At 42.5% G+C, this 72089-nt stretch overlaps 5 gene segments (V, D, J or C); all 5 read right to left on the bottom strand.

The window, feature by feature from the left end:
- Positions 1 to 29520: 29520 nt before the first annotated feature.
- Positions 29521 to 30118, bottom strand: LOC119238029 (T cell receptor alpha variable 17-like). The segment is given in 2 exon segments: positions 29521 to 29906; positions 30067 to 30118. Coding segments are annotated over 2 exon segments (438 nt in total).
- Positions 30119 to 35210: 5092 nt separating this feature from the next.
- Positions 35211 to 35729, bottom strand: LOC119238028 (T cell receptor alpha variable 16-like). The segment is given in 2 exon segments: positions 35211 to 35587; positions 35684 to 35729. Coding segments are annotated over 2 exon segments (423 nt in total).
- A 1220-nt stretch (positions 35730 to 36949) lies between these two features.
- LOC129145405 (T cell receptor alpha variable 18-like) lies at positions 36950 to 37472 on the bottom strand. The segment is given in 2 exon segments: positions 36950 to 37299; positions 37427 to 37472. Coding segments are annotated over 2 exon segments (396 nt in total).
- A 10163-nt stretch (positions 37473 to 47635) lies between these two features.
- LOC119238027 (T cell receptor alpha variable 18-like) lies at positions 47636 to 48265 on the bottom strand. The segment is given in 2 exon segments: positions 47636 to 47988; positions 48132 to 48265. Coding segments are annotated over 2 exon segments (399 nt in total).
- An 18978-nt stretch (positions 48266 to 67243) lies between these two features.
- Positions 67244 to 68074, bottom strand: LOC119238025 (T cell receptor alpha variable 8-4-like). The segment is given in 2 exon segments: positions 67244 to 67601; positions 68029 to 68074. Coding segments are annotated over 2 exon segments (404 nt in total).
- Positions 68075 to 72089: the final 4015 nt, after the last annotated feature.

Below are 72089 nucleotides of genomic sequence, written 5' to 3'. Positions count from 1 at the left end.
GAAGCCTTCCAGGAGAGAAGGTGGCCTGGTCTGCCCTCATTAGATCCTGGGAAGGATCATGGGTCAACATCCACATTTTTTTTTTTGTTTTTATGTATTTATTTTTTTACATCATTGTTCATTTTTAAACAATATTTGCTTCCCCCCACCACCTCGGGTGTAGTCCCCATAGAGTTTCCTTCCCCAGTGCACCCGTGCACCATCACCTCAGTCCCCTGTGCTCCTCCCTCCCTCCCTCTCATCCCTCTCCCTCCTCCTCCCCTGCAGTATGTCTCTGATTTATAATTGTCTATTTTTGCTTTGTTGTGTTTTGTACTGTTATTATATTTTTACACTGACAACATCCACATTTTTTAACTCAAAAAACAGGCAAGCCTCTGACAGATTTACTTACCTGTGAATTATTTAAGTGGAGTCGTTCCAGTCATACAAAGGTCTAAGAACATAAAAACTTTGTATTATATACCTAATGCATTCCTAGTATTGGAATATATGAAACAAATGGACTGGGACTCTTCCGACATCTCCACAAGTAGGATAAAGGTCTAACGATGCCATATGAGTGTAGTAAACCTTCTAATAGGAAATGAAACTCACGTGATTGTAAATGGTGAGAATTGGATAGCATCATTTCAGACATTATTTCTACATATTATTCTTGCTGCATAATGTTTTGCTTTATTCATGTTTCTGTTAAAAATGTCATTCAAACTTGCAGTTCAAGTCTTCTTTTTTCCTAAGTTCCCTGTCTCCCGCTTGCCACTCTGATTCTATTTCTCTTCCATATTCTCCATTTTTTTATTTTCCCTCTTCTTCCTCTCTTTGATTTTCCACTTACAGGAAGAGGATAGAAAGAATATTAGAGAAAATGTGGGTTTCAATTATTTGGGAATAATTTTAAATAACATGTAAAATGAAAATTCATATTTCCCCAATACATAAAAATTTTAGAAATAAAAATTTAAAAATCAGTAATATCTGATTTTTATATTGGGGAATTCCAGATCTTCTCTTTTACTGACACTGTTTCACCCAACAGTCTTTTCTGACAGATACAGATAAAGTCGCTAACATACACATAGAAATGATGTCATTTTGTGGAGTTGCGGGTCCTTGGGTTCACTCTGGGAAAGGTTTCCCCAGAGCTCCCGTTTCAGCGGCACGCGGCAAGTTTCCCAGGCGAGTTTCTCCATGAGACAGAGACATTAGTTATATTTAAAGAGCAGGTTTATTAGGGAAAGGAAAAAGGGACAGGTTTTGCTAAGAGAGGCCTGCATGTGCAGGCGGGCGGCCTTGAGGAGAGCAGCCTCCGCTGAGGGAGGTCAGTGAAGAGAAGTCCCAGCATGGTACAGGTCATGGGCAGGCAGGAGGCTGCTGCCCTGCAGAGAGAGAGAGTTGGTGAAGAGGCACCTGCATAGTCATAGGTGGGCTGTGGGAGTGCTGCCCGGAGCCTGTGCGGAGACTGCACTGATATAGTTCTTTCCTCTTTGGGAGGGGTCACTCCTCCTTGGAGTGGCCTGCTTGTTGCTGATGTTGGGTAACAGGCAAAACTAGAAAGGGATCAGAGATTCCAGGGTGGGCCCAATCTCCATATCTTTACCCTCAGGCCTGTGCTCCCCTCCCTAGAGCAGTCTGATCTTGCTCGGGTCTCAAGCCTTGTGATAAGGTATTGGCCTAAGGGTCCGACCTGGACAGCTGGGTTAATGGTCCTGTTATTCCCCTGGACCTCCACCTCCTTGTGTGAGTCAGGTTTTAGTATTGTGAGGCCTCCTTTCCAGTTTTTCTATTCTTGTCCTCCATCAGAAGAAATAAGAACATAGATAATGATTTTAGTGCTGCAGCTGTAAACATCTGGTACTTGAATCATAAATAAGCAGAGTGAAAGGTTCGGCGTGGTAAAGAAAAGATGAGCCAGACCAAGCTTTCTCAAAGGAAGGGAAAATTTTTTGTGTCCCAGGCGGAATTCACAGACCCAAGATGGGGGTCGGTGAAGTGCCGCTAGGCGCCAAGAGGAGGCAGGCTTTTAGAGGGTGAGGAGAGGTCAGGTGGGAGACTGGATTTGCAGGGCAGGAAAAGATTCTAGGGCATGGAATTGTTCATTATCTGAATTTTCTAGGCAGGCTTCTGCATTCCTGCCCCCAGCTGGGTTTCCTGGTGGGCTTTTGCATTCTGGCCTCCTGCATCGACATTTCACAGAGTATTAATTAAAAAGAATGTTCCAGGAGAAGCATTACTTTATGTACTGACATTCATAGTTTTCCCTTACCTACAATCACTCCCCCTCTTTGTGCTAACTGAGTACCATTTATACATCCAAAGAATTTCTCAAATCTTTCAACAACTATTCATAGCCAGATTCCCTTGGCAGTCCCTGGGTGTAAGAAAAGTCTACGGTGACTCCTAGTGGGCTAAAATCATAAAAAAGGAAATCTCACCAGCTCTGTCCAGACTTCCTTTCTAGGCTTAAACCTGTAGATTGACTTTAAGTCACAAAAGTAGCCATGAGGGCGCAGAATACCATAAATTGGATACTTCTTATGCCTTTTGTTGAAAAAACACATGCATATAATGTAACTAGGTAATGATTATGTAATGTAATGATACAAAAACAACCATTTAACTGTTTCCTATGAACTTATAAAAAATGGGCCCTCCTATGTGATTCAATCCAGAATAGACTATAATGTAAGGGCATTGAAGACTGAGCAAATTGGACACTATACCTTCCTTCAGAGAGCTGCTGATGTAGTGGAGGAGACCGACATCTCCACAAGTATGATAAAGATCTAACGATGCCATTTGAAAAAGCACACCTTAAATACTTCACAAGCACCAAGACAGTAACAATTACTTCAAACATACATCAGGGACCACTCAGTGAAGGCTGGGAAGGTACATCTCATCTATGGAGGTGACGAGAAAGGAGAGTAACTAAGCAAAATGAGTCACACTTTATTTTAAACACAAAGAAACAGAAGATGAGCAGATATGTCACCAATCTCTCTCTCTCTCTCTCTCTCTCTCTCACACACACACACACACACACACACATACACACACACACACACACAGGTATTAAGTGTGGAACCAAGCATAAGTATTCATAGCCATTGCTTTGTGTAACTGCCATTTTACAATTTAAGGTTTTGCTGGGTAAAGACTTCATTCCAGAGATAGATTGGACCCTCACTCCACCCTTACTCTCTGGTCACCAATGAGGGCGAACTTGCTGTAATTGGAGCTGCATCTTGGCCTGGCCAGTCAGCTTAGAATGATAGCCGGGCAAAGTTGGAGAAGGCATTCTTGTAGCCAATGAGTAACTGCCAGCATAATTTAACCTTATTAAAAGACCCCTGCTTCCTTTGTTCGGGGCTCTCGGTATCTGCCACTGCGTTGGTAGGTGCTGTGAACCCGGACTCGAGTCTGAAATAAACTCCCTTTTGTGTTTGCATCAGCTGTCTTTGGGTTCTTGGAGGCTATGCTCGCCAAGTCAGCTGACCTTGGGCACAACATTAAGGAGCACAGGGGTGTCTGTCCCTTGAGTGCTGGCACTGGTCGCAACCTGAAACTACTCACACTATTCATACTCAAGGAAAACCTTTTCACATACATAATATAATAATCATCCTCAAAACTGCACTTGAATATCAGATAAATGTGTGGGTTGTGCTGCTGCTGACAGGGAAGGCACACTCTGATATGAAAGTTGGGAGGTGTTTTAGGAAAGAGAAAAGAAAAATGAACTAACAAGCCCATCTTCCCTCTCAGCTGGATGGAGGCAGCAAGTCCTGGCATGAAGCCCCAATTCCAGGGGAGGTGAGGATCCTTCTTCTTGCTCCTTGGGCGTGTGCTCACCTGTGGTCTAGAGGAGCCCATGAGTCAGCACAGTATTCACCACAGCACTCACGATGGCTGGACACCTTGTAGTATCAAACAATATTATTTTTAAATTGTATGTGCTAACTGAAAATAAAGTCCCATGATGGTGAAGCAAAGAGTTTAATAGATAATTCAAGTGAGGATTTGAATCCAGGAAGCAGTCCAACAGATTTTACTGTGACAGCTATTCCAATAATCACAAGCTTGAATTTAATTTATATAATTAGGTACAGTTAATCAGTGACATTAAGAATACAATTATTTTTTATAGGAGTGGGTTTAAGTTCTAAGTTGTCCAGACTTAACGATATACTGATGCTGGAGGAAGAAAGAATTTAATCTCTTCCTTTTAAGAGAATACACTGCAGAGATGCAAAGGCTGGGTATCCATTGTTAGATCATTTAAAATTGGCTCCTTATGGACTTAGTGAATGTGGAAAGACTGACTTTACCTTCAGGAAGCAGATTCCAGCATCCAAGATGGAGCTTGTGAAGATCCATTGCTATTTTGCCTGCTAGACCTGGGACCTTGTGGTGAGGGGCTTCCAAATTATTTTACAGCATGTTCACATCTGTATTTATCTAAACTGAACCTGCATTAATTTTATTGATATTTTCTTTAGGCAGACATTGAATCTAGAGTAGTGAATAACTGTACTTTTATAAAATTATTTACAATTATATTTTAAAATACATTGAAAATAATATTGAGTTATAAATACATTTTATTAAAACTATTGACTAATCACTTCTCAGCCTTTTGGCCTTTTGTCAAACTTCTAGCAAAACAGACACAGAAAAAAATGGGGAAGATGCAAGCAGACTAACCAGAAGCAGAGCATCCCATGTGATGTTTAGTGTTTTTCAGCTGGAACTGTTTTGGATGAACCTCCAAATACTATGCAAAGTGAAAAAAGTCTCACACAAAGTCCACCTATTGTATGATTCCATTTATATGAAATGTACAGAAAGGATAAATCCACAGAGAAGGAAAGCAGGCTGCTGGCTGCAGGGGCTGGGGAGGGAAGAAGGGTGAGTTCTTAATGGGTGTGTGGCTTCCTTCTGTGGGATGACAAGCCTTTAAAACTAGAGGTGATGGTTGTGAAGGCACTGGATGCCACTCAATTCATCACTTTAAAAGGGCGTACTCTAGGGCAAGTGAATTCATCTCAATAAAACTATTTAAATTGAACTTGATAAATATCTAAAGCTCAAGAATTCACAATTTAACCTTGATGATTCTATCAGGTTTTGTATATTTGTTTCTCTCTGTAGAAAACCCCTGAATGCAAAAAGTCCCTGGGCTTCAAGTTAGGGAGCAGGATTGGAGCCCAGCACAGGGTTTGGGTGCTGGTGGCAGGTGCCTGTCAGGCACTGTGCTCACAGCACAGAGGTAGGTGGCAGAGTCCCCGGGCTGAGAAGCTGCAATGTGCAGAGCACCCTGTTTTGACGATATATCCAGTAACGCTCTAATTCTTCCACTTGTTTGTTCTCTCTGATTTGACTGAATCAAAAACAGAGATGTGAGTCCTCTTCCAGGATCCTGCTTAAACCATTGAAGAGTGAAAATGGCGCTGTCAGTGAAACTGCAGCTGAGAATCGAGGTGTCTCCCTCCTGAACATGAAGAGCTGCGGGACTCTGCCTCACCTCCTGCTTACTGCTCCCCACTGTGGAAAAAAGAGACCAGAAAAAGGGCCTGGTTAGTTACCTACTTATTCCTTGGAAATTACTTTTTAATTTATTTTTTTCAATCCCTTTAGAAATTCCAAGAAAACCAGACAGATGCATCTTATTTTTCTCTTTGCCCTGGGGAGAGTGTCCCTGGGTCTGACTGTTCTTTGCCCTAATCCAGATCCCTTTGACTCACAGTTTAGTTGCAGCCAAAGGATGAGCAGACTGAGGGCTCTGTCCATTCTGTTACTCACACCCACTGAGAACTGAACTCTTGTGTCTGTGATACTGACAAGGGCTGGCAAGATAAAGCACCTGCCTTGCTACCTCATATGCTCAAACATTTCTACAGGATACAGAGTGGACCTGGCCAATCAGAGACCACACACACACACAGATACACACAGACAGAGTGGGGGGTGCAAGTGGAAACACTGCCATCTCAGGACGAAGCCCTGCATTATTAGCAAATGCTTCTCTCTCCTCCTGAAGGAACCAACAGTTTAAATATCAAATGTGTAGAACATAGCTAGGTCAGCACATGGAGAGAAATTTATAGCATCAATGATTAGATTAGGAAGGAACTCTATTTTTACCATTCATTACACCTGCTTTCTCCAGAGTGCTTTACTACTCTTTCCTTCTGTCACTCAGCCCTTAAACATTGGTTTCCTTTAATTTATACTTTCTTAAAAATGTCCTTTATATCATTTCTCACCAATCAGATTAAGATTTCTCACCAATCAGTTAAGAATCATATTAATATTCATTATTTCTGATCTCAGGAATTGGTCATATCAGATAGCTGACATATAAACTAACAAAATTTTGATTACCATATAATTGGATAGCCGAAATTCCATTTGACTGGGAATTATTTCCCTAAGAAATACCCTTATAAATAATAATAAACAATAAAAAAAATTGTACAGCGTATGAGCAGGGAAAAAATACATAAATTTTTAAATATCTTTCAACACAATTATCCAATACATTATGATAGATCTACTTTATTTTTTTAAAAGATTTATTTATTTATTTATACAAGCATGGGAGGGTGAGAGAATTCACCAGAGTCAGAGCAGAGAGCAGAACAGGCAGACTGATGAAGAACACTGCTGAGGGGAGCAGCGGGCGGCAGGAGAGGTCTGTGCGCCATGTGGGACCCTCACCTGGCAGCCGGAGATCGAACCAGTGCTGCAGTGGCTGCGGGCAGCTTTGCAACCCAGTGCTCAACCGCTGCGCCCCCAGGGAGGCCCATAATAGATCTACTTTTGATATTCAGTTGTGAAAGTGAATAAAGTAGACCGAAATTGTCTAACTTCCAAAAATTTCTCTAACATAGTCAATGAAATAATAGTGTTTTACATTTAAGTGTAAATATAACATTATAAATAATGTAATTATTATGTATTGTATTAAATTAAAACAGATGAAATGTGCTCACCAAACCTTTTTAGTAATTGAAAACTTGACAGGGATATATAAAAGAAGTGTCCCTTTTCACACAGGGCCCAGGGTGTCTGCTGCAGCATCAGGCACTGGAATTTCAGATCATAGGGATGGTCAGGAGACCCGTTATAGGACCTGTTGTTCTTTAAACTTCAAATCAGATACTTTGGGCCCTGGAATATTGTCCATACCAGGCGATGCACCCATTTCCTCCAGCATCGGAGTGGGAACTTGCTAGGTTCACTTCCGGTTCATCAGCACCATCAAGGACCTGGACTGTGTGTTCTGAACATCACAAAAAATGCCTGGGATGGAAAATCACTGCCTTACAAGTCTAAAAACAACTTATATACACAGGCTCTGATGTAGCCCTCACACTGAGTGTGATGTCCTCACAGTGGGCTGGAATGATCTGAATTTTCACTCTCAGCACCGTAGGTGAAGGACAGTGAGACAAGAGGAGACAGCAGGCCTCTCCTCTGATTGCCTAGTTCCAATGCCATCTTTTCTTAGACTCAAGCACTTACCCAGGGTCAGGAGCACAACCACCTCCAATACCAGCCTCATATTTCAGGCAGACACTAGAGCTCATGAGCCTGAACTGGGCTGGGGAGGTAACAGGGGACAGGCACGTTAGCTGAGCTCCCCAGCAAGTCCCTGACTTGAGGGCTATCACCTGGGAATCCCCACACCTGGAGTCAGGCAGGGAGATACCCCTTGGTTGATCCAGCCTCCTCAGGTTTGGTGATGGTCTGAAACTACATTGAAAATATGAAATAAGCCTGGTCTCTCATCCCCAGTGATCACTCATGAACATGTATGAGTTCTAAGCTATAACAGGTTGAGTTTGAAAGAGAAAATCAAAAATGTCCAGGGAAGCATCCATCATGAACCCTTCTTACTTTTTCACAATTCAAGAGAAAATATATCATCTTCTCAGTAACCTGATGCTCCACAGAGTTTTCTTTAGGAAACCAGTCTCACACCGTTGGAGAGGATGGGGAAAGTTTGTACAGATGACAGGAAAGAACAACTAAGACTCAGGTGCAGAGGGGGACATACTCAATGTGACTTGGGAAGGTTAAGGTCAGATTCTGATCTAGAAACAAGTTGCCCAATTTTCTGCTGTCCTGAATAGCAGAGATCACGTGTCTCCTGGGATCATGTGTCTCTAGGAGGACACGTAGAAACTGCAGGTCTTGGCATGAAGGAAACAAGAGCCAGGGAATGGCATCCGTTCTGCTCCACAGACCCTCCCCTACTCTGTGGGTGTCTAGTGTCAGCACCCAGAGGAGACCCACAGAGAAGCGGGGGACGGGGATGGAGGAGTATGAGGGGAAGGGGGCAGGGATAGGAACTATAAGAAAGACAGGAGCAGCCTTGAAAATCTTTTCTTGTCTTCTCAAATTTAAGAGAACTAAAATAGATTGAAAGAATCCCTGCCCACTAAAAATAAAGTTCACTTTTTTCTATCTCTATGAAAACACTGACAGAAATAAATCATTAAGTTTGAAGTTGCACAGCTATTTATTGTCTTCCTTTTTCTATGTCATCCTATTTTGAGTGGAAAGAAAACCTTTCTTAATGGATTGGGACAAGGCCAAGAATCATTCAACACTGCAGGTTGTGCACAGAGTGTTCTGCTTACAACAAAGAGAATGAAATATAGATTTGCCTCTGTCTCTGGACAAGTTCAATACTGAATGTGGGCCAACTGCTCTGTCTTCAACTGATGAGGGCTTTACAGACAGACACAACAGCGCCCTCCTGTGACTGAGCACGTGAATGACTCCCTTCAAATCCCCACCAGCCCACAGCTTGCTTCTGTGGAGCGCATCACAGATAGACAAGGCTTAGCTGTGCCTATCAGGTTGCAGAAAGCACTTAACCAATTTTGGCCATTCGTGGTCTCAGAACATCCCTCTGTGTGACAGGACAGAGTTTTTGCTTTTTTTATTTTATCATTTTTTTAAATCATATGATCTTTTCTCCATGAAGTTGGGGATTCTCCATTCTCTATTTCAAGGAAAGGAATAGCCAGAAAAAGGAATTAAAGATGTCTTTGTTACCACCTTCTCTCAAAATTTTCAGCCCCCCAGGCAAATTGAAAGGGTCTAGCATCACTATGGGTTTAGGAGATGGGTCAATGATATAATGTAAATTTATCTATTTGAGGCAAAATTTACATTTTCTAAGTGGACCAAGGGAGAGAGGAAAGAGTATTGGAAGAAAACAAAGAAGTTTATTTAACGATGGAGTCCTTTGGAGTTATCTTAGACCTAGTCCTTTAAAGACATCTTAAAGAAAACCATAAAACCTATGGGCCATTTTCAGTTATTAAATAAGTTTCAATGCAGCCCTGTTAAAGCTTCCATCTTCCTCTTACCTCTGCTCTCCTCTGACTACAGTGAGGTCTCATAACCTGCTCTGTCTCTTCCTTCCCCTCTAGGATTCTGAATAGGTGTCACCAAATTCTGATGTCTGGGAAGAGAATAGGGGGAGCTTCCCCCACAGCACCAGCAAGCAAAGCTCAGACACCAAGAGGTATCTGAGAATTCAACTCAATTCTGACACTGCCCAGAGGCAATCAGATTTTACAGGCAAAGGTTTAGTCCCCCTAGAGCACCCTCCACTTTAACACCATAAACAAGCCCTGGCTATTACCTGTGATTCTGACCAGCTGGCTGTATAAAGGAGGAGCGCCCAGGATCCCCTCCTCAGCTTCATTTAATTTGCAAAACCCAGAAATATTTTAGTTACAAGATTATAATTTTATTATAAAAGGAATAGCCAGATGAAAAATTTATTTTAATTCAGGAACAGTCAGATGGAAACTATGCAGAGGGCAAGGAATGTGGGAAGGGGTATGATATAAAGGCATAGCATACTTGTATTGAAGGATATTTAAAATTCTCCATTTTTTTCCTGCTACATACACTGTACAGTTGTATATATTATTGAGAAGGTTATATTTTTAGGAAGAAATTCCCAACCAAGTGGAATTTCTGGCATCTCATGATATGTTAATAATTCCCTTAAATTTTTATTAGTTTATACTTCAGCTATCAGATACGATACCCATTTCCTGACATCATCACAAACACTGAATATTAATAGTATGATTTCTTAATTCTTTTTGCAATATGATTAGTAAGAAATGATATAAAGTGTGAATTAAGGGAATTTTTTTTTAAGGGCTGACAAGAAGAGGAGCAGTTATAGTAATCACCTAGTAGGAGAAAAGATCAAGTTTAATTATGTATGTCTGGAGGATCTATAGGGATTTAAATTCTAAAGTCAGTGGGGCAAAATTAGCTAAAGTTATCCTGAGCTAGGATTGAGATAGTGGCCTGGGGCATCAAGGAGAGGGGAGGGGAGCTCATGTGACAGGTTAGGGTCACTCAAAAGACAAAGTTCGGATGTTTGCCCTACGCTTCTCCAATAGAAAATTTATCTCTGGTAAAAATCCTGATTCTGAGTAGTACCCTCAATTTTCATTCTTCTAGGTAGTGGTAAAAGTTTCTCCTGAGCCTATGATCAATTGATTTCAGCTGGAAATAATCCATGTGCCAAAATGGTACATCTTGGGGATACCTATTCAGAGCATCTTGGGGAGTCCTCTCCTTCATGGCCTAAGACTAGGACTCTTCATAGCACAGTTATCCCTTCTGCATCTGTGTGAGGGAGCCCTGGGCTGCTGCAGAGGAGGCTGATTTATGAACGCGCAGAGCACCTGCCAGGACACCCAGACAGAATGGCCAGTAATCTCTACCTGCCCATTCTGCCACAAGACCTCATCTCCATAGGAGCACGGGCAGAGAGGTTTTGGGTACTGAGTTAAACCTGTTCAAAGAGGAAAAACAAGACCAATGCCTCTGCTGGCTTCCAGGGGCACAGCTGCAGGGTTTGGGTAGAGGCTGCAGGTGCCCCGGGAGCACTGTGCGTCCACAGCACAGAGGTAGGTGGCTGAGTCTTCAAGCTTAGGGGCTGTGATGTGCAGAGAACTTCTGTCCTTTAAAAGCGTGGCATTTAGATTTTCTTTCTGCTCATTCTTCCCAACTGAATACAGGGTGATAAGGTGTTCAGGGCCTCTCCCAGGACTTTGCTTATACCACTGTAGTGATGTTAAACTGCTGCTGATTTTGTAACTGCAGTCGAGGCTGACACTGTCTCCCTCCTGGATTCTCAGGGTCGGAGGCCTCTGCTCCACTTGGTCTTGTCCATTCAACCCTGCTCAGGAAAACAAAATCATAAACGATGCAGAGATTTTAATTCCGACGTTTTGAAAAATTCTACCAGTAAACCTGGGAAAGCTGAGACAAAACCCCTGTCTCCTCCCCGCAACTTTGAATAAATGTGCCCTATGACAAGAGCCTCTTAACTTCCAACTTACAGCCAAACTGAAGCCACAGAACTATGCAAGCACATTCCAGCGTGACCTCCATCCTGACACCTCAGTCTGGATACAAGCTGTGATGACTGCAAACTTTCTCTTCCCCAAGGAGCTGCTTCTGTGTATCAGTTCTTGCTCTCTCGTGAACAGGAGCTTTCCTATTGGTGGCTCAGCCCATCGGCCATAAACACTAGCAACTTGCCGGCTCTGCCTTTTAAGGCCCTCTGGATGAGAGGAATGGAACCACTGCCACCTCGTGGCCAGGACCCACCTCACACCACCTACTGAGAAAAAGATTGAGGGAGGCTGTGTTTAGTATTTGGTGAGCACAGTGTATAGGAGGTTAATGAAAGGTTTGGCGCGGTAAAGAGGCCCAAAGGCTTCTATTACTCATCCTTTTAATTGTTTCTTTGTTTCTTGAACTATTTTTTTTTGTTTGTTTAGAAAAAAAAAATTTATTGAGGAGAAAAAGAACAGAAATAAAGTGGGACTCCCAGGCCAGGGAACTAGGCCTGGGAGGGGCAAGGAAGCCAAAGTGGAGTCGTGTCTCAGGGAATATATAACTTTTTTCCCTCATTATTCTAAAGCTCCACCAGTCTCTTTGTGATTGGTTAGTTCTCGGCTGTCTCACTTAATTTGCTACTGAGTGGGAGATCTTTACATTCCTTATCTAACAGGTCTGTCTTTCCCCATTTGTTATATCTTTATCTTTATGGTCTAGCCCTCTCGGTGAGCATCTTTACACTTTATCTTATCATCTGAAGAAAACCAGGACCATCCTTAACAAGATTATCTGTGGTGCTAGGATGTTTGTTTTTCCCAATGGAATTGGTTTTATTTCCTTGCTTGTCCTTATCTCTGAAGCCTCCCTAAATTCTTCAGAGGTCCCCTCCTGCACTGTCCCTAAAACTGCCTAATAACCCTAGCTTGCCCTGTTTCATTCCCCCCTTCTACGAGTGAAGCCCTAACTGCAGTTAGGGAAAAGGACGTAGGTCTGATCAATGACTGCTTCCTGCTGAAAGTGGGCGACGTGGGGAGACAGTCAGGGCTCCACAGCAGGGTGACGATCTAAGGGACCCCGGAAGATGGACTGTGGAGACGTCATTTTGGGTTTTATTTGAAGGACCATTTGGAGCTTGATGGCCTCCAGTCGAGCGGAGATGATTCTGAGGAGAGTCTTGAACGATCTTTAAAGAAAACTGCTACCAGAGGTTATGATAGAGTTGAGTCCATGGGATAGATATATTTCTCTTTATAATACACAAGAATCTCAGCAAGTGAAAGCTTAAAAGGACTGGTGTGCTGAAGAGAAGAGAATCAAATAGGCTGTGAATTTACCTAGAAATCTCTCTGACAGAGAAGTAGGACCATAAATTAAGAGATCTATTTCTTCAAATGATTTTGTGTCTGGCTTTAAGGATCAAGTGTGACTAATCACAAACAAACTTGATAGATCTTAGGAAAGAGCGTGGCAAAGGTAAAAGGAACTCTCCATTTCTAGACCACAGATATGTGAGAGGTCACGGAGAGAGAGGAAAGGGAGGGCAACTATTATCCACATAATCATGGACATTTTATATAATGTAGATAATATACGGTGAATAACATGCATTTATCCTTCAGTACCACAGTTCATTCTCAGAGGCAGCTATTATATTTCTACACATACACATTCATTATTCTCAGACAAAACTACACACACCTTTCTGTGCTTTCCTTTTCCCAAGCAAAATGGACACATAGATACCACTGTATGTACATGCCATTATTTTCTTTCTTTTTTTTTTAAAGATTTATTTATTTATTTATACAAGCACTGGGTACAGTCAGAAATGCTGGAGGGTGAGAGAATTCACCAGAGCCAGAGCGGGGAGCAGAGCAGGCAGAAGGACTGAAGTACACTGCTGAGGGGAGCAGCGGGCGGCAGGAGAGGTCTGCGCGCCATGCGGGACCCTCCTCCAGTGGCCGGGGAGCAGCCGGGGATCGAACCGGTGCTGCAGAGGCTGCGGGCAGCTTCACAACCCAGCGCTCAACCGCTGCACCATCGGGGAGGCCCTTGCCATTATTTTCTTAACCAGCTTTGTATTTTTGCAATTTTAGAATTTTTCAATCTCTTACTACCACAGATTATGCTGAAATAAATCTCATAAAAAGTGCTTGTCAACATGAAGTGTATGAATCAAAATTACTAAAAGTATAAAAACTATGACAAAGTATCCATGCATTTTTTCATTTAGTAAATACCATTTTTGAAAATATTTTTAATTTTAAGTAATTATGCATGTATGGATTTTTTTTAAAGGTAGCAAGAGGTCCCATGTACTCTTCACAGCTCCCTACAGTGGTATCGAAACCAGAAAATTAACATTGGTATTAATCATAAAGTTTATTTAGATTTTACTTGCACTCCTTTGTAGGTTTGCATCTTTGTGTGTAGTTCTATGCAATTTTACACACATATAGTTTCATATAGTTGTGTGTATCATATGTGCAAATTCACAACCACAATCAAGCTGCACAACTGTTTCATAACTCAACCTCACCCATTCCCTCCCCATCACTGACCTTTAATCTAGTCTTCAGCCCTACAATTTCAACATTTCAATAATGCTAAATACATAACATATGTTAGTAAAGTTTTGAAGTTGTTTTTCATTAAGCATGCAGGATGAAAGCATGGGATCTATCCAAGTTAAGGTGTGCGTCCAACCCGTATCATTTGATTGACCATCCACCCATCAAAGGACACCGACTGCTTCCAGATTTTGACTGTTACAAATAAAGCTACCATGGCCATTCATGTCCATGTTTTCAGATGAATATAAGCTTTTACTTCATTATGGTAAATGCCCAAGTGTGCAACTGTTGGGTGACAGGTTTAGTCTTATAAGAAACTGGGAGTGACCAGCTTCCTGGCAGGCTCACAGCCATTGTGATGGGTGTGGAATGATCTCTCACTGTGGCTGTGACTTGCATTTCTCAGATGGCTAGTGAAGTTGAGTATCTTTTCACGTCCCCATTTGCAACCTATGTATAGCTACCTACACACACATATATATCTATATGAAGATATGTGCATATATATGAACGAATATACATCCATGGGTGTATACAAAAAAGATATATTCTCTTTGTGAAATAGCTCTGTAGCTAATCTTTTCATCTTCTTACAGAGTCTCTTGTGGAAGTAAAGTTTTAATCTTGATGAAATCCAATTGGTGTGGGGGGTGGATAACATTTTATGTCAAATCTGAAAACTCTTCACCTTGTATTCTGAAAAATTCTATTTTTTCTAAATGTTTTATAGTTTTACATGTTACCTGTAAGTCCATGGTTCATATTGAGTTGATTTTTTATAATGGTTGGGTTTTTTTGCTATTTTTTAAAAGACAAGTGTGTCTACTTTGTCTTAAGCTTTTGCTCTCTGCCATATTAAGTAACTAGTTCAAAGCAGCATAACAAAATTTAAGGTCAAGGCTTCTCAAAGAGAAGTGAAAAAATCTTTTATACTTTCATCCTGCAAATTTCCCTTTTTATACTCCCTTTCAAGCCTTTTTTTTTTTTTTGCTCTAACTACAAAGCAAATTTAAAAATACAAGATCCACACCAAACCCTTCTCAACTCATCAGCTTCTGAAACATTTTATCATGTGTTACACGGCAGTGTTTTTTACGATTGGTTTGGAAAATTGTTACAACAAGGATAACTATAATCTTTTCTAACATTCACATTCTTTTAAACTTTAAAATTCTCTGAGGAAAAAAATGCCCATCCATCTCCAAGTCATCAAACTGAGCTAAAAATGAGATTCTCCTTCCTTGTCCATAACTTCTATCCTGATAATTGAACACGTTTCTTAAAGAATAGAATATCATGTACAAATTGTTCCAAGAATGAAAAATCCCTCCTCTTCCTATTGCTTTTTGCTAAAATTACATGTTTTGTCTACCTCCTTCCACAGTCACAGTTGCAAGGTCAAATAGCTCTAGAGCGAAAACAGGGCTGCTGCCCATCTACTGCCCGGTGTAGACAGGGGCGTCCCTGGTGCCCTATTCTGAGACTCCCTCTGGGCAGTGTTTCTTGAGCAGTTTTTTAGAGTGAAGTGCCAACAGGGAGTTAGGTTGAGCTTTCTCCTGCAGTAACTGAGCATATTATGGAGACTTATGCAGAAACCAGATGGTAGGTCCCTTGTTTGGTTCATGAATACTTGCATGAAAAGCACAGGATTCCTGAGGTTTTAAGAGTTAGAACATCTAGGTAGAGGTTAATCCCATGACAGGCTTTTCCTGGAAATATTCCTCTGAGAGGTTCCTTAGTCTGGAGAAGAAAGGAGATTTTCTGACTGATCATAGCTTGGGTTCTCCTTAACACTGATTTCCACAATGTCCTGCCTGCAAAGCGATACCCTGCCTCCTGGGCTTTTAGGAATTAGACCTGAGCTTGATTGATTTTCCTCAGAAGGCTAAATAAAATTCAACACTGTGTAGGGAGATTGTAACTCTCCCTCTCAGAACTGCTCCCCCTCAGGCCCACCTGCGCCCTCTGGGTTTGTGCTTAGTCCAAACTCTCCACTGAAAAACTCAGAGCTCCTTTCTGCATAGCAACAGTGTGTGTTATGGCCACCAAATGTAGGTGAGCTGAATCATCTTGGAATACAAACATCAGGCACCAATGCGGGAAGCAGCGACCTCTGGTGGTTGTTCTTCAAATTGTAGCTTTCACCTGTGTCCTTACAGAAACTTGAGGGGTAATTACATAAGGAGCATGGAAGGAACTTTAAGAGGCACTAAACACTCACTTTCTAGATTCACGACTATTCTTGGAGAAATATTCAATTATTAATTCCATCATGGCATAGATACCTGTAGCTTCCCAAATAGTCTTAGGCACAACTTTTAAGTGGAATAATCAAAGTCCCTTATTGATATGATTTCTCTGCCTAGAAAGTCCTCTCTACTCTCCTCCAATCCTTTACCTGAGCCATTTCTATTGTTCCTCAGGACTTCATCAACTTGTCACCTCATAGAGGAAGCATTACTTAACAAATTTCTTCTTAAATATTCTATGGTTGAAAGATCATTCTTCTCCCTGACCTATTATGGACGATACATTTGTCAAATGCAATAAAAATAAATCACTGTAGCTGTTCTACTTATAAAGGTAGAGTGCTATATAAATTGACCTCCAAACCAGAGAAATAAATAAAATAAATGAAGCAATAATTTTTTTTTAACCTTAGACTACAAGTAGCACAAAGGTAAGGAAGAATAAATGAGCCCAGCCCTCATTTGCCCCAGCTTACTTCCTGTGGCAGTTTCTAGGCATCTGTGCTGGGAAGATTAACCAAAAATTACTCAATTGTCTCACTGTGTTGATGAGACAAAAATAGGAATTTGAGGGTCTGGAAGCACCTAGAATTTGTGGACCAGTGCATCAGAAAGAAGAAATTGGGGGTTACCAGTGGTGACTTTGAACTTTTACCTGAGTATTAATTTGAAAAAATAATAGGAAACTGTCTGAATTTGGTAACCCTTCCAGAAAGGGTCTCTTAAGGGGCTCCTGGACCATGTTTGGATGAGTGCAGCCATATGCTTTTAGCTTTATGAGGGGTAAGTAAGCTTCCTTAGGTAACTTGGTTCTTGAAATGCCACCTTTTAATTTCTTGTCACATCATTGTTTTAATCCAACTAAGTGTTTTCTTTTAGAAAGTCAGGTTCAGATGCTTCGTGTTATTTATCCAGGTTCTACTAATTCCAGAAGTGTTTATATCATATTTATTGGTTATTTGTTTTACTGAGCAACTTAGGAATCTGTTAAAAGCACTGTTTCTTCAGTGTCTGTCAACTTATTTGTCTGGTTTCCTTTGTAATTATTTGTGCCAGTAAAACAACCTAGCAGGCGATTGAAAAGGAGCATTTTTATAGCTTGCTATTTCCTAAGGTTGGGTTTACTTTGTGCAGGGTGTGCTGTACTATATTAAGAAGTCAAACATGATTCCTCGCTTACATAAGTTAATTCAAGGTATCAGGACATTGCTGCTATGGGCAGCAGTGCCATTTTCACACAGACTATGAAGGGCAGTGCCAACGCCATAACAAAGGCTAGGACTAACGCAGTTAACACAAGAATAATCTTATCCGCTGGACCTGCTCAGCTAGAGAAAGTGGCCAGCAGATAACCCTCCTCAAGACCCCGATGCCAGTAAGAGTTAAAGCATAACCCTCCTCAAGACCCCGATGCTAGTAAGAGTTAAAGCAAAGTCAATTTTAATTGGTGAGAAAGTCTATTTAGGGTGAATACCATTTGAAGATTACTCTTGTAATCTTCAGCCCTGTGCAGCATCTGTGCTGGGAATTCACAGTTATCAACAACGTGTAAAGCTCTGTTGAACACACACAAGACATGATTCCTATCTCAAATTGCTTTCAGCTCAGTGAGGAGCAGACAAGTAAAACAAATCCTGTTTCCTGCCTACTCTCCCAGGCAGGTAGAATGTCTGCAGACAGATAGCTGATGTGCTCATCACTGGGCCAATAAAACCTACTCAGATATCTAATTTCCAGGGTTTAGATTTACTCTTGCCCTCCAGCTCCCTCGCCCTTTCTTAGGCTGGTATCATGTAACCTGCGATACAGGGTGTCTGACACCCGGATGTCAGGGGAGAAGGCAGCATCCCTGCAGGTCTGGAGACACACGCCTCGTGCTTTCTCCCTTCTCCTCACCCATGACCTTCGTCCTCTGACCAGCTTCCAGAAATCTTTAGTATCGTTTAGCATTTGGAATCCAGTGGAAGTTCACATTAATAAGTCATGAATTTAGTAAAAGTGAGTTTTAAAATAAAAAGTTCTCCTTTTGCCTAAAAGTTGAATAATTTGAGGAGTGGCCGCTGAAATTTGATTTATTAAAACCTTATTTAGTTGTGGGTCTTATTTTTTTATTTTATTTTTGTGTAGAGGAACTGGGGTATAGGCCAGAGGTGAGGGGGGTGAGAGGATTCACCAGAGACAGAGTGGGGAACAGAACAGGCAGATTGGCTGAAATACACTGCTGAGGGGAGCAGTGGGTGAGACAGGAGAGGTCTGCTGCACCATGTGGGTCAGCTCCCTGGCCGGGGATTTAACTCTTGCCACAGTGACTGGCATTAGCTTGTTAGTGCTGAGACTTTAACCCCTGCGCCACCAGGGAGGCCCCTAATTGTGGTTCTTGAAGCCCATGACCGTTACCTCTGGTGCCCTCTTTTAAGCCTTTACTCAATTAAAGCCTAGAGTGTGGAGGAAAAGTGAAAACTGTCCTGACCTTGGAAGGGCTCTTCCTCCTTCCTGCTCCTCAGAGCTAAATCTTTGAGGGGGGATACAGCTATGGTTCTCGTAAAAATCTGGCTTTTGCTGATATACCTTCCTCAGGTATTGAGCTGAGTGGCCACCATATTGAAATAACTCAACTCTACAAAAGCCCCCTCAAGTGCCTTGTCCAGTGCTGTGAGAGCACTAAAAGAAAAGCACATTTCCAAAAATGCCTGATCTGTTCGGGGTGATAAGAGAGAAGCTGGTAGCCAGGGAAGTGGGTGCGGGGAACTCATTGAGACGCCTGGGCTCTGCCCTGGTTTGAATACTCTGCTCAGGCCAAGTCCCTCGTTGCTCCTTACTTCTTTAATCTGAAAAATGAGATTAATTCTCTGAACCTTGTCTTGCTCACAACATTATTACGCATAGTAAATGAGATAATGATACTTTAGATACCAATTGTAAAATTAAATTTTACTGTAAAATTAAATGGTATAGTTGAAGTATTAAAAAATACATTAGGTCATTTATCAGAGACAATAATTTGTAGCAGGACTTTTCATAAGGAGGGAGAGATCATTGAGGCAGGAGTGACCAGGAAATCCTTCATGAAGCAAGCATGTTCTGAGACAGAGACTGAAGGGCTGGGAGACAGAAGGAGGGCAAGCGCTCAGCTAGAGGTGATGGCGGGAGCGAGAGACTGTGCAGAGCTGTTAGGGGAGGATGGCAGGTGTTTCACACATCACTCTTGGGTAGGACTTAATCTGGCAAAGCAGAAAGTTCATGACAAAATTGTTGAAACCACTGAGAGTCGTGCCAAGATCTGCAACCTTATGATTATAAGCCAAGGATAGCCATTGAAGGTTGTTAAATGGCGGGTTGCTGGGATTGATGCCATGTTTTTGTTTTTAAAGATTTATTTATTTATACAAGCACTGGATACAGTCAGAAGCACAGGAGGGTGAGAGAATTCACCAGAGCCAGAGCGGGGAGCAGAACAGGCAGACTGACAAAGAACATTGCTGAGGGGAGCAGCGGGCGGCAGGAGAGGTCTGCACTCCATATAGGACCCTCGCCGGTGGCCGGGCATCGAACCAGCGCCGCAAAAGCTGCAGGCAGCTTTGCAACCCAGAGCTCAACCACTGCGCCACCAGGGAGGCCCAACGCCATGGTTTTTTTAAAAAGACAAAACATTCTATGGAATGAACTATGGGGAGAGAGACTCTGAGTGACTCATTCAGAAAACCTGATGTGAGACACCAGTGGCCTGAATTTGGGCCAGTAATCAACAGAAGGAAGTTCAAGGTCACCTAGTAACACGCTGGATTCTTGGAACTGGGAACACTTTGCAAATATGTTTTGAAAACAGACAAGTCTTTTATTGAATGAGTATTTATGAAGCATCTGATAACTAAGGGCTCAGTGTGAAGGGGCGATAGGGATGTGAAAATGGAGTTGACATAAATTGTTCACAGAACATAGTTAGTGGACGGAGAGCAAATATAATTTTTTTTAAACTTTGTTGAAGTATAGTATGCATTCAGAAAAGTGCACAAAACTTAAGTGTAGAGCTTGGTAAATTTTCACAAAGTAAACTCATTCATGCCGGTAGCACCCAGATTGAGAAACAGAGTTTCCAACACCTAGCAGCTGCCCTTGAACTCTCTCTGTCACTGTCTTCTCATAAGGACATCACTATCTCCACTCTCCTAACTCAACAACTTCATAGATCAGTTTTGCCAGGTTTTTTTTTTTGGTTTTTTTTTTTGTTTTTTTTTTTAGCTTCCTTTGAGTCTGCCATCTTCCACTCAGTAACATATGTGGGATTCATTCTATGTTGAGCACATAGCAAGTTTATTCATTCTCATTGTTTTGTACTTATCTGTAATCATCTTGTTTATTCTTGAAATTGCTGACGGGTATCTGCATTTTCTAGTTTTCAGCTTTACAGTTACTGATGCAACAAATGTTCTTATTCCCATACATGTCTTATGAATAGGCATATGTCACCTTTTTTTATTGGCATATACCTACAAATGTAACTGTGGGATCATTGGATATGGGTGTGTTCGACTTTGATAGATATTGCCAGGTGAGTCTCAAGGTTGTCGGCACCCCCACTCCCCCCAGCAGGATATGAGAACACCTGCTGTGATGTTCTGGAAGCACTTGGTGTTGTCTTTTTCATTTTAGCCATTCTGTAGATGGGGTAGTTATAGATGTGAATTTTCAGAATCTTAACACACAGTATCAAGTGGTCAGTACCAAGAAGGGTTAAAGAAAGATTGAGAAGTTTGCAGGAAGAGAGATTACAACAGTCGTGTGTTTGGGGCAGGAAGCAGGGCTCTGTAAGGTAAGGATAGTGATTGCACCTTCTCCACTCTACATTTTCATGGTTGTGCTTATAAATGAAAAAACAATTGTTCCTGTCTAGGCCAATGGCCTAGACAACAAAACAAATATCTTTTCTCACCAGCTGTTTCCCCATTTTCCTTCCAGGCAACTAGTGTGGCCACAGGAGGTATCTGCAGAATTTTAGCCTGTAGAGAGGGAAAGAGAGTACCCCAGGCAGTGGGCAGTGTTTTAGCAGAAATGCAGTCGAGTGTCTGGGCACCTGCACTCTCATCAGTGAGCAGAGGCAGAAGGAATTGTCTCGTGCTTTGGGAGTGGAAGACACTTTCTCCCAAGTTCTTTGGAGCAGGTTACAGAGTTCACCTCACTTCCAGCTTGGGCTTGCATTTAAGCTGGATGTGGGATGAGAATAGCCTTTTTTGCCAATAATCACCTCTTATCAGGGAAAATTCATTTATCAGTGAGTCATATATCAGGTATATCAAAAATATCTACATGTTCTTAAAAATAAGAGTGGGGAAACCTTGCATTACCTGTAGACATTTAGTGTCTCACAATTTATCTATTAGCTGAATACTTGCTGGGGGGGGGGGGAGAAATGCCCCTACATTGTTAGCTTTTATCTTGACAGATGGTACTTGGCTAGACGTTTTTCAATAGTGTGCAAGGCAGATGCAGAATCAGTTTCAAGGTTGGTGTGGATATTGATCATGGCTTAGAGCAATTCTTCTTTGCTCTGTCAGCACCAAAGAAAATATACCTTAAATTATTGAGTTAGTTTGGTCTGTGCCCATAAAAAGAAGAGCCTTTTTATGTTGAAACTTAGCCATCTCCGGGTCTTGGTCAAGAAGTTTGTGGGGGTGGGCAGCAGAATGGGGGATTGTTGTGGGGGGGTGCCTGTGAAGGGGGGTGTTTACCAAAGGACATCTGGGCCTCCTGTTGGGTGACCTTTCAAGCAGTGTCAAGATGTCACTTCAGTAAGCTTTGGTTTCCTTCTTGAAAAACATGTCAAGCAGCAGCTTGGTGCTATGAAAAGAGTGTATGATTGAAAGTCTGACGCAGGCCCTAAAGCCAACTCTGCCCATGACATTAATCATAGTCATCATGGATTGGACCCCTGCTGTGTCAAGGTGCCATGCCAGGTACATCTGCAAAACTACATACATATGTTTGTGTTTATGTAACTTAATTGTATAATACATACGCTCAGTCCTCACTTAAGGTCGGTGGTCTGTCCATGGAAACCACATTCTTGAATAACATCCTTTCATTCATTGTCCACTGAAATTCATGTTTTTCTCACCAACAGTATAATAAAGCAACTTTGAATACAGTGACAGTACTTGAAGTTCAGCTTCATGTGTGTAAAAATATATAGTATAGACTATATATGTATACAAATATGTAAATGTATTAATATAAATATAAATGTTATATTATTGTATTATATTATTGTATTAATATAAATATATAAATATGTAAACAGGAAGAAGCTGAAGCACAGATAAAGAATAAGTAAAAAGTCATACTGCCATGGAGATGACAGTATTTAAATCTAGACAATTTTGCATTTTACTGTATCAAGGATAACTTCAAATGTATACAAAGGTAAATAGTATGGAATAGTGAAGTCCCAGGTACCCATCACTCAGTTTCACCAATTATCAGTTCATTGTCAGTCTTGATTCATTGATTCTTCCACCTACATTTCTTCATCCAATGATTTTTTTTTTTAAATCCCAGGTCCATCCATGTTGTCCCAAGTGGGAAGATTTTGTCCTTTTTATAGCTGAGTAGTACCTCATCATATCTCTGAATTGATGAATAAATTATGCTTAAGTTTCTCAAACTGGGAAAAAATAAATATGACTAGATATTTTACAAGAAGGAATGTCACTGTATAATTTTAAAGGCTTTTTTTTTTTTTTTTTTGGGACCCTTGCCAGTGGCCGGGGACCAAACTGGCACTGCAGAGGCTGCGGGCAGCCTCACAACCCAGTGCTCAACCACTGCATTACCAGGGGAGGCCCTGTCACTGTATAATTTTAAAGTATGAAAATTAAGTTTAGAAATAAATAGGTCAAGATGGTATAATTAAAAAATAAATACATAAAGATTAAAAATCATAACCATGTCACCAAAAGAAAGTAGCCCAAGAGAGGTAGTTTGAGAATCATTTCAAATCTATTCTATTGTGCATGAAGTCATTAGTATAATTATGGGGAAAATTCTAGCTTAAATAATTCATTCTCATCATTGAGTAATGACACTATCAATGAAAGACATTTTTATTAAAAGTAAATGAAAGTACTCACATAAAAAAGGTATAAAAATGAATGTGTCTGAAGATTTAAAAACTCATCAACATAATCACCTATTTGGTCTAAAGATAATTAGATCATTTCCCACCTCAGTAAAACCAACACAAGATTAATAGATTTTCTTGTTGCTCTCTTTTGTTCCATAACTTTTAATGTGCTACATATTCTACCTTAATGTAGTCTAAAAAAAGAAGATACCTATGTTTTTAATGAATGCACCATACAGACATTCCTTATGAACTGAACTAAGATTTCCTTACCAAGTCCCCAGCTGTGCTGACAAGCCCTGCCTCTTCCTGTCTGTGATGGAGTGTCCCCTTCAAGGGCCCTAGTCATGCTGAGGTTTTTGTGAGGCCCCCAAAAGCACCCACATCACTGTGGTATCTCTCAGAGCACAGAAATACACTGCTGAGTCCCCCAGCTGCAAGGCTGTGATGGTGAGGTTGATGGAATTGGCAGCTTTCTGGAAGGTCAGAGAATACCGATCCTTCGTTTTCCCTTGCTCATTATAAGCCTCTTGATAAATAAGGAAAATCATTTTCCCATCTGGTGTTTGTTTGTACCAGAATAAATAATAATTATAACTATTAACTTCATAGTCACAGCTCAAGGTTGCTACCTCCTTCTCCACCACAGAAATTGGAGACTGGGCTTGAGTTACTTTCTGGGTCATGCTGGATCCTGCAAGAAAGAGAAAAGAAAGACCGATCTCTTATTTGTACCCATGACGCATAAAGTGGCTGAGGACCCAGGACTCCCGTTACATTGTCCCTTAACCCTCCTTATTTTTAAGTCTGATCAAACAGTGGAGACCTGCTCTTCCCCACAACCTTGGGAACCAGGAGGAGCTTCCGTCCTGAGTTTGGCCCTCCTTACCAAGACAGACAGCAGCTAAGGCTGCCCTCAGCATGTTGGTGATCAGCATGTTGGTTGTTCTTCCTTGAATCAAGTGTCCTCTGTTCTATCTCAACTCCAGATCTCAATTCTCTACCCTGTGCTCAAGAGGTACAGGCAAAATCACTGGGCCGTGTGAGGCTTCTACCCCCATACAGGAAACAGAGTTAGCAGATATAGGACAAGTCTACCTGGCTCGTATCACGTGCTTCCTGTCAGGTGGGAAATGCTAGGTTCTGAGCACTTGTTTTATCTAATTATAACTCATCAGACTGGGAATAAAGGGTGTTAAAATTAAATCATGTTCAATTAATTCTTCTGTGATGGGAAATGTAAGTTTTTTTATACAACACAATTTATCATGACTGCACTGAGTTATGCAACTTTTGGTTTTTCATATACCTCTTTCTCTCCCAAGAGAACTAAGAGGAAAGTAACCATGGAGTTTTGACTCTCTAAAATGGACGCAAAATTTTTAGTCTCAGTCTTTGTTTCTGCCTTGCTAGTCATGGAATCCAATAAAATAATCCAATAGACGTTGCATGAGAAATATTTTGTTTTTAATGATTTCACATCTCGCCTCCAGATTCACCAAGTCTGTCAAGTGTGTGTACCGTGATAAGTAAGAGTAGGGAAAAACATACATGCATCATATATATGTGTACATATATTTTGTGTGTATGTGTGTGTATAAAAATCCAGAAATTTCTATTCTGTGCTTAAGTATAGGAATTACTGTCATAGCTCAATATGTGTATTTCCGAAAATGTTCCTGCTTTGTCAAACCATACACATTAATTATGGTGGAAATTGGAATACAAAGAACCTTAAAAAACACACAAATTTGTAACCAAAGCATTTTTTTAAAGCAATAGAAATCCTAGTAAAAACACCAGCAAAGGTCAATCTCCATTGGCCTTTGTCTCTTCCATCTAGTCACTAAACTCTGCACTCTTAAATCCTGCGCCCTCTGTTCCACCTCTCTAGCAGATCCATGAGAACATGTATCTACAATAGACCAGCCTCACCAAAGTTTTAAATGCTGTTGTTCTTCAATATTTTCAACACTAGTAGTGGGGATAAAGCCAAGTCACGTTTTCTTCACTCTTAGCTTCACCACATAGGTTTACCTCAAAAGCCCTAGAAATTCTTGAAACTACGAAAACTAACTCTGCTTAAACTAAAGTACAGATGAGGCTTTTTTACGTATATAGCGAATGTGCTTAGAAAAACAGAGACTCAATAAAACTTCCACATCCTATAGACCTCATATGTGTATTTATTGTGTAAAAAAGATTTTATTTCAATTAAGAGATATATACTATAGCACTTCTCTCATTGAGCCACCCAAGAGCTGGGAGGGCTCTGAGGAGGCTGTGGCCTGGAACACTGGCGAGGGGAAAGAGCACCCTTCCCTGAGAGAGCTCTTCTCAGCCCACCTGCACCCTCTGGGTTTGTGCACAGTTTCCCCCACAGCCTCCCACACCGTGTCACTCAGAGCACAGAAGTACACAGCCGAGTCAGACACTTGCACCAAGAATTTCTTCAGGTGGAAGGTTTTGTTATTCTTGTCATGAAAGGCCTGGAAACCACTGCTGTACACCGTTGGGCTTTCTGTTGAGCTTTTTAGGAGGAATTCAAGTCCTTTGTTTGGACGCTGGACATACCAGAAAAGGAACGGTGAAAGGCCGGTCTGGTAGTTGCAGTTCAGGGTCAGAGCTGTGCCCTCGAAGAAGGTGACTGGGTCGGCTGTCTGGATCACTGAGTCTCCACTGGTCCTTCCTAAAAATAAAGGTAAAGGCTTTATTATATTGGCAGAGGTTTTATTATATTGTGAGAGGGATAGAGTCTGGTATGGCAGAGATTACAGGTTACCCCAAACCAAGGAATAGAACATTTGGAGTTTTGAATAAATGCTACTCACCTAACATCAGCAGGATTATCAATCTTGAGCAGGAAGCAGAAAGCATGGCTGGCAGAAAGGTAGCAACAGGTTTTGTTTAGGAATGTACCCAAGTTGAGAGGGTCGTTTCCCTAGTTCCTGATGCTTTGATGGAATCTTCTAGAACGTCTTGGTTAATATGTTAAGCAAGACAAACTGCCCTGCAAGAGCACACAGCAGGCTGTAAAAAGGAGATGAATTTGTGTCAAATCGCCACCTGCAGGGAACAGCGCCCTCTTGTGGTTTCCCTTCTGTCCTTGTAGTCTGCTTTACATCTCTGAATTTGGTGTTGACCCAGGAATGGAGTTTAAGTTGTGGACATAGAAGCGAAATGGGTGTCTGGGACTGAGCAGTAGGGATCCAGGAAGGAAGCACCACACACTTTTCTGTAGACCGGACTGTGGTACCTGAGGCTGAGTCGGTGGCAGGCCTCTTTATGCTGCAGATTAGGAATCCAGCAAGGCTCCCCAGTCTCAGCACCTGTCTGTTCACACCACGTCGTGAGCTGGTTTTAGGCATCTTAAGGTATACTGAGTGTCAAAAATCATGATCTCAGATGTCTTCTGGACAAATTCCCTCACTGGTCCCCTGAGTCAGAGGATGAGCCCCTCTGCTCTCTCTTCTCTCCCCTACCTTTGACTAGGTGATCTCTAGTCCTTCTTCAAGAACCAATATACACACGGCCTCCTTGTGAGAGCGCTCACTCGGCTCTTTGTATGACCTTGTCTGCATGAAAGTGTGTGTAGCGTGATCACATAGCATTATATTAGAATCACGGGCATCCTATTTTTCAAACAAGGCCTCATGATCCTGAGATCAGAAACTTATCCTTATTAGTCTCTGTAGTCAATATCTCAAAATATAGAGAACTTTAACTCTCATAGTAGTTGTTCAAAAAATATATGAAGAATGAATAAGTGAATAAGTGAGTCTGCCTGGTACATACAAGTATCTTTTTATGAAAGTGGGGGAAGGAGGGGAGATAAAAGCATATTGTGGAACAAAACTGGACACATAGCAAGATCCTAATTTATGCAGTTTTGTAGACCTTATTAAAACATTTTTCTTCATTCTAGGAGCTAATGGGATTCAGTGATTGACACAGCCAAATTTGCACCGCGACTATCATATAACGGACTAGCTGAGGAGCAATGGGCTGGGTCAAGCATGTTGGGAGCCATGGAGCAAAGCGTTAAGGTGAATTTTTAATTAGGCTGGTGGAGGTGAATTGGGCTGTGAGGTGTGACAGCTTCCAGAAGACTTTTAAGAGGTAAACTCAATATAACTGAGGTAGATTGGACATGATACTTCAAAAATGAATATAAATTTAAAAATATATGTGAGTCTTAATAAATCCTCAACAGAAGAATGGCAGAAATAGCTAGTTGCAACCGTTAGAATATCCATGTGCTCCTATTTCTTACCAATGGAGCTCCAATTTCATGTGGGTGATAACATGCTCAAATAAAAAGCATTCTTGATATCCTGTTTCCCTCGCAGATGGACAAACATTCTGGAGAATGAGATATAAGCTGTAGGGTGGAATTTCTGGAAATGATTGACTCAGCCAGCATGTACCTGTTTGCCCTTTAACTTTCTCTTTCTTTCTGCTTGGGAGGTATATAAAGCAAATGAATCTCAGCATTTTTTTGAAGGTATAAAAATAAGTGACACCTTAAGGAAGAGAGGCAGTACGTGGGGAAAATCCTCTTTCCCTCATAACGTGATGAGACCTGCACATGTCAGCCCTGCCTTGTACGTGATACAGCTTCTTTCTGTGAGAGAAATACACTCTGCCTTGTTAAAAAACATAATTTGAGTTTCCTGTAACATGAAAATAAGCCAGTCTTTAACTAACTAACAGAAATTATATTCACTAAAAATATAAATTCATGGCATCATCAGAGACTGATTGAGTAAACTGAGATAGAGCCTAATAATCCAGAGCTTCAAAGGAGCTCTAGGTGATGATGCAGGGGGTGTCAGCATGTGGGAACCACCCCCTGCTGAACCTTTCCCTGCCCCACCCCCACCTTCCTCACCAAACACCCACAAGAATACAAATGCCCTAGTTTTCTCTACAAACACAGGTTCAGTCATATCAAAATGGTATTAATAAAATTATATTGGTGTTTATTTTCTTGCACGACATCATCCAAGAATAAATGGGTGGAAAACTGTTACATATTTGGCAATAGAAGTGTCCTCTTTCACAAAACAACATTTCAGGATCTAGCAGTGAACAACATATATACGTCTCTCATGTGAGTGAAGAAAATATTATGACTTCCTTTTAAGTTTACATTTCAATCATGGAGAAACTGAGGCTTGGAAATGACACGCCAAGTCAATGACAGAGTCAGATTCAGATCTGTCTCTAATGAGCCAAGGCTTTAAATCTTTGTCTCCAGTGTAACAGAGTCTCTGCTCCTCGGCTACCAGTGAGAAGTTTGGTGGAAGGAATCCTAAGACCCTTTCTCATTCTACTGCCTCGTGACTATATGGTTTCCGGCACCAGAATCAGCGGAAGGCATAGATCATCTCATGCATCTCAGGCCCAGCTTCCCTTTGAGGGGCGACACAAGCTACACGTGAGCTCTTCCAATATTGGGATGTCCTTTCTCATCTTCCTCTAGTGTCTTATTTACTTTCCTGATAAAATTAGAGCGAGAAGGATCTTTGGGCTCATCAGTCCCAGCCCTGCAGTTCAAGAGAGGAGAGGGAAGGCGCTGTCCCGATAGTGGGGCCTGGCGGCCAGAGCTGGGAGAACTGGGCCTGGCTTGGCCGTGTCCTGTTCCGCCTCTCTGCCCTGTCCAAGGTAGAGCAGGGAGAAATATCGGGGTGAAGCTGGAGACACGGAGGTGAAAGAATTCACCAGAGGCAGAGTGGAGAACAGAAAAGGAGGATTTTTTTGGGATACGCGGCTGCGGGAAGCAGCAGGCGAGATGAGGGAAGTCTGCATGAAGGAGGAGCTGAGGCTCTACACTGTTTCACAGCTTTCTAATTAGGGCACCAGTTGGCACCTGTTATCTGCTGGGATAGCTGGCCTCAGGGGCTAGCCTTTGACACAGAGACATCTTCTGGCCTCTGCTTCTGCATGCCTGGAGCTGGGCTCCTTTTCCTGGTCATGGAGATCTGTCTCAAGGCCATGCCCCCAGGCAGCCTTATCCATTCCCTTATCCATTCAAGCCTCCCAAACCTGCCCACTGGGCCAGAACTGGGGGCTTAGTTTTTAACCTCAGTCAATGGTACCCCTACAAAAAGTACTTCCACAAAATTCACAAATTGGAGAGGCTCTCCCTTTCTTGCTGCCAGGCGCCGTGGATGCTCCCTCATGGGAAGACATAACCACCAACCCAGCCCACGGAGGGGGCCGCTAAAAGGCAGCTCTGGTGGTTTGTGTCGTGGCTGCAGGTGCCTGGGGAGCACTGTGCGTCCACAGCGCAGAAGTAAGCAGCAGAGTCTGCAGCCCGGGCGGCCGGGATGAGCAGGGAACTGCTTTTTTTGGCGGTGTCAAGCGTGACTTGAAGTCTCCCGTCTTCTTCCTTTTTCTTATTTGAAAATATTGAAATTAGGTGGGTAAGGCCTCTCCCTGAATCTTGCCTGTACCACTGCAAGTTGGTTATAGTCACTTCATAACTGCAGTTCACAGTGGCATTTTCACCTTCCTGGATGCTCAGGGTCTGGAGACTCTGTTGTCCTTTTTGGCTGCTCACCCCTAGGCAGAAACACAAGGATTTTGAGTCAGTCATTGCACTTTGACTCTCCTTCCATACTATTCCTGTACATTTCCAAATTAACAGCAAGACCTAGCCCTTTAGTCCTGTGGACTCTGAACCATGATCTTCCTGTTCCCATCACCAACAGCCCCAACTCACTGGCCAGATGAAGCCACAGAATCACCAAAGACACTCCCGGGAGTTTCTTCATTCTTCTTCCTTATGGGGATCACAAAAGACTCTGGGCTGGAGCCTGAGATGCAACCTGGCTCCTCTGTCTAAAGAGCTGCTTTCTTTACTGGGTGCATTTCTCCAATCCCCCTTGATCCTAGAAAGTCTCTATTCTCCCCAAGCCAATAAGAGGCAAACTCAGGCCTTTGCTTTAATACACAGGCTAGTGTGAGGGGACACACTGCCCCCTTGTGGCGCCACATCATCCTGTCACTGGAAAGGGCTCTGCAAAGGTGAAGACATGACAAAGCTGCTCCATTCTCTGCATTTATTGAACTACAGTTGCAACCTAGAGATGGAAAAATTTAATTCAGGTACGAAGTTAATTTAAAAAGAATGTTGGTGCCCAGTATCAGTAGAATGCCTATTGATTCTATATTGATATATCTATATCTATGTAACAGGGTGGTCCCCAGGAAAGGGGGAGTTTCCCTACCCCGCCCAAGGGAGGGTGGAGCTGAGCAGGAAGAGGAAAAGCTGCAGAAGAGACTGAGGAAGGAAGCAGGATGGAGCCAGGAGACCTGGAGGAGGCGCGTGGAGCCTAGAGACATATGAAGAAACTGCACTTGTCTTTTGGTCGTGGACGGGGTGACACAGATGTGGGTGAGACCCGTGGGGAGGTGACCATGGCAGCTTTTATCTTGATGTTGATTTTGCTCTTTTCCTTCCGGGCTTGTCCGGTTGTTTGTGACCCTTTTCTGTGGGTCCCCACTGGAAGATGCTTTAGACTTGTAGCAGGCTTTGGGGCCTTGTTCTGGGCCAATCCCATTTGGATGGACTTTTACCCACGAGGGGACGGGTAACTCTGGATGCTTCATTTAGAAACTAAACTCTTTGCCTTACCTGTATTGTTTCCTAGTTTTATTAAAGTTCCTTCCCATTAAAGTCTCCTATGTTTTGTGTTGATGCGGCGAATGGCAAAACCCATTTAGAATAGGCAGGTTTGCGGGGTTTGGGCTGCCCCTCTCCCTGTCCTATAACATCTATGATATGTATTGATATATATATATATATATATATATATATATATATATATATAAGCTCCATTGATTTAGCTATGATCTTCATTTTCTTCCATATTTGCCTAATACTGGCATGAGATTATATTTGAGTTTGGTTTCTTATTTTTGAGCAACAGAAACTGACTCTGGTTGAATTAGTAGAAAAGGAACAAGTTGACTAATCCTGGGTTTGCCTGAGAATCTCCAGTAAAATCAGAGACCTGGACTCTGAGCTTGTGAGCCAGGAACAATTCAGAAAATCAGTCTCCAGAACTGCTCCTCAGAATACAGCACTGGATTCCCTTTTGCGCTCCAAATACTACAGGTTGTGCCTTAGAAGCTAGTAGGAGAGGACACTGTATGCAGCTCCAACTCCACTGTTCCTGCTGCCTGGAAACTACAATCTTGCAGTTAATAACCATGATTCTTTTTATTTATTTTTTTTAATAAGTAACTCCTGAGTCAAGGTTTAAGCAGGACGCATCTGGTTGATAGAATCTAAATATCGTATACAACCCTCTCTGCAAAGCAGGGTGGATGTATGAGTATATTAGTTTGCTAGGGCTGCCCAAACAAAATACTATTGGCCGGTGGCTTAAACAACAAAAATTTATTTTCTCACAAAATCAGAATCTGATACTCCAAGACGGAAGTCTCAGCAGTCCCTCTCTGTGGCTTACAGATGGCTGCCTTCTTGCTGTGTCCGCACAGGGTCATCCCTTACGCATGTGGAGACATATCCTAATCGCCTCTTCTTTAAAACACTGGTCTTTGGATTAAGGGTCACCAAAGACTCCATGTTCATTGAGTCACCTCTTTAAAGACCCTGTCTCCAAATATAGTCCTAGTATTCACCTGACAACAATGAGTACCTGATATTTTCAATTTCCATGGCAAGAGGCAGAGGGGTACAAGAGGAGAACGAGCTTTGCAATCAGGCCACTGAGGTCAAATTCAGCTCTCTCTATCCGGGGCTGTTTATGTCCTGGGTGCCTAGACTCTCTTGACTCTAAAGTTTCAGTGATGAGCAATAATAACACTACCTCTTTAGAATTGCCAAAATTTATCAATAACAATAAATGCTACTTAGAGCAGAGCCTGACATTTTTGTTTATGACTCAAAAGTGGTTACAAGAAGATGGCTTCTGATGCTGAACAAACAGGAAGAAAAACAAAAATCCCTTAGGTTGAGTTTTCAAAAATTAAATTTTAAATATTCCTGTGCAAATGGGGCTGGGGGGGGGGTGGGGCAATGGGGAGGGGAAGGAAGGAAGGTATGGAAGCAGAAGGGAAGGGATTGTTGCCCAGAGCAATGTATCCATTAGGGAGTGCCAGGAGATGATTCTAGGAGACCATTTGGGTTGGATGACTTTCAAAATAAGTCAACAACACTTTAGTTTTTATCATTAATTTGTATCTTAGCTGTTCGAACATGTTCACAGTGATAACCCACAGTGATTCATAGTTTTGATTTGCATTTTCTTCATGGGTAATTATGTTAAAAATAATTTCATTTGCTTCTTTTCCATCCATATTTCCTCTCTGGTGAAACGTCCATTCTTTTTCCAATTAGATTGTTTGGTTTTGTTTTTTGTTTTTTTTTTGTTTTGTAAACCTTTTTTTTTAAAGATTTATTTATTTATTTATACAAGCACTGGGTACAGTCAGAAGCGCGGGAGGGTGAGAGGATTCACCAGAGCCAAAATGGGGAACAGAACAGCCAGACTGAGGAAATACACTGCTGAGGGGAGCAGCGGGCGTGACAGGAGATGTCTGCACGCCATGTGGGAACCTCACCCTGAGGCCCAGGATCGAACCAGTGCTACAGAGGCTGCGGGCAACTTTGCAGCCCAGCACTCAACTGCTGAGCCACCAGGGGAGGCCCAGTTTGTTTGGTTTTGTTTGTTTGTTTTTAGTAGATTGAAGAGTTTTATTATTTATTCCAGATATAAAGACCTTCGTTGGATATGTAATTTACAAATATTTTCTCTACATCGGAAAGTTGCCTTTTAATCCTCTCTTAAAGGAGTATCTGATAGTGCCAAAGATTTTAATTTTGATGAGGTAGAATTTTTATTACTTTTATAGATTGTGTTTTTGGTGTCGTGTCCAAGAACTTTTAACCTACCTCTAGGTCCCAAAGAATTTCTCCTAATTTTTTTTTAAGTTTTATGGTTGCACATTTTACATTAATAGTATGTCAAAAAAAGATTAAATTAGGGCCTCCTTGGTGGCGCAAGAGGTTAGGCACCGCACTATGAAGCAATCCGCAGCCTCTGCAGCACAAGTTCAATTCCCGGCCAGCCAGAGAGCAAGACACATGGTGCGGCAGACCTCTCCTGACTCGCCCTCTGCTCCCCTCAGCAGTGTATTTCAGTCAGTCTGCCTGTTCTGTTCCCCACTCTGTCTCTGGTGAATCCCCCCAACCCCCACCCCACATCTCTAGCCCGTACCCCACTCTAGTATGCATAAATAAATAAATCTTTAAAAAAAAAGATTAAATTAGACAGGGGCAGGTATAGGGGCTTTTTTGTTTTTAAGATGTTGAAAGTGTGTGTATATTTCAGGGAAAAGAGTCAGTTTGGATTAGCAAGGCTTATATAAAAGTTTAAGATTGGTAGATAATAATTTGGCAAAGGTCTTGAGGTAAGTTTTAATGAGAAAATTATTTTTTCCATTAAGCAAATAGGTTATCCTGATCAAGCAGCTATTTGGCCACATGAGAATACCGCTTGCTTAACTAAATTAACTTTCCTGAGTTTCCTGAAGAAGGCAGCGAAATCATGTTAATACAGAAGGGTCCTTACAAAAGGATCGCTAATTTTTACAGTTATTCTTACTTGAATTTATTTAACGTTCCTTTATTGAGTTTATCTTCTGGACTCAGAATAGTCTTAAAGGTTAGGTAAAACTGATTTGGAGCTACATTCTCACCACCACCGCCACCACCACACCACCACCCTTCTAGCAACTACACAATGTGTTTATTTTCCTGGTTCCTGTTACAGCATTTTAAAGTTCATCTTGTTCCTTTTCCTATTGGGTTAAGTGTTCAGAGAAGGATCACTGCCCATATTGGTCCTGGACCCTAGAAACATTTCACCTTTGCCAGCTGGCATGACAACTCCTCAGTTGATGGAACTGGGAGGACACTGCAGGAACAAGAGTCTTCTCTTCAGGTTCTGGAAGGTTTTCACATGTTTCTACAATGTTTGGTCAGCCTGTGGGATACACAATCACACCCCCAGCAAAACTCAGAGACAGCCCCACAGGTGTTTTCTTGGCAGTTTCCCAACTGCCCCAAGCAACTTCAGCAGCACCCCTTTACCAGCTTTCTACAAATGCTGGAAACTTGGTAGATATTTTCCTGCTGGCCAATCCTTTCCCCTGGCACCTCAACACACTTCTCCACCATCCCATAGGCTACAGCCACACCCTCCCCAAGGAGGTTTGAATCACAGGCTTAGTAGGCCAGGGAGGTACATATTACCATGTGTCATTTACTTGGAAATTCTGGCTTAAACTAGAGTTTTGCCTACATAGGCTGTTCCTGTATTTTTAGAGTTCTTTTCCACCATAAGTAGTAGCTGATTTCCTATTATTATCTAATAATTCTACATTAAACTTCCCTTGTTCAAGTTACTGGGTTTTTTTCCTCCTCACTGGACTACAATTGAGGTCACAGGCATCCATGAAGGGCACGAGAGGAAAGGTGTTAGATGCAGGAAGATGAACTGTCACATCATAAAACTGTACTGTCCTTTCAAGGACCTGTGCTTGGATGTGAGGTGATGAGCATATTGGGTTCTATGGGTGAAGAGGAGCTGGAGAGGAGTCTGCACTTTTGAGAGCCTGGGAGGTCCTCTGAATCTAGGAAATAATATTTTTATGCTATGCAATCTCGTTTTCATTTCAAAGGTATTTTCTAGATACTAGTGGACAGAAAAATATACTTACTGTTTTTAAAACTAATTTAGACAGTAATAATGAGAATTTTCTTGGATAATTTTTGAGGTTAATCTACAGCTAACTGACGACTGCTGGTACTGGATCTAAACTCAGTGTCAGTCTCTAGAGAAAGAATGCCCCACTGGGGCCAAGAATCACAGACTTCCTGGGAGCGTGGGGTTTAAGCTGCGCTTCACCTGCACACCCAGTCACTGTGGCACTCAGGGCGCAGAAGTACGTGGCTGAGTCTTCCTCCTGGGCTGACGCTTTCTCCAGATGGAAGGAAGTCGTACCCTTGTCATGCTTGGCCGTAAAACCTTTGTCATTCTTCCCTGAGAGGTGATTCATGAGAACCTGGAGGGTTTGTTTGGGGTATTGGACATACCAGAAGAGATAAGGGCTCCCAGAATATGAGTAGTTGCACTCAAGCCGCACGGGGGTCCCTGCAAGGACAGAGATGAGGTCCGGGGGCTGAGTCACTGTCTGGGCTCCTGTTCCACCTGCAACACCAGTTCAGGATCAGACGGAGGGAATATTTCTTCAGGCTGATTCTTAATAAGAACACCATAGAAAGGATCAAAAGAGACTTTACTCACCGAGGGTGAGTATGAGCACTAGCAAGAAGATGAGGCCAGGCTTCATGTCTGAGGGAAATCGAAGGGTCGTCCTGGGTACTGTCAGCTGCAGGGACGCTCACACCTGGTGAGGGAGTTGGCTCACAAGTAAAGCAAAAGCTTTTCCTCAAAGGCTGGTTGCTTTCTGGCTTCCTACCAAGTTCAATTTGTGTAGCATCTTCCTCTAGAGGCCAAATCTGATGCTGCAGATAACTGCAGGTCAGGAAGCCCCAAGCTTCTCAGAATTGAGAGGGATTTCCTCTACCGTTAATGCAACAGAGTGTAATGCTTATTAAGAGAAAAGGCATCTTTCTGGCCTGGTCCAGAAGATAGATTAATGGAATAGAATAAAAAGTCTAAATATACAAATAATTTATGGAAATTTAGTTATAATAAAAATGAGGAAAGATGGTATATTCAATAAAAGGTATCTTCATGAATGGTGAGTCATTTAGAGATCAACAAATAAATTTGAACCTCTACCTTAATATGTTACAAAAATAAATTCAAAATGAAGATAAGATTTAATATATTTATTTTACTTTTTTTAAAGATTATTTATATACACAAGTACTGGGTACAGTCAGAAGCGCAGGAAGGTGAGAGAATTCACCAGAGCCAGAGCGGGGAGCAGAACAGGCAGACTGACAAAATACACTGCTGAGGGGAGCAGCGGGTGGCAGGATAGGTCTGTGCGCCATGTGGGACCCTCGCTGGCAGCTGGGGATTGAACCAACACAGAGGCTGTGGGCAGCTTCACAACCCAGCGCTCAACGGCTGCGCCACCGGAGAGGCCCCCCCACCAAAGTTTTAAATGCTGTTGTTCTTCAATACTTTCAACACTAGTAGTGGGGATAATGCCAAGTCACTATTTCTTCACTCTTAGCTTCACCACATAGGTTTACCTCGAATGTCCTAGAAACTCTTGAACCTACTAAAACTAACTCTGCTTAAACTAAAGTAGAGCTGAGGCTTTTTTATGTATATAGTGAGAAACTTGTCCCTGAGAGTTTTTCATTTGGGCACAATTTATGAATGTTCTAAGAAAAACCAGAGACTCAGTAAAACTTCCACATCCTATAGACGTCATGCCTGAATTTATTGTGCAAAAAAAATTTATTTAAATTAAGAGATATATACTATAGCACTTTTCTCATTGAGTCACCCAAGAGCTGGGACGACTCTGAGGAGGCCTGTGGCCCGGAACACTGGCTGGGGAAAGAGCACTCTCCCCTGAGAGAGCTCCCCTCAGCCCCACCTGCGCCCTCTGGGTTTATGCTCAGCTTCTCCAACAGCCTCCCTCACTGTGTGACTCAGAGCACAGAAGTACACAGCCGAGTCAGACACTTGCACCGAGGATTTCTGCAGATGGAAGGTTTTCTTATCCTTGTCATGAGAGGCCTGGAAACCACTGCTGTCCTTAAGGCTTTCTGTTGAGCTTTTTAAGAGGATCTCAAGCCCTTTGTTTGGACGCTGGACATACCAGAAAACATAAGCTGTGTAGCTGGTCTCGTAGTTGCAGTTCAGGGTGAGACCTTTGCCCTCGAAGAGGGTGACCGGGCCTACTGTCTGGTTCACTGAGTCTCCATTGGTCCTTCCTGAAAATAAAAGTAAAGGCTTTATTATATGGCAGTGTGAGAGGGATAGTGTCTGCTCTGGCAGAGATTACAGGTTACCACAAACCAAGGAATAGAACATTTGGAGTTTTGAATAAATGCTACTCACCTAACATCAGCAGGATTATCAATCCTGAGCAGGAAGCAGACAGCATGGCTGGCAGAAAGGGAGCACAGGTTTTGTTTAGGAATGTACCCAAGTTGAGAGGGTCGTTTCCCTAGTTCCTGATGCTTTGATGGAATCTTCTAGAACGTCTTGGTTCATATGTCAAGCAAGACAAACTGCCCTGCAAAAGCACACAGCAGGCTGTAAAAAGGAGATGAATTGTGTCAAATCGCCACCTGCAGGGAACAGCGCCCTCTTGTGGTTTCCCTTCTGTCCTTGCAGTCGGCTTTACATCTCTGAATTTGGTGTTGACCCAGGAATGGAGTTTAAGTTGTGGATATAGAAACGAAATGGGTGTCTGGGACTGAGCAGTAGGGATCCAGGAAGGAAGCACCACACACTTTTCTGTAGACCGGACTGTGGTACCTGAGGCTGAGTAGGTGGCGATTCCTCTGACACCCTCTTTATGTTGCAGATTAGGAATCCAGCAAGGCTTCCCAGTCTCAGCACCTGTCTGTTCACACCACGTCGTGAGCCGGTTTTAGGCATCTTAGGGTATACTGAGTGTCAAGAATCATGATCTGAGGCCTCCCCAGTGGCGCAGTGGTTGAGCGCTGGGTTGCGAAACTGCCAGTAGCCTCTGTAGCGCCATTTCAATCCCCCACCTGGTGCGCAGACCTCTCCTGCCACGCCAGCTGCTCCCCTCAGCAGTGTACTTCCTCAGTAGGCCTGCTCTACTCTCCGCTCTGGCTCTGGTGAATTCTGTCACCCTCCCTTGCTTCTGACTGTACGCAGTGCTTTTATAAATAAATGAATCTTAAAAAAATAAAAAAATAAATTAAAAAAAAATCATGATCTGTGATGTCTTCTGGACATATTCCCTCACTGGTCCCCTGAGCCAGATGATGAGCCCCTCTACTCTCTCTTCTCTCCCCTACCTTTAACTAGGTGATGTCTAGTCCTTCTTCAAGAACCAATATACACACGGCCTCCTTGTGAGAGCGCTCACTCGGCTCTTTGTATGACCTTGTCTGTATGGAAGTGTGTGTAGCGTGATCACATTGCATCATATTAGAATCATAGGGCATCCTATTTTTCAAACAAGGCCTCATGATCCTGAGATCAGAAACTTATCCTTATTAGTCTCTGTAGTCAATCTCGCAAAATATAGAGACCTTTAACTCTCCTAGTAGTTGTTCAAAAAATATATGAAGAATGAATAAGTGAGTAAGTGAGCCTGCCTGGTAGGTACAAGTATCTTTTCATGAAAGTGGGGGAAGGAGGGGAGATAAAAGCATATTGTGGAACAAAACTGGACACATAGCAAGATCCTAATTTATGCAGTTTTGTAGACCTTATTAAAACATTTTTCTTCATTCTAGGAGCTAATGGGATTCAGTGATTGACACGGTCAAATTTGCACAGCGACTGTCATAAAACGGACTAGCTGAGGAGGAATGGGCTGGGTCAAGCGTGCTGGGAGCCATGGAGCAAGGCGTTACAGTGAATTTTTAATTAGGCTGGTGGAGGAGAATTGGGCTGTGGGGGGTGTGACAGCTTCCAGAAGACTTTTAAGAGGTAAACTCAATATAACTGTGAGCAGATTGGATGATATTTCAAAAATGAAAATAAATTTAAAAATATATATGAGTCTTAATACATCCTCAATAGAAGAACGGCAGAAATAGGTAGTTGCAAGCATTAGAATGTCCATGTGCTCCTATTTCTTACCAATGGATCTCCGATTTCATGTGGGTGATAACATGCTCAAATAAAAAGCATTCTCGGTATGCTGTCTCCCTCACAGATGGACAAACATTCTGGAGAATGAGATATAAGCTGTAGGGTGGAATTTCTGGAAATGATTGACTCAGCCGGCATGTACCTGTTTGCCCTTTAACTTCCTCTTTCTTTCTGCTTGGGAGGTATATAAAGCAAATGAATGTCATCATTTTTTTGAAGGTATAAAAATAAGTGATACCTTAAGGATGAGAGGCAGCATGTAGGGAAAATCCTCTTTCCCTCATAACGTGATGAGACCTGCACATGCCAGCCCGGGCTTGTACATGATACAGCTTCTTTCTGTGACAGAAATACACTCTGCCTTGTTAAAAAGCATAATTTGAGTTTCCTGTAACATGAAAATCAACCAATCTTTAGCTAACAGAAATTATATTCACTAAAAATATAAATTCATGGCATCATCAGAGACTGATTGAATAAACTGAGGTAGAGCCTAATAATCGAGAGCTTCAAAGGAGCTCTAGGTGATGATGCAGGGGGTGTCAGCATGTGGGAACCACCCCCTGCTGAGCCTTTCCCTGCCCCAACCCCACCTTCCTCACCAAACACCCACAAGAATACAAATGCCCTAGTTTTCTCTACAAACACATGTTCAGTCATATCGAAATGGTATTAATAAAACTATATTGGTATTTATTTTCTGGCACGACATCATCCAAGAATAAGTGGGTGGAAAACTGTTATGTATTTGGCAATAGAAGAGCCCTCTTTCACAAAACAACAATTCAGGGTCTGGCAGAGAAGAACATACATACGTCTCTCATGTGAGTAAAGAAAACATTATGACTTCCTTTTAAGTTTACATTTCAATCATGGAGAAACTGAGGCTTGGAAATGACACAAGTCAATGACAGAGTCAGATTCAGATCTGTCTCTAACGAGCCAAGGCTCTGGGTCTTTGTCCCCAGTGTTACAGAGTCTCTGCTCCTCGGCTACCAGTGAGAAGTTTGGTGGAAGGAATCCTAAGACCCTTTCTCATTCTACTGCCTCGTGACTATATGGTTTCCGGCACCAGAATCAGCGGAAGGCATAGATCATCTCATGCATCTCAGGCCCAGCTTCCCTTTGAGGGGCGACACAAGCTACATGTGAGCTCTTCCAATATTGGGATGTCCTTTCTCATCTTCCTCTAGTGTCTTATTTACTTTCCTGATAAAATTAGAGCTCAAAGGATCTTTGGGCTCATCAGTCCCAGCCCTGCAGTTCAAGAGAGGAGAGGGAAGGCGCTGTCCCGATAGTGGGGCCTGGCGGCCAGAGCTGGGAGAACTGGGCCTGGCTTGGCCGTGTCCTGTTCCGCCTCTCTGCCCTATCCAAGGTAGAGCAGGGAGAAATATTGGGGTGAAGCTGGAGACACGGAGGTGAAAGAATTCACCAGAGGTAGAGTGGAGAACAGAAAAGGAGGATTTTTTGGGATACGCGCCTGCGGGAAGCAGCAGGCGAGATGAGGGAAGTCTGCATGAAGGAGGAGCTGAGGCTCTACACTGTTTCACAGCTTTCTAATTTGGGGCACCAGTTGGCACCGGTTATCTGCTGGGATAGCTGGCCTCAGGGGCTGGCCTTTGACACAGAGACATCTTCTGGCCTCTGCTTCTGCATGCCTGGAGCTGGGCTCCTTTTCCTCGTCATGGAGATCTGTCTCATGGCCGTGCCCCCAGGCAGCCTTATCCATTCAAGCCTCCCAAACCTGCCCACTGGGCCAGAACTGGGGGCTTAGTTTTTAACCCCAGTCAATGGTACCCCTACAAAAAGTACTTCCACAAAATTCACAAATTGGAGAGGCTCTCCCTTTCTTGCTGCCAGGTGCCGTGGATGCTCCCTCATGAGAAGACATAGCCACCAACCCAGCCCACGGAGGAGGCCGCTAAAAGGCAGCTCTGGTGGTTTGTGTCGTGGCTGCAGGTGCCTGGGGAGCACTGTGCATCCACAGCGCAGAAGTAAGCAGCAGAGTCTGCAGCCCGGGCGGCCAGGATGAGCAGGGAACTGCTTTTCTTGGTGGTGTCAAGCGTGACTTGAAGTCTCCCATCTTCTTCCTTTTTCTTACTTGAAAATATCGAAATTAGGTGGGTAAGGCCTCTCCCTGAATCTTGCCTGTACCAATGCAACCTGGTTATAGTCGCTTCATAACTGCAGTTCACAGTGGCATTTTCACCTTCCTGGATGCTCAGGGTCTGGAGACTCTGTTGTCCTTTTTGGCTGCTCACCCCTAGGCAGAAACACAAGGACATTGCACTTTGACTCTCCTTCCATACTATTCCTGTACATTTCCAAATTAACAGCAAGACCTAGCCCTTTAGTCCTGTGGGCTCTGAACCGTGATCTCCCTGTTCCCATCACCAACAGCCCCAACTCACTGGCCAGATGAAGCCACAGAATCACCAATGACACTCCCGGGAGTTTCTTCATTCTTCTTCCTTATGGGGATCACAAAAGACTCTGGGCTAGAGCCTGAGATGCAACCTGGTTCCTCTGTCTAAAGAGCTGGCTTTCTTTACTGGGCGCATTTCTCTAGTCCCCCTTGATCCCAGAAAGTCTCTATTCTCACCAAGCCAATAAGAGGCAAGCTCAGGCCTATGCATTAATACACAGGCTAGTGTGAGGGGAGACACTGCCCCCTTGTGGCACCACATCATCCTGTCAACAGAAACCTTTGCAGGGCTCTGCAAAGGTGAAGACATGACAAAGCTGCTCCATTCTCTGCATTTATTGAACTACAGTTGCAACCTAGAGATGGAACAATTTAATTCAGGTGCGAAGTTAATTTAAAAAGAATGTTGGTGCCCAGTATCTGTAGAATGCCTATTGATTCTGTATCGATATATCTATGATATATCTATGATATATATATATATATATAAGCTCCATTGATTTAGCTATGATCTTCCTTTTTCTTCCATATTTGTCTAATACTGGCATGAGATTTATATTTGAGTTTGGTTTCTTATTTTTGAGCAACAGAAACTGACTCTGGCTGAATTAGTAGAAAAGGAACAAGTTGACTAATCCTGGGTTTGCCTGAGAATCTCCAGTAAAATCAGAGACCTGGACTCTGAGCTTGTGAGTCAGAAACAATTCAGAAAATCAGTCTCCAGAACTTCTCCTCAGAATACAGCACTGGATTCCCTTTTGCTCTCCAAATACTACAGGTTGTGCCTTAGAAGGTAGTAGGAGAGGACACTATATGCAGCTCAACTCCACTGCTCCTGATGCCTGGAAAGTACAATCTTGCAGTTATTGCCCATCATTCTTTTTTTTTTTTTAATAAGTAACTCCTGAGTCAAGGTTTAAGCAGGACGCATCTGGTTGATAGAGCCTTAAATAACATACACACACTTCTCTGCACAGCAGGGTGGATGGATGAATGTATTAGTATCTAGGGCTGCCCAAAAAAATAATATTGGCTAGTGGCTTAAACAACAAAAAATTTTATTTTCTCACAGTTCCAGAATCTCTTAATCCAAGACCAAAGTCTCAGCAGTCCTTCTCTGTGGCTTACAGATGGCTTCCTGCTTGTTGTGTCCACGCAGGGTCATCCCTTATGCATGTGGAGGCATATTCTAATCGCTTCTTCTTTAAAAACACTGGTCTTTGGATTCAGGGTCACCAAAGACTCCATGTTAATTGAATCATCTTTTTAAAGACCCTATCTCAAAATATAGTCCTAGTATTCACCTGGAAACAATGAGTACCTGATATTTTCAATTTCCTTGGAAAGAGGCAGAGAGGTACAAAAGGAGAACGAGCTTTGCAATCAGGCCACTGAAGTCAAATTTAGCTCTCTCCATCCAGGGCCTGTTTATGTCCTGGGTGCCTAGACTCTTTTGACTGTAAAGTTTCAGTGATGAGTAATTATAACACCACCTCTTTAGAGTTACCAAAATTTATCGATAACAATAAATGCTACTTAGAGCAGAACCTGACATTGTTTGTGACTCAAAAGTTGTTACAAGAAGATGGCTTCTGATGCTGAACAAACAAGAGGAAAAACAAAAATCCCTTAAGTTGAGTTTTCAAAAATTAAATTTAAAATATTCTGTGGGCAAATGGTGGGGGGAATGAGGAGAGGGGAAGGAAGGAAGGCATGGAAGCAGAAGGGAAGGGATTGTTGCCCAGAACAATCTACTCATTAGAGAGTGCTAGAAGATGATTCTAGAAGACCATTGGGGTGGATGACTATCAAAACAAGTCAACTAGAATTTTTGAAATGTTGCACCTACTAACATGGACTTGACATCCTCTCAAATCTTCATGATTTTCCAGATAAAAATGGTGGTGATAGCAAAGAATCAGAAATTTTTAATTATTTTGAAACTACTCCTGAAGAGTTGCTAAAATAATTTGTAGAGCCCTACGTACTTGTTGGATAGCTTCCTCCATTGTTTACAACATGAAAACCAGGAATCTGATAATGGTAACTCGACCATAAGCCTTATTCAACTTTCACAATTTTTATGTTTTCTCTCATCATGTGATGACTGCATGTTTATTTTTAAGTCAAATTCCCAAACTTTTTCCACAGTGTCTGTACGATGTTCACTTCCACCAATAATGTATGATTACAATTTCTTCACATACTTGCCAACATTTGGTTTTATTATTATATTGTATCTTAGCTGTTCTAACATGTTCACAGTGATAGCCCATTGTAGTTTTGATTTGCATTCTCTTCATGGGTAATTGTGTTAAAAATATTTTCATGTGCTTATTTTCCATCCATATTTCCTCTCTGGTGAAATGTCCATTCTTTTTCTAATTAGATTGTTTGGTTTTGTTTGTGTGTTTGTTTTTAGTAGATTGAAGAGTTTTATTATTTCTTCTAGATATAAGACCTTTGTTGGATATGTAATTTACAAATATTTTCTCTACATTGGAAGGTTGCCTTTAATCCTCTCTTAAACAAGTATCTCACAGTGTCAAAGATTTTAATTTTGATGAAGTCAATTTTTTTTTACTTTTATAGATTGTGTTTTCGGTATCGTGGCCAAGAACGCTTAACCTACCGCTAGGTTCCAAAGAATTTCTCTTAATTTTTTTAAGTTTTATGGTTGTACATTTTACATTAATAGTATGTCAAAAAAAAAGATTAAATTTAAAAAAGAAAGATTAAATTAGACAGGGGCAGTTATATGGGCTTCTGTTTTCTTAAGTTGTTGAAGGTGTGTGTATATTTCAATGAAAAGAGCCACTTTGAATCAGCAAGGCTTATTATATAAAAGTTTAAGATTGGTAGATAAAAATATGGCAAAGTTCCTAGGTAAGTTTTTTGAGAAAAATACTTTTTCCATTAAGCAAATAGGTTATCCTGATCAAGCAGCCATTTGGCCACATGAGAATAACACTTGCTTAAGTTAACTAACTTGACAGAGTTTCCTGAAGAAGGCAATGAAGTCATGTTAATACAGAAAGGCCCTTACAAAAGGATCGCTACTTTTTACAGTTATTCTTACTTGAATTTATTTAACGTTCCTTTATTGAGTCTATCTTGTGGACTCAGAATAGTCTTAAAGGTTAGGTAAAATTGATTTGGGAGCTACATTCTCAGCACCACGGCCACCACCCTACCACCACCCTTCTAACAACTATACAATGTGTTTATTTTCCTGGTGCCTATCACTGTATTTAAAAGTTCCTCTTGTTTCCTTTCCCTATTGGGTTAAGTGTTCAGAGAAGGATCACTGCCCTATTTGCCATATTGGTCCTGCACCCTGGAAACATTTCTCCTTTGCCAGCTGGCATGACAACTCCTCTGTTGATGGAACTGGAAGGATACTGCAGGAACAAGAGTCTTCTCTTCTGGTTTTAGAACGTTTTCACATGTTTCTACAATGTTTGCCCAGCCTGTGGGACACACAGTGACACCCCCAGCAAGGTTCAGAGACAGCCCCGATTTTCTCTTGGCAGTTTCACAACTACCCCAAGCAAGTTCAGCAGCACGCCTTTATTAGCTTCCTATAAATTTTGGAAACTTGACAGATGTTTTCCTCCTGGCCAATCCTTTCCGCTGGCCCCTCAACACACTTCTCCACCATTCCACAGGCTACAGCCACACCCTCCCCAAGGAGGTCTGAATCACAGGCTTGTCATTTACTTGGAAATTCTGGCTTACACAAGAGTTTTCCCTACATAGGCCATTCCTGTATTTTTTGAGTTCTTTTCCACCATAAATAGTAGCTGATTTCCTATTATTATCTAATAATTCTACATTAAACTTCCCTTGTTCAAGTTACTGGGTTTATTTTTCACTCCTCACTGGACTACAGTTGAGATCACAGGCATCCATGAAGTGCATGAGAGGAAAGGTGTTAGATGCAAGAAGATGAACTGTCACATCATAAAACTGTGTCATCCTTCTAAGGACCTGTGCTTGGATTTGAGGTGATGAGCACATTGGGTACTCTGGGTGGCGGAGCAGCTAGAGAGGGGTCTGCACTTTTGAGAGCTGAGAGGTCCTCTGAACCAGGGAAATAATATTTTTATGCTGTGCAATCTCGTTTTTATTTCAAAGGTATTTTCTCGGTACTACTGGACAGAAAAATATACTTACTGTTTTTAAAACTAATTTAGACAGTAATAATGAGAATTTTCTTGGATAATTTTTGAGGTTAATCTACAGCTAACTGACACCTGCTGGTACTGGATCTAAACTCAATGTCAGTCTCTAGAGAAAGAACACCCCACTGGGGCCAAGAATCACAGACTTCCTGGGAGTACGGGGTTTGAGCTGCACTTCGCCTGCACACCCAGTCACTGTAGCACTCAGGGCGCAGAAGTATGTGGCTGAGTCTTCCTCCTGGGCTGACTCTTTCTCCAGATGGAAGGAAGTCGTGCCCTTGTCATGCTTGACCATAAAACCTTTGTCAGTCTTCCCTGAGAGGTGATTCAGAAGAAACTGGAGAGGTTGTTTGGGGTACTGGACATACCAGAGGAGATAAGGGCTCCCAGAATATGAGTAGCTGCACACAAGCCGCACAGGGGTCCCTGAAAGGACAGAGATGAGGTCCCGGGGCTGAGTCACTGTCTGGGCTCCTGTTCCACCTGCAACACCAATTCAGGATCAGACGGAGGGAATATTTCTTCAGGCTGATTCTTAATCAGAACAACATAGAAAGGATAAAAAGAGACTTTACTCACCAAGGGTGAGTATGAGCACTAGCAAGAAGATGAGGCCAGGCTTCATGTCCAAGGGAAATCGAAGGGTCGTCCTGGGTCCAGTCAGCTGCAGGGACGCTCACACCTTGGAAAGGGAGTTGGCTCACAAGTAAAGCAAGAGCTTTTCCTCAAAGGCTGGTTGCTTTCTGGCTTCCTACCAAGTTCAATTTGTGTAGCATCTTCCTCTAGAGGCCAAATCTGATGCTGCAGATAACTGCAGGTAAGGAAGCCCCGAGTTTCTCAGAATTGAGAGGAATTTCCTCTACCGTTAATGCAACAAAGTGTAATGCTTATTAAGAGAAAAGGCATGTTTCTGGACTGGTCCAGATAATAGATTAATGGAATAGAATAAAAAGTCTAAATATACAAATAAATTATGGAAATTTAGTTATAATAAAAATGAGGAAAGATGGTATATTCAATAAAAGGTATCCTCATGAATGGTGAGTCATTTAGAGATCAACAAATAAATTTGAACCTCTACCTTAATATGTTACAAAAATAAATTCAAAATGAAGATAAGATTTAATATATTTTATTTATTTTTTTAAAGATTTATTTATTTATTTATTTACACAAGCACTGGGTACAGTCAGAAGCGCGGGAGGGTGAGAGAATTCACCAGAGCCAGAGCAGGGAGCAGAACAGGCAGACTGACGAAGTACACTGCTGAGGGGAGTAGCTGGTGGCAGGAGAGGTCTGTGTGCCATGTGGGACCCTCGCCCAGCAGCCGGGGATGGAACCGGCGCTGCAGAGGCTGCGAGCAGCTTCACAACCCAGCACTCAACTGCTGTGCCACCAGGGACGCCCCCTCACCAAAGTTTTAAATGCTACTGTTCTTCAATATTTTCAACACTAGTAGTGGGGATAATGCTAAGTCACTTTTTCTTCACTCTCAGCTTCACCACATAGGTGTACCTCGAAAGCCCTAGAAATTCTTGAAGCTACTAAAACTAACTCTGCTTAAACTGAAGTAGAACAGAGGCTTTTTTATGTGTATAGTGAGAAACTTGTCCCTGAGAGTTCTTCATTTTGACACAGTTTATGAGTGTTCTTAGAAAAACCAGAGACTCAGTAAAACTTCCACATCCTATGGACGTCATATCTGTATTTATTGTGTAAAAAAGATTTTATTTCAATTAAGAGATATATACTATAGCACTTCTCTCATTGAGTCACCCAAGAGCTGGGAGGACTCTGAGGAGGCCTGTGGCCTGGAACACTGGCAAGGGAAAAGAGCACCCTCCCCTGAGAGAGCTCCCGTCAGCCCCACCTGCGCCCTCTGGGTTTATGCTCAGCTTCCCCCACAGCCTCCCTCACTGTGTCACTCAGAGCACAGAAGTACACAGCCGAGTCAGACACTTGCACCGAGGATTTCTCCAGATGGAAGGTTTTCTTATCCTTGTCATGAGAGGCCTGGAAACCGTTGCTGTACACCGTTGGGCTTTCTGTTGAGCTTTTTAGGAGGAACTCAAGTCCTTTGTTTGGATGCTGGACATACCAGAAAAGGAAAGGTGGATAATTGGTCTGGTAGTTGCAGTTCAGGGTCAGAGCTGTGCCCTCGAAGAAGGTGACCGGGTCTGCTGTCTGCATCACTGAGTCTCCACTGGTCCTTCCTAAAAATAAAGGTAAAGGCTTTATTATATTGGCAGAGGCTTTCTTATATTGTGAGAGGGATAGTGTCTGGTCTGGCAGAGATTAAATGTTACACCACAACCAAGGAATAGAACATTTGGAGTTTTGAATAAATGCTACTCACCTAACATCAGCAGGATTATCAATCCTGAGCAGGAAGTAGACAGCATGGCTGGCAGAAGGGGTAGCAACAGGTTTTGTTTAGGAATGTACCCAAGTTGAGAGGGTCGTTTCCCTAGTTCCTGATGCTTTGATGGAATCTTCTAGAACGTCTTGGTTCATATGTAAGCAAGACAAACTGCCCGCAAGAGCACACAGCAGCCTGTAAAAAGGAGATGAATTTGTGTCAAATCGCCACCTGCAGGGAACAGCGCCCTCTTGTGGTTTCCCTTCTGTCCTTGCAGTCTGCTTTACATCTCTGAATTTGGTGTTGACCCAGGAATGGAGTTTAAGTTGTGGACATAAAAGCGAAATGGGTGTCTGGGACTGAGCAGTAGAGATCCAGGAAGGAAGCACCACACACTTTTCTGTAGACCGGACTGTGGTACCTGAGGCTGAGTCGATGGCGATTCCTCTGACACCCTCTTTATGCTGCAGAGTTAGGAATCCAGCAAGGCTCCCCAGTCTCAGCACCTGTCTGTTCACACCACGTCGTGAGCTGTTTTAGGCATCTTAGTGTATACTGAGTGTCAAAAATCATGATCTGAGATGTCTTCTGGACTGGTCCCCTGAGCCTGAGGATGAGGCCTCTGCTCAGAACACTCTCTCTTCTCTCCCCTACTGCTGGGAGTCATGCTACTCATGTTGTCTGACAAGTGTCCGGGCATGGGGCAGATTCCTGAAAAGTCAGGAATCTCGTTAGCTGACTCCTGCTAGAATCTCCTCATTTGTTTATGGCTAGTTTCTACCATTGTTAAAATATGCTTTTAGGGCCTCCCCCGTGGCACTGTAACAGGGGTGGTCCCCAGGAAAAGGGGAGTTTCCAGGTTCCCTGCCCCACCCAAGGGAGGGTGGAGCTGAGCAGGGAGAGAAGAAGCTGCAGAGGAGACTGAAAAAGGAAGGAGCAGGATGGAGAGCCAGAAGGAGACCTGGAGGAGGCACATGGAGCCTAGAGACACATGAAGAAACCCATTTAGAATAAGCAGGTTTGCGGGGTTTGGGCTGCCCCTCTCCCTGCCCTGTAACAGCACAGCGGTTGAGCACTGGGTTGTGAAGTTGCCTACAGCCTCTGCAGTGCCGGTTCGATCCCCAGCCATCAAGCAAGGGTCCCACATGGTGCGCAGACCTCTCCTGCCGCCCGCTGCTCCCCTCAGCAGTGTGCTTTCTCAGTCTGCCTGTTCTGTTCCCCGCTCTGGCTCTGGTGATTTCTCTCACCCTCTCGCGCTTCTGACTGTACCCAGTGCTTGTATAAATAAATAAATACATCTTAAAAAATAAAAAAAATAGGGCCTCCCCGGTGGCGCAGTGGTTGAGCGCTGGGTTGCGAAGCTGCCGGTGACCTCTGCGGCGCCGGTTCGATCCCCGGCTGCTCCCCGGCCACTGGCGGAGGGTCCCACATGGCGCGCAGACCTCTCCTGCCGCCCGCTGCTCCCCTCGGCAGTGTGCTTCTGTCCTTCTGCCTGCTCTGCTCCCCGCTCTGGCTCTGGTGAATTCTCTCACCCTCCCGCGCTTCTGACTGTACCCAGTGCATGTATAAACAAAACAAACAAACAAATAAATAAATAAATAAAACATGCCTCTATTAAAAAAAAGAGTTTTAAAAAATAAAAAAATAAAATACGCATTTAAAAGTAAAACTGCAAATGCTGTTTGATCAATTACTGAATAACCAATTTGAGGGCACATGGCACAGCGTGATTCATTGATAACGTTGGTTAGTTAGCATACAAATTTTTGACACAGAAAAAGGGGAAGGACACAGCTCTTTGAGAATGGCCCAGGAGAACAACCAGCCTAGCAGGCTGCCAGGCCTTGTTTAGATATGCTCATTAAGGAAGCCAACTTGTCTTTTACTTACATTCCATGACTATGGCTTTTTAACTGGGAAAGATTCCTTTTCCTTAACAGTTACTTTTCATTAACAGTTCCCTTTCAGTGACAATTAATACGGTAGCTTCAAAATTGAAAAAATAAAAAGTTACAACCTCTGCTGAAGGGCAAATAGACCCTTGGCTGTTCTAGAGGAAGATGTGATGATTGTTACCTCACTACTCCAAAACATACGCTCATGTACCTTGTAATGTATAAATAAAGGGCTGCTGAGACCCTCAGCAGGATGATGTCCGCACCCTGATCAAGTGTCTGCGTCTCCTCACTCATTTTCTACAATTGCGCCGACCCGGTCCCACCCTTCAGGAACCCCTGACACCCAAGCTATTGTGGCTGGTTCACAGCACCCTACCTTTGACTAGGTTATTTCTAGTCCTTCTGTAACAGGGTGGTCCCCAGGAAAGGGGGAGGTTCCAGGTTTCCTGTCCCACCCAAAAGGAGGGTGGAGATGAGCAGAGAGAGAAGAAGCTACAGAGGAGACTGAGGAAGGGATGAAGCAGGATGGAGCCAGAAGGAGACCTGCAGGAGGCACATGGAGCCCAGACACAAGTGAAGAAACTACACTTGCCCTTTGGTCACGGACTGGGTGACACAGATGTGGGTGAGACCCGTGGGGAGGTGACAATGGCGGTTTTTTTCTTGATTTTGGTTTTGCTCTTTCCTTCCAGACTTGTCTGGTTGTTTCTGATGCTTTTCTGTGGGTCCCCACTGGAAGACGCTTTAGACTTGTGGCAGGCTTTGGGCCTTGCTCTGGGCCAACCCGCTTGGGTGGACTTTTACCCATGAGGAGGCGGGTAACTTTGGGTGCTTGATTTAGAAACTAGATTCTTTGCTTGTCCTGTATTGTTTCCTAATTGTATTAAAGTTCCTTCCCATTAAAGTCTCATATGTTTTGTGTTGATGCGGCGGATGGCAGAACCTATTTAGAATAGGCAGGTTTGCGGAGTCTGGGCTGCCCCTCTCCCTGCCCTGTAACACTTCTTCAAGAACCAATATACACACGGCCTCCTTGTGAGAGCGCTCACTCGGCTCTTTGTATGACCTTGTCTATATGGAAGTGTGTGTAGCGTGATCACATTGCATTATATTAGAATCACGGGCATCCTATTTTTCAAATAAGGCCTCATGATCCTGAGATCAGACTTATCCTTATTAGTCTCTATAGTCAATATCTCAAAATATAGAGATCTTTAACTCTCCTAGTAGTTGTTAAAAAAATATATGAAGAATGAATAAGTGAATGAGTGAGCCTGCCTGGTAGGTACAAGTATCTTTTCATGAAAGTGGGGGAAGAAGGGAGATAAAAGCATATTATGGAACGAAACTGGAGACATAGCAAGATCCTAATTTATGCAGTTTTGTAGACCTTATTAAAACATTTTTCTTCATTCTAGGAGCTAATGGGATTCAGTGATTGACACGGTCAAATTTGCACAGCGACTGTCATAAAACGGACTAGCTGAGGAGGAATGGGCTGGGTCAAGTGTGCTGGGAGCCATGGAGCAAGGCGTTATGGTGAATTTTTAATTAGGCTGGTGGAGGAGAATTGGGCTGGGGGGGTGTGACAGCTTCCAGAAGACTTTTAAGAGGTAAACTCAATATAACTGTGAGCAGATTGGATGCTATTTCAAAAATGAATATAAATTTAAAAATATGTATGAGTCTTAATACATCCTCAACAGAAGAACAGCAGAAATAGGTAGTTGCAACTGTTAGAATGTCCATGCGCTCCTATTTCTTACCAATAGAGCTCCGATTTCATGTGGGTGATAATGTTGCACAAATAAATTCTAGTCTTTTACCCAGGCAGGGGAAGAACAAGTGATACTTTAGGAATGGTGAGGTCAGGAAAGCTTTAGTACTCATGCATGAGGTCTCAGACCTGGGTAGTCCCATAAGGTCTGAGCCCTGGTCTAGAGACAAAGAGTTTCTTTTATACATAACAACTTCACATTGATAAAGTTGGTGAGTTAGCATACAAATTCTTGACACAGGAAAAGGGAAGGATACAGATCTTCCAGGATGGCCTGGGAGATCAATCAGCCTAGCAGGCTACCAGACATTTCCAGGTCTATGACTCTTCAACAGGGAAAGATTTCGTTTTCTTAGCAGTTCCCTTTCAAAAACATGCTCAAATAAAAAGCATTCTTGATATCCTGTCTCTCTTGCAGATGGACAAACATTCTGGAGAATGAGATATAAGCTGTAGGGTGGAATTTCTGGAAATGATTGACTCAGCCAGCATGTACCTGTTTGCCCTTTAACTTCCTCTTTCTTTCTGCTTGGGAGGTATATAAAGCAAGAGAATCTCAGCATTTTTTTTGAAGGTATAAAAGTAAGTGACACCTTAAGAATAAGAGGCAGTGCGTGGGGAAAATCCTCTCTCCCTCATAACGTGATGAGACCTACACATGCAAGTCCTGGCTTGTACGTGATACAGCATCTTTCTGTGACAGAAATACACTCTGCCTTGTTAAAAAACATATTTCAGTTTCCTGTAACAAGAAAATAAGCCAGTCTTTAACTAACTAACAGAAATTATATTCACTAAAAATATAAATTCATGGTATCATCAGAGACTGATTGAGTAAACTGAGAAAGAGCCTAATAATCCAGAGCTTCAAAGGAGCTCTAGGTGATGAGGCAGGGGGTGTCAGCACGTGGGAACCACCCCCTGCTGAACCTTTCCCTGCCCCACCCCCACCTTCTTCACCAAACACCCACAAGAATACAAATGCCCTAGTTTTCTCTACAAACACATGTTCAGTCATATCAAAATGGTATTAATAAAACTATATTGGTAGTTATTTTCTTGCACGACATCATCCAAGAAAAAATGGGGGGAAAATTGTTAAGTATCTGGCAATAGAATGAATGAATTTGGGCCACTTTCACAAAACAACATACAGCATCTGGCAGTGAAGAACATACATACGTCTCTCATGTGAGTGAAGAAAACATTATGACTTCCTTTTAAGTTTACATTTCAACCATGGAGAAATTGAGGCTTGGAAATGACACACCAAGTCAATGACAGAGTCAGATTCAGATCTGTCTCTAATGAGCCAAGGCTTTGGGTCTTTGTCTCTAGTGTTACAGAGTCTCTGCTCCTCAGTTCCAGGTGAGAAGTTTGGTGGAAGGGGTCCTAAGACCCTTTCTCATTCTACTGCCTCGCGACTATATGGTTTCCTGCACCAGAATCAGCGGAAGGCATAGATCATCTCATGCATCTCAGGCCCAGCTTCCCTTTGAGGGGCGACACAAACTACACGTGAGCTCTTCCAATACTGGGATGTCCTTCCTCATCTACCTCTAGTGCCTTATTTACTTTCCTGATAAAATTAGAGCTTGAAGGATCTTTGGGCTCATCAGTCCCAGCCCTGCAGTTCAAGAGAGGAGAGGGAAGGCGCTGTCCCGATAGTGGGGCCTAGCGGCCAGAGCTGGGAGAACTGGGCCTGGCTTGGCCGTGTCCTGTTCCGCCTCTCTGCCCTGTCAAAGGTAGAGCAGGGAGAAATATCGGGGTGAAGCTGGAGACACAGAGGTGAAAGAATTCACCAGAGATAGAGTGGAGAACAGAAAAAGAGATTTATTGGGATACGCGGCTGCAGGAAGTAGTGGGCAAGATGAGGGAAGTCTGCATGAAGGAGGAGCTGAGGCTCTCTTTTATACTGTTTCACAGCTTTCCAATTTGGGGCATCAGTTGGCACCGGTTATCTGCTGGGATATCTGGCCTCAGGGGCTGGCCTTTGACACAGAGACATCTTCTGGCCTCTGCTTCTGCATGCCTGGAGCTGGGCTCCTTTTCCTGGTCATGGAGATCTGTCTCATGGCCTTGCCCCCAGGCAGCCTTATCCATTCCCTTATCCATTCAAGCCTCCTGAACCCGCCCACTGGGCCAGGAATGGGGCTGTTTTTAACATCAGTCAATGGTACCCCTACAAAAAGTACTTCCACAAAATTCACAAATTTGAGAGGCTCTCCCTTTCCTGCCGCCAGGCGCCGTGGATGCTCCCTCATGGGAAGACATAACCACCAACCCAGCCCACGGAGGGGGCCACTAAAAGGCAGCTCTGGTGGTTTGTGTCGTGGCTGCAGGTGCCTGGGGAGCACTGTGCGTCCACAGCGCAGAAGTAAGCAGCAGAGTCTGCAGCCCAGGCGGCCAGGATGAGCAGGGAACTGCTTTTCTTGGCGGTGTCAAGTGTGACTTGAAGTCTCCCGTCTTCTGCCTTTTTCTTACTTGAAAGTATTGAAATTAGGTGGGTAAGACCTCTCCCTGAATCTTGCCTATACCACTGCAAGTTGGTTATAGTCGCTTCATAACTGCAGTTCACAGTGGCATTTTCACCTTCCTGGATACTCAGGGTCTGGAGACTCTGTTGTCCTTTTTGGCTGCTCACCCCTAGGCAGAAACACAAGGACTTGGAGTCAGTCATTGCACTTTGACTCTCCTTCCATACTATTCCTGCACATTTCCAAATTAATAGCAAGACCTAGCCCTTTGGTCCTGTGGGCTCTGAACCGTGATCTTCCTGTTCCCATCACCAACAGCCCCAACTCACTGGCCAGATGAAGCCACAGAATCACCAAAGACACTCCCGGGAGTTTCTTCATTCTTCTTCCTTATGGGGATCATAAAAGACTCTGGGCTGGAGCCTGAGATGCAACCTGGCTCCTCTGTCTAAAGAGTTGGTTTCTTTACTGGGCGCATTTCTCTAGTCCCCCTTGATCCTAGAAAGTCTCTATTCTTGTCAAGCCAATAAGAGGCAAACTCAGGCCTTTGCTTTCAATACACAGGCTAGTGTGAGGGGACACACTGCCCCCTTGTGGCGCCACATCATCCTGTCACTGGAAAGGGCTCTGCAAAGGTGAAGACATGACAAAGCTGCTCCATTCTCTGCATTTATTGAACTACAGTTGCAACCTAGAGATGGAACAATTTAATTCAGGTATGAAGTTAATTTAAAAAGAATGTTGGTGCCCAGTATCTGTAGAATTCCTATTGATTCTCTATTGATATATCTGTATCTATCATATATATTGATTATGTAAACTCCATTGATTTAGCTATGACCTTCTTTTTTCTTCCATATTTGCCTAATACTGGCATGAGGTTATATTTGAGTTTGGTTTCTTATTTTTGAGCAACAGAAACTGACTCTGGCTGAATTAGTAGAAAAGAAACAAGTTGACTAATCCTGGGTTTGCCTGGGAATCTCCAATAAAATCAGAGACCTGGACTCTGAGCTTGTGAGCCAGGAACAATTCAGAAAATCAGTCACCAGAACTGCTCCTCAGAATACAGCACTGGATTCCCTTTTGCGCTCCAAATACTACAGGTTGTGCCTTAGAAGCTAGTAGGAAAGGACACTGTATGCAGCTCCAACTCCACTGCTCCTACTACCTGGAAACTACAATCTTGCAGTTAATAACCATCATTCTTTTTTTTTTTTTAATAAGTAACTCTTGAGTCAAGGTTTAAGCAGGACGCATCTGGTTGATAGAGCCTAAATAACGTACGTACACACCCTTCTCTGCACAGCAGGGTGGATGTATGAGTATATTAGTTTGCTAGGGCTGCCCAAACAAAATACTATTGGCCGGTGGCTTAAACAACAAAAATTTATTTTCTCACAATTCCAGAATCTGATAATCCAAGACCAAAGTCTCAGCAGTCCCTCTCCGTAGCTTACAGATAGCTACCTTCTTGCTGTGTCCGCACAGGATCATCCCTTACGCATGTGGAGACATATATATCCTAATCACCTCTTCTTTAAAACACTGGTCTTTGTGATACCAGAATTGTCAGGCCTAGTCTCCCAGCCAGGAACGGATCCCAGGCTGCAGGGGCAGCGCTGAACCCCAGCCACTAGACCCCCACGGGTTGGTGTCTCACGAACCGCAGCAGGAACTTCGCAAACGCTCAAGCAAGCAAGCGAGAAGAGGTAGGTTTGTTTTGAGAAAGAAAAAGTTTATTGAGGAGAAAAAGAACAGAAATAAAGTAGTACTCCCAGGCCAGGAAACCAGGCCTGGGAAGGGCAAGGAAGCCAAAGTGGAGTCATGTCTCAGGGAATATATACCTTCTTTCCCTAATTATTCTAAAGCTCCACCAGTCTCTTTGTGATTGGTTAGTTCTCAGCTGTCTCAATTAATTTGCTACTGAGTGGGGGATCTTCACATTCCTTATCTAACAGCTTTCTCTTTCCCCATTTGTTACTTCTTTATCTTTATGGCCCAGTCCTCGGATGAGCATCTCTGCATTGAAGTTAAACAGCAGTCCTTTTAAGTTGTCCATAAATTAAACCATTCTCCATTTCCCCAATCTCTACCTTCCTTTATCACTTGAAGGAAACCAAGGCCAGTGTTAACAATGTTGTCCTTGGTCCTGGGATGTTGTTTTTCCAGGTGGTATTGGTTACACACCTCTTGCTGCCCTTATCTCTGAAGACTTCCTCAATTCTCTGAGGTCCCCTTCTGCAATGTCCCTAAAACTGCCTAATTCCTAGCTTGCCCTGTGTCTCATTTGGATTCAGAGTCACCAAAGACTCCATGTTCATTGAGTTACCTCTTTAAAGACCCTATCTCCAAATATAGTCCTAGTATTCACCTGACAACAATGAGTACCTGATATTTTCAATTTCCATGGCAAAGGCAGAGGGGTACAAGAGGAGAATGAGCTTTGCAATCAGGCCACTGAGGTCAAATTCAGCTTTCTCTATCCGGGGCTGTTTATGTCCTGGGTGCCTAGACTCTCTTGACTGTAAAGTTTCAGTGATGAGTAATTATAACACTACCTCTTTAGAGTTACCAAAATTTATCGATAACAATAAATGCTACTTAGAGCAGAACCTGACATTATTGTTTGTGACTCAAAAGTTGTTACAAGAAGATGGCTTCTGATGCTGAACAAACAGGAAGAAAAACAAAAATCCCTTACATTGAGTTTTCAAAAATTAAATTTTAAATATTCTGTGTGCAAATGGGGCTGAGGGCGGGGCAGAATGGGAGGGGAATGGAAGGAAGCTAGGGAAGCAGAAGGGAAGGGATTGTTGCCCAGAGCAATGTATCCATTAGAGAGTGCTAGAAGATGATTCTAGAAGACCATTTGGGTTGGATGACTATCAAAATAAGTCAACTAGACTTTAGGTTTTATCATTATTTTGTATATTAGCTGTTCGAACATGTTCACAGTGATAGCTCACAGTGATTCGTAGTTTTGATTTCCATTTTCTTCATGGTTAATTATGTCAAAAATAATTTCATTTGCTTATTTTCCATCCATATTTCCCCTCTGGTGAAATGTCCATTCTTTTTCCAATTAGATTGTTAGGTTTTGTTTTTTGTTTGTTTTGTTTTGTTTTGTAAACCTTTTTTTTTTTTAAAGATTTATTTATTTATTTATACAAGCACTGGGTACAGTCAGAAGCGCGGGAGGGTGAGAGGATTCACCAGAACCAAAGCAGGGAACAGAACAGCCAGACTGAGGAAATACACTGCTGAGGGGAGCAGCAGGCATGGCAGGAGAGGTCTGCACGCCATGTGGGACCCTCACCCGGAGGCCCAGGATCGAACCAGTGCTACAGAGGCTGCGGGCAACTTCGCAGCCCAGCGCTCAACTGCTGAGCCACCAGGGGAGGCCCTGTTTGGTTTTGTTTGTTTGTTTTTAGTAGATTGAAGAGTTTTATTATTTATTCCAGATATAAGACCTTTGTTGGATATGTAATTTACAAATATTTTCTCTACATCAAAAGGTTGTCTTTTAATCCTCTCTTAAAGGAGTATCTGACAGTGCCAAAGATTTTAATTTTGATGAAGTAGAATTTTTATTACGTTTATAGATTGTGTTTTTGGTGCCATGTCCAAGAACTCTTAACCTACCTCTAGGTCCCAAACAATTTCTCCTAATTTTTTTTTAAGTTTTATGGTTGTACATTTTACATTAATAATATGTCAAAAAAAGATTAAATTAGGGCCTCCCTGGTGGTGCAAGGGGTTAGGCACTGCACTATGAAGCAATCCGCAGCCTCTGCAGCACGAGTTCAATTCCCGGCCAGCCAGAGAGCAACCCAATGGTGCGGCAGACCTCTCCTGACTCACCCACTGCTCCCCTCAGCAGTGTATTTCAGTCAGTCTGCCTGTTCTGCTCCCCACTCTGTCTCTGGTGAATCCTCTAACCCCCTCCCCCGCCGCATCTCTGGCCTGTACCCCAGCTCTGATATGCATAAATAAATAAATCTTTAAAAAAAAAAGATTAAATTAGACAAGGGCAGCTATAGGGGCTTCTTTGTTCTTAAGTTGTTGAAGTGTGTGTATATTTCAGGGAAAAGAGCCAGTTTGGATTAGCAAGGCTTATTATATAAAAGTTTAAGATTGCTAGATAAAAATCTGGCAAAGGTCTTGCGGTAAGTTTTAATGAGAAAACTATTTTTTCCATTAAGCAAATCGGTGATCCTGATCAAGCAACTATTTGGCCACATGAGAATATTCCTCGCTTAAATAAATTAACTTGCCTGAGTTTCCTGAAGGCAGCGAAATCATGTTAATACAGAAGGGTCCTTACAAAAGGATCGCTACTTTTTACAGTTATTCTTACTTGAATTTATTTAACGTTCCTTTATTGACTCTATCTTGTGGACTCAGAATAGTCTTAAAGGTTAGGTAAAACTGATTTGGGAGCTACATTCTCACCACCACCGCCACCACCCCACCACCACCCTTCTAGCAACTATACAATGTGTTTATTTTCCTGGTTCCTATTACAGTATTTTAAAGTTCATCTTCTTCCTTTTCCTGTTGGGTTAAGTGTTCAGGAAGGATCACTGCCCATATTGCTCCTGGACCCTGGACACATTTCACCTTCGCCAGCTGGCATGACAACTCCTCAGTTGATGGAACTGGGAGGACACTGCAGGAACAAGAGTCTTCTCTTCTGGTTCTGAAAGGTTTTCACATGTTTCTACAATGTTTGGCCAGCCTGTGGAACACACCATCACACCCACAGCAAGGCTCAGAGACAGCCCCACAGGTATTCTCTTGGCAGTTTCCCAACTACCCAAAGCAACTTCAGCAGCACCCCTTTACCAGCTTTCTACAAATGCTGGAAACTTGGTAGATATTTTCCTGCTGGCCAATCCTTTCCCCTGGCACCTCAACACACTTCTCCACCATCCCATAGGCTACAGCGACACCCTTCCCAAGGAGGTTTGAATCACAGGCTTAGTAGGCCAGGGAGGTACATATTACCATGTGTCATTTACTTGGAAGTTCTGGCTTACACTAAGAGTTTTCCCTACATAGGTTTTCCTATATTTTTAGAGTTCTTTTCCACCATGAGTAGTAGCTGATTTCCTATTATTATCTAATAATTCTATATTAAACGTCCCTTGTTCAAGTTACTGGGTTTCTTCCTCCTCACTGGACTACAATTGAGGTCACAGGCATTCATGAAGGGCATGAGAGGAAAGGTGTTAGATGCAGGAAGATGAACTGTCACATCATAAAACTGTACTGTCCTTCCAAGGACCCGTGCGTGGATGTGAGGTGATGAGCATATTGGGTACTATGGGTGAAGAGGAGCTGGAGAGGGGTCTGCACTTTTGAGAGCTGGAGAGGTCCTCTGAACCTAGGAAATAATATTTTTATGCTATGCAATCTCGTTTTTATTTCAAAGGTATTTTCTAGGTACTACTGGACAGAAAAATATACTTAACTGTTTTTAAAAGTAATTTAGACAGTAATAATGAGAATTTTCTTGGACAATTTTTGAGGTTAATCTACAGCTAACTGACGACTGCTGGTACTGGATCTAAACTCAGTGTCAGTCTCTAGAGAAAGAACGCCCCACTGGGGCCAAGAACCACAGACTTCCTGGGAGCGCGGGGTTTGAGCTGCGCTTCACCTGCACACCCAGTCACTGTGGCACTCAGGGCGCAGAAGTATGTGGCTGAGTCTTCCTCCCTGGCTGACGCTTTCTCCAGATGGAAGGAAGTCGTGCTCTTGTCATGCTTGGCCGTAAAACCTTTGTCATTCTTCCCTGAGAGGTGATTCAGGAGAAACTGGAGGGGTTGTTTGGGGTACTGGACATACCAGAGGAGATAAGGGCTCCCAGAATATGAGTAGCTGCACTCGAGCTGCACGGGGGTCCCTGCAAGGACAGAGACGAGGTCCTCGGGTTGAGTCACTGTCTGGGCTCCTGTTCCTCCTGCAACACCAGTTCGGGATCAGATGGAGGGAATATTTCTTCAGGCTGATTCTTAATCAGAACACCACAGAAAGGATAAAAAGAGACTTTACTCACCAAGGGTGAGTATGAGCACTAGCAAGAAGATGAGGCCAGGCTTCATGTCCAAGGGAAATCGAAGGGTCGTCCTGGGTCCAGTCAGCTGCAGGGACGCTCACACCTTGGAGAGGGAGTTGGCTCACAAGTAAAGCAAAAGCTTTTCCTCAAAGGCTGGTTGCTTTCTGGCTTCCTACCAAGTTCATCTGTGTAGCATCTTCCTCTAGAGGCCAAATCTGATGCTGCAGATAACTGCAGGTCAGGAAGCCCCGAGTTTCTCAGAATTGAGAGGGATTTCCTCTACCGTTAATGCAACAGAGTGTAATGCTCGTTAAGAGAAAAGGCATGTTTCTGGACTGGTCCAGATAGATAGATTAATGGAATAGAATAAAAAGTCTAAATATACAAATAATTTATGGAAATTTAGTTATAATAAAAATGGGGAAAGATGGTATATTCAATAAAAGGTATCTTCATGACTGGTGAGTCATTTAGAGATTAACAAATAAATTTGAATCCCTACCTTAATATGTTACAAAAATAAATTCTAAAAGAAGATAAAATTTAATATATTTAAATAACATAAAAGATAAATTATTTTTTAATAAATTTGGGATGGTGATAGATTTTCTAAGTGTGACAGAATACATAAGGAAAAATACTGACAGATCATACTTCATAGACATTTAAACTTCAACACAGATATATTAATGAAGTGCTTAAACATTACCAGATTGAGTTCTTTAATTATTCCATCAAATCATTCACCAAAATCTAATTTACAAGAAAGCTCTCTCCCCTACACTGGTGGTAGTTATTTAGAGTTCTAGTTTTACAAATTTTTATTTTTTTTAAATAGGCCATAACAAAGGAAGCTTTGGCCTTAGGAAGAGGGTAGTGCTGAAGGGGTTGAAATGTCCATGACCCCTGTGGCAAGGAGAAACTGTGATATCCAGATGGGCTATGCTAAGAGAGTTGAAGTGACCCAATTTGGGGGTCATATAGCAGGGACCTCCAGAATGAAGAGCAGAAAAGCAGTGGGTCATGGAGAGAGCTTGGCTTACAGAGATAGGTAAACCTCTAAGAAGGAAACTAATTTCTTTAGGAATTGGCCCCAGAGAACTGAGAAGAAAGTAACAGGGAGGCTGAGTTCAATCTGTCTTTAGAAGAGAGGATACAGGAGATCAGAGAGCACAGAGACATGCTAATAGACTTTCAACAGGGCACTGGCAATGCTGTTATATCATTGCTAAGCTGTCTACTATATTACTGTCTAGTCTATTTACCCTGCCAGTATTGCCTCCCCTTTAAGTGCCCCGGCATTCAGACATGTCAGAGGGGAGCAAAGAAAGGGAAAGGTTACTTCAGAGAAAAACAAAGTCCTCATCTTGGTTAAGTAAAGCCTGAAAAATGTATCAGGGTCAGTGACCCAATTTCCTTGGACAAAAATCAGGACATATAATTTTAAAAGTGACTGGGAATTCATTTACAAGAAAGCCCTCAGGAAGAAAGAATGTATCATTGAATGCATTGTTTATGTAATTCCCCTAAAGGAATAAATACAGTTAAATAAAATTAGGCTAATTTTGTAAACTTTGCGGCATCTCCAGCCTGCATTGTTCTCAAGGGTATTGTCTTGGTGCCCAAAGTTCCTGCTTGTCAGTTAGGATCATGCAGGGGGCCTCTCGCCAAGGGCAAAAGTCTGAGTATGGGGAATATATACTGGGAAACCAGTATCTGCTGAAAACAGCAGGTTTTCAGAATAGAGGTAATATGCTTTGACCAGTGGGAACAATGGAGGCCCCAAGCAATAACCCCTGGTCATTCCACCCTAATTTACATCCCCAATAAGGCATCCCCCACACATGTATACTCCCTATATGCTTGCTCCACATTTGTACTTGATTCTGAGAAATACAAGTCTGCCTTTGGATGGGGGCTGCACATTACCTCCCACTGTAACCTCTCTAGGCTTCTTATTGCTCCACATGGACTTTGAGTCATCTTTCCCTCACCCCAGAATGCTCCCAAAGCTGCAGCCCTAATAGGCGACAAAACCTCGGACTTTCATACAAATACAATGTCTCCAATAAGAGTCTGACCAAAAGAGAAATCAGACATGTACACTGTGTCCAAGTGGCCCCTCTCCATCTCCTTTCTTCTCCGACACTTTCCCCAACCACCTTGCAGGTACACCTGGCTGGTTCTGCTCGGTGATGATGAAGCTCATCTCTCTCCAGATGTTCATTCTTTTTCTTCCATTTCAACTTTTCATCCCCTTTTCCACATCCATCACAGCAGCAGAATTTTCCTTGCAGATGAATATATGGAGATTCTCCCTGTTTTTATGGTTTATGACTATGTTAGATGCTCTCCTGAATCTCATTCAAATCTTCAGTATCTAAGAATCAACAATCTCAGAGCATGAGGGAAAAGGTGCCTGTTTAGAGGAAAGCCTAGAGTGCCCCCTAGTGTTCAAAATCCATCATGGCAACTAGCTCATCAGCAGACACCCGAAGTGGCCTGGGGCACCTGGCAGTCTTTTACTCCAGGGGACCAACTACAGATTACCAGGAACAAAAGAACTGTCAAGGTAGGTGGGGATTTTTTTTAATTAATCTGGTTTCTTCTTTTAAATGCCATTAATGTAAGTTACTATCTTAAAATATTTTATCAAATTGCATGTCAGGGTTGAATGTGATTTCTCCAATCTATTTAAAAGTCTACAGCAATTTATCAAAGTTTTTCTGGAAGCTAGATCTTGTGCTCATTTTAAGAAATTGAAAAATCAGTGAAACATTGCCTCTTCACGAGATGTTGCAGCATCGCAGGAAATATAAACATATTTATGTCTTCATATACCGAATAGCACCCCCCAAAAAATATAAAATGAACACAGAAATAAGGAAACATTTATTTTAACAGAACAGTTAGACAAAGTTTTCATGAGAACATGATTGTTTTGGCTGTGTCTTAGAAAAGATAGAAAGGAATGTTATCAAGAGAGTAAGGGGTGATATCAGCTGGAGAGTGGAATAGAGATTTTTTTAGATAAAATTGAAAGAGGAGATAGGTAGAAAGAAGTTAGGGGATATAAGTATAATGGCCTACTCTATTATTAATTAAAAATTTTAAAGGACATTTGATTACATTCATATATATATATGTATATACACATATATATTATTTTCTCTGATGACTATGTCCAAATGACTAATAGTCAGAACGTGACTTATGGTATTCAATCATATGTCTATGATGATGTCTATGATGCTAACACATCGGCTTCATAATATTCCATAGAATGGATTTATCACAGCTTCTTTAGCCATTCTCTGAGAAACACTTCCTATGTTTCTTTTTTAAGAGCAGAGAGTGAGTCCTGTTCCTTGAAAAACGTGACCTAGGCATATGAAAGGGCCTTAGAAGATAGAATGAAAGGACAATTCTGTCAGATAGAAACCACACAAACATGAAAAGAGAATAAAAGGGAAACTGGAACAGGTGGCAAAGATCTAGAAAATAATGAATCAACCGAAGACAAAGAAACTAAAAGTGAGAACATATGTCTTTGATGTAATAAGAGAGAGAAAAACCAAGTCTGTATTTCTTTGGATGTAGATGGCTATTCCCTTTTGGATCAGTTCAGAGGAAATTATTTTATTTTATTTTTTTAAAATAAATTATATTTTTCTATTCCCCATACAATTGCAACCCCCTTATTTTGACCCCAATCCCTCCCCTCCCCACCCCCACCCCCCATAGAGTGTCTCTGGTTCATAGTTGTTTGTTGATTTTGATTTTCACTTTCTTATAGTTATTCATTTTCATAGGAAATTATTTTAAATGCATGCTTTCATAGTTCTGGAGACACATTATTTATAATAAGGGAGAAATCCTACTGTTGGGCGCCAGATGATGTGAAAATCCCATGTTGGGTGCCGTCTGTTGTGGTTTTCGGAGTCTGTGGGTTTGGAGTGCGGGGTCCTTGGGTTCACTCTGGGAAAGTTTTCACCAGAGCTCCCATTTCAGTGACACGTGGCAAGTTTCCCAGGTGAGTTTCTCCACGAGACAGAGACATTAGTTGTATATAAAGGGAAGATTTATTAGGAAAAGGGACAGAAGAATAAAGGACACTTGCATAGACACAAGCAGGCAGGAAGAGCTGCCCCAGAAGGGACAGGTTTGCTAAGAGAGGCCTGCATGGTTGCAGGCGGGCGGCCTTGACAAGTCACAGGCAAGCAGGAAGACCGCTGCCCTGCAGAGGGACAGAGTTGGTGAAAAGAAGCACCTGCATAGTCACAGGTGGGCAGTGGGATTGCTGACCAGACCTGTGCTGAGACTGAACTGATAGAGTCTTCTATTTGGGAGGGGCTCAGTCCTTTGAGCCTTCAGTTTAGTTGCTAATTTTGGATAACTATTCAGAATCCCAAAGGGGGCAGATTCCACAATGGGCTCGATCTCCATATGGATGCGCCCTGGAATACCTGCTTGGATGTTATGCTTTGTAATCTAGGCTTCCTGCCTAAGGATCATAGCCTGCATTTCCACAGCTGTGTGGATGGTTATGCTAATTCTTCTGCCCCCACCTCCTTAAGTGAGCCAGGTTTCTAGTCTTGTGATGCTTCCTTTTTCAGTTTTTTTTCCTAATTCTGTCCTCCATCACTACCACACTTCATTCTTAAAAATTAAATTTAGGTAGTTATAAATATTTTAAGGAAGTGAAATGATTCATTTCAAAATTTGTGCCACTAGAAATTATGAAATATTGACTTGATGAGGCTTAACTGTCTTGTATGTAAACTCTTTGTAATGTTTTGGGGAGCAGTTTTTTTCTTATATGAATCAAATCACAAATAAAAATTTGAAATAATCAACATATATAAAATATCTAAAACACACTGACTTTTTACTATAATTGTTTCAGAGAAAATGAAAAGGCTCCTTGGCCTTGGGTGCCTCTATTAGAATTAAGTAATCTATAGTATTTTGTGGTAGTAGAGGTCTATTTTCTTATGAATTTTGTTAATATGCTTGGAAAGTCTTGAAATTTTTGCTGAGTTTGTAATTTCATACTTTATTCTGAATTTGAGTGACTTCTTAAAGTAGAATGCTTAAACAGTTTGCAGTAATTTAATCTATTATATTTGGTATATTTGGGAGGGGTTAACTGTAACAGGGTGGTCCCCAGGCAAAGGGGAGTTTCCAGGTTTTCTGACCCACCCAAAGTGTTAGGGGGAAAAGGATGTCCCAAAGCAAATTCCATATAGGCTTTGTGGACTCCACCCCCACCCCAGGTCAAAGCCAAAGACACTGGGAACTCCAAATCCCATCACCACCAAAGGGTAGGTGGCTGGGACCTGAGGGTGGGGTTAAGCAGCCAGGTGGATACAAAAGGCAGACACGTGGGCTTTGGGGATCCCCCATTTTGGGCTCTCCGCCAGCTCGCAGCGTCAGGCCAGGCCAGCTCTGAGAGTGACTTTGGGTTTCCAGGTCGTCGGATGGGGTAGGACGCATTAAAGACTTTATTTCCCTATTTTCTCCCTGAGTTGTACATTTTCCTTATTTCTTTTTCTCTTGTAAATAAAACCTTTTATTAACCCTTTTGTGTGTGTCTGTAGTAGAGTATTCATAAGTCCCTTTAAAGCGCGCGGGTGAGGACCCACAGCCAGGAACCCGTTTAATATCGGGGTTGCTCTATAACAAAAGGAGGGTGGAGCTGAGCAGGGAGAGAAGAAGCTTCAGAGGAGACTGAGGAAGGAAGGAAGCAGGATGGAGAGCCAGAAGGAGACCTGGGGGAGGCACATGGAGCATAGAGACATATGAAGAAACTGTGCTTCCCTTTTGGTGGTGGACTGGGTGACACAGATGTGGGTGAGACTTGTGGGGAGGTGAAAATGGCAGTTTTTGTCTTGATTTTGATTTTGCTCTTTTCCTTCCAGACTTGTCTGGTTGTTTCTGATCCTTTTCTATGGGTCCCCACTGGAGGATGCTTTAGACTTGTGGCAGGTTTTGGGGTCTTGCTCTGGGCCAATCCCTTTCGGGTGGACTTTTACCACGAGGGGACAGGTAACTTGGGTGCTTTAGAAACTATATTCTTTGCCTTTCCTGTATTGTTTCCTAATTGTATTAAAGTTCCTTTTCATTAAAGTCTCATGTTTTGTGTTGATGCAGCAGATGGCAGAACCTATTTAGAGCAGGCAGGTTTGCAGAGTCTGTGCTGCCCCTCTCCCTGCCCTGTAACAGGTTGATGACATCAATTTTTCCACTTGGAAATGTTTCAAAGAACAGTTACAACTCGGTGTTTTTAGATTTTTAATATTGCATTAAATTTTATGTTCAATTTGTTCACTGGTTTTGTGGACTACTCATAAAATTAGAAGTCTCGGTATTGTGATGTCTAATTTACTTTAAAGCATGTTACTCTCTCACAGTGAGATATTGTGTGTGTTCTAGGCATTAACTTTCACACCTAGGATGAGAATTTATATGGTACTACTTAAGAATTTATGATGTACAGGTTGCCCTAACTGAGAATTTATGCAGCATAACTTGTCAGCTACCATGACAGCCAGGGCGTCAGCTTTCCACACACTGATCAACATACACCGGGGGCTGTGCTAATTATAACAGTGAGTGCTACAAGTGATTGCCTTTGTCATTTCAGAACACTGACATTTTATGATATACTTTCCTCAGTGGGAGTGGGATAGTGGGGGTAAGGACTTGGGTGAGGGGCTCTGTCCTGGAGAAATTCATTAGAAGACCTCATCTGAGACAAAGTTTCTGTGAATGCACAAAGCAATGATGTTGAAGCAAGATTCAGGAGACAAGCTCTCCCCAGGGCTCAGACCACCCTGCCCTATATGCCTTCATAGAAAAGACCCCTTCTAGAAAACTCCCCAGGCTAAGTACTAAGTCAGAGAAAGCCCCAGGATCTCAGCAGGTTTGTGCTCAGCTCCCCCTGCAGCCCCAGGCACTGTGCCACTCACAGCACAGAAGTACTGGGCTGAGTCACTCCAGTGGGCTTCCTCAGGTGGAAAGAGGTTTTTTCCTTTTCAAATTCAGCATTAAAACCTTTGATGCCTGAAACACTGCTCTTTCCAGATGTGTATTTAAGGATAAGCTGCAGGCCTTGGTTGGGGTACTGGACGTACCAGAAGAGGTATGGTGGAACAGAAATGGAGTAGTTGCACTTCAGCTCCAGCGAGGATCCTTCAGGGACAGAGACTTGGGCGTCGGGCTGGGTCACCGACTGGGCTCCTGAGCCTCCTGCAACATCAATGCTGTGTAAGTAGAAGCAGGGCAGACTTGACCATGAAGAGAAAGGTGTCTCTGATCAGATTCCAATTAGAACACATTCGCTTTTGTAAAAGTAAGAAAAGAGGGGCCTCCCTGGTGGCCCAGCGGTTGAGCGCTGGGTTGCGAAGCTGCCCGCAGCCTCTGCAGCGCCGGTTCGATCCCCGGCTGCTCCCCGGCCACCGGAGGAGGGTCCCACATGGCGCGCAGACCTCTCCTGCCGCCCGCTGCGCCCCTCAGCAGTGTACTTCGGTCCTTCTGCCTGCTCTGCTCCCTGCTCTGGCTCTGGTGAATTCTCTCACCCTCCCGCGCTTCTGACTGTACCCAGTGCATGTATAAATAAATAAATAAATCTTTAAAAAAAAAAAAAAAGTAAGAAAAGAAATGGACTGTTACTTACTCAGGGCAAAAATCATCTCAAGCACTGGGATGAGCAGCAGGAGCATGGCTGAGCAGTGAGAACGCCGCGGGGTCCCAGCAGACACAGCAGTAGTGAGGTGCTGAACTTTTGGAGACAGAGGAGAGGAGAGGCTGGGATGGACAAGTCCCTTGTTTGACAAGTTTTAGTAACTGTTAGAGACTTTCCTTAACAAATTAGGCTTTTTTCTGCCCTCTTCCTCTCCTCACAGATGCCCACCTAGACTGACATGGTAAGGATGTATCAGGCTGTTAGAGGAGGGGCTACAGATGTGGTGACACTGCAACTAACACAAAGGCCTCACTTGAGCAGCATCGCCCTCGAGAGGCCAGAAGCAAAACGAAAGATCCAAGAGAGCTAAGGGCGCCTCATTTCAGAGACGTGATAGCAAAACCTCAACAGAATGTGTTTCCTTCTTCCCGAGCCTGGGATGATGTCATTTTCTGTAGTACAAAGTATTAACCCTAAAATAAGTGAGAAATGGGAGGTATGTCAAAATTGAAGAGTAATTACTTCACTGGGAAAGTAGTCACAGAAGACAACATACTAGACTTTTGAGTACAGTTGAGCAACAATTTTATTTTTTAAAGCTATTCCTCAGACAGGAAAAAAAAAAATCAATTCCCTAACTCAGTTGAGCATCATATGGCTTTGTGCTGCTCGATGTATCTGAGTTGGAAAAGATTATTCGTCTATTTGTTGCTAAAAAAAATCAAAAAAAGAAAAAAATAAATTAGACCAGAGATTCTTACTTTATAGCAGGAATATAGGGGAACCCAATAAGACATCAGTGTAAAAAAATAATAACAGTACAAAACACAACAAAGCAAAAATGGACAATTATAAATCAGAGACATACTGCAGGGGAGGAGGAGGGAGAGGGATGAGAGGGAGGGAGGGAGGAGCACAGGGGACTGAGGTGAAGGTGCACGGGTGCCTTGGGGAAGGAAACTCTATGGGGACTACACCTAAGGGGGTGGGGGGAAGCAAATATTGTTTAAAAATGATCAGTGATGTGAAAAATTTAAAAAAATCAATATTAAAAAAATCATTCTAAAATATGTCATAAGCTATTTGACAAAGGAAAACTTATGACGGTGAAAATTTTCTTGGTAAGCGGAAATTGTGAAGAGGACACCTTACTTTCAGGTGGGCAATTCTGATATTTGTTTAGGCTATGAGAAAATGACTCAGATGATATATGTTTAAAAGAAGAAAGTGAGAGCCCTTTTCCAGTTATCAGTGGTCATAGTAAACTAATAAATTTATGCCACATTATGGGGACCTGGCACTATAAAGAACAGTGACAGAGGAGCATCTGAAGAGAAACCTAAGCAGAATGACAATGGTTAGGAAAATATGACAGATTCTGAAAAGAGTTAAAAGGATAAAAACTAAATCTATATGAACTTAACCACGCTGGGAGAGGTGCAACCAGCAGACCAGAAATGAGCGGATCTTTGGAGAAGTGTGGAAGACCGAGAGCTCATTGGAATGACACTTGACAAGACTAAGGCAGCAGCAGGCTCTGTGTGTGGGACAAAGACCTGTCAGAAGGAGGGATGTCTGCTCCATAGCCTAAGGGTAAAAGGAAACTCTTAAAGGAGAAGACTCCCCCATTGCACTTATTTTAGCAAAGGCTCTTAACGGAGAAACTTAAACTGCAAAAAAGTAAAGAGAGAAATCTCAGGTGAAATGAGAATCCAGCCAACAGGGGTCCTCACACAAGATCAAAGAACTCACTCCTTTCTGAATACTCTGTTGATTTGTAGGAGCTTGGAATCAGTTCTCCCTTGAGCTTCTGATTTGTTTCTTGACCTTGCTTATAGATTTTCATTCATATGTAAAGCTAAATCATGCAGTCGGTTTGAAATTTTAAATGTTGCTGGGGTGTGTATCTGAATCAAAATTTCTGGCTGAGCATATGTACTTTCCTCCCTTCTCTCCAAAATTAGCACTGAAAAATTAGAAGTATAAACAGAGTGAAATTAAATCCATAATGGAAAAAGCGATAAAAAGATGAAATATGTCAACAATTCCCATAAAATGGGAAGTAAATGAGTACACTGATGGACGAGACAGAGGGAAAAGCACAGTCCAGAATGCACTGAGATTTCAGTGAAATTCAAGTGAAGAAAACCCAGCCTTTAGGATTCTGGAGGGGCACTAGGCTGGGAAAGAGGGGAGGTGTGATGGAGGGCAGGGGTACAGAACCCAGGGACAAGGTGAAAGTCAGTGGGTAAAATAACTGCTGGTCTCCTTTGCACTCTCCATCCTGATGCAGTACTTAGGTGTAAGGAGTATGGTAGACCCGCCATTACACAGGCATTTCACCTTCACTAAAGTTGAAATGAAACACCTAGGAGTGCTAAAGTTTTTAGTGTGAGTAGTTAACAGAGCTAAACTGCTTTCAAACTGACATCAGGTGCAGGGGAGCAGTGGGGAGCAACTTCATGATGGGTTTCCTGCTTGTTCATTCTGTAAGAATGTATATGCCTGTGCCAATTCAAATGAAATGCCCACATGTCCAGGTTTTTGACCGAACTCTGCATTTAGGAAGAAAACTTATGGAGAGCAAAGGCACAATAATGTAAGGAGTCCTTCCTTTTACCCAGCCCTTCGTTATTACATATAAACCAAGAATAAAGGAACATTAGTGATTCATAAATATAGATGGTATCTCTTTCCATGTGTCTCTTTAGCCATGGAAGCCCAGAGTTATCAACTAGAAATCATCAGTCATTTATACCTAGAGACGGAAGGATGGCACAATGTCATGCTCTATGGTTTAGTGATGTGGGAATGTAGTATTTTGAGACCAATGTAACCAAGAGAATAACATACTGGTTTCCCAGTTACTACTCTCAAAAAATCCTGGGTCTTGGCTTTAAATAATACTTCCTTATATTTAGATTTTTTTACTCTGAACAGGTGCTTTAAGCTCCATTATTTCAATTTCCAAATTGGTACAACCAGTTTTATAACCCTCATTAAATGGAGAAAGAAATTAAAATACTGAATACAATAATTGTAAACTGTGTCATGTATTGACCGTTGAGCATGTGCCAGGAGAGTTAATGAGAGCCGCTGTTGGTTTCCAGCCTAGATCCCCTTTTCTGGCCAGAGTGCTCAATTCCTGCTGCTGTGAGTATGGCTAATTTTGGCTCATGGTTGCCCTCTTCCCAGAAAATCAGCCTCTGCCAGTAAAGTCACCATTGTCCAACAGGGTGCATTGCACCCAGAAGAAATCCCACAGCTGCTGATTTCCTTATTCTGGGCTATAAAAGGGCAGTTGTCTGGCCTCCTTGGGTTAAGGAGAGAGGGATCAATTCTATGGTGCAATTCGTGCTCCAGAGCTCCCTGTGAGACAGGCTGAGTCAAAACTCCAGGGGAACCACATCCACGCTTCTCCTGTATTAATAAATTATGGGCATAAGAGATGCCAATCCAGACTCTGCTTTAAGGAATTCAATATAAGACAATATGTTATCTCATTTACTCCTGAAATTGATCAATCAATCAATATTTTTATATAATATATAAATAATAGACTGTATCTGTTCATACACACACAGTAGCTTAGCCTGAAATCAATAAACCGCTAGTAACATAAAAGATAATCAATAATCAGTCCCATAAACAAGGCACTTTTCAGTGTGTTATGACACCAGATGGCCCACAATAATAGTGGAACTAGAATTTGAGTCTCCTGATTTAGCACAACTTTCTGCTCTTTCTCTTCCTTTCAAATCTTTCTTGCAATTTGGAAATATTTGTGTCGTATTTAATCCACAGACTGAAAATTGGAAGCAGATCCTGATTGGGTTGTAACCTTTTAGTCAGCAATTTTGTGACCCATACTGAACAGAAATCTTAATTCCCCATTTTCAAGTCTTCCCTCTTTTTGGGCTCCATAAGCAATGCTGTGTCTAATAAGCCACATCTTCAGCTTTACGGTTATTGTGACTTACATTTTCCTCCAATTCAACTTAATATCTGTTACAAGGCCTGTTTGCATCAAGTCACAAATATTTTTCCTGAGC

Source organism: Talpa occidentalis, unplaced genomic scaffold (genome assembly GCF_014898055.3).
Source record: "Talpa occidentalis isolate TD23 unplaced genomic scaffold, MPIMG_talOcc4v2.1 talOcc4.11, whole genome shotgun sequence".
Taxonomy (NCBI): Eukaryota; Metazoa; Chordata; class Mammalia; order Eulipotyphla; family Talpidae; genus Talpa; species Talpa occidentalis.
Note: the sequence above shows the minus strand (reverse complement) of the source record. Positions and strands in the feature narration are given on the sequence as shown.